This window comes from Acanthopagrus latus, chromosome 19 (assembly GCF_904848185.1).
Source record: "Acanthopagrus latus isolate v.2019 chromosome 19, fAcaLat1.1, whole genome shotgun sequence".
Classification (NCBI taxonomy): Eukaryota; Metazoa; Chordata; class Actinopteri; order Spariformes; family Sparidae; genus Acanthopagrus; species Acanthopagrus latus.
The window spans coordinates 1,079,256-1,151,344 of NC_051057.1; the positions used below are offsets into that span (position 1 = coordinate 1,079,256).

Genomic DNA, 72,089 nt, shown 5'->3' on the forward strand with positions numbered 1-72,089 from the left:
GCTCCGTCAGACTCAGGGTTTCTTCAGGTAAACCTGCCAGTGAGCAGGTTAGGTTTACAGAGCAAGTTACCGCAGTAACAGACCCAGAGTTTAAGGCCCCGTCCACATGACAACGCTCTTTTGCGAAAACGCACATGTATTGTATCGTTTTGGCCGACTCGGATCCTGACAACGCAGTGCCTGAAAACTCACTTTTTTGAAAATGGGTCTCAGGGTGGAGAAATCCGACAATGCAGCCCTCCTGTTTTTGTGTGGACGGCGAATCCACATACTTTCTGAAATGATGATGACATCGCCCCACCCCTCGACCTCTAGCCTCTGACCTCTGAACCCTGTGACTCACAACAGCAACAACAATGGCGGTGGACAACATGCTTGTGCTGGTACTGCAGCAGATATTGAGCCTATTAGGGTTACTAGGGCAAAATATTATGCTGCTCTGCCGCTATGCTGAGCAAAAAAGGATTTTGGACAACTGCATACACCACATCATTTTGGATCCACCGCGAAGGGTTACCAGGAAAGACTTTGGGTTAGACCGGGTCCAACCAGCAGTTGGTGGGACAACTTCGTTAATGGTGTTGTTGTGGACGATGAATGGAGGGAGAACTTCCACATGTCCAGAGCATCTCTCGTCGCCCTGAGCGAAGAACTCTGTCCATACATCGAAGGGCAAACAACCGTCATGAGGGCACCGATCGAGACGGTAAAAAGGGTTGCAATGACACTCTACTATTTGAGCGACGAAGGGCGGCTGCGGAAGACTGCAAATGTATTTGGCGTATCGCGACAGGCTGTGTCCGACATTGTCAGGCAGATCGCTATCCATCTCTGTCCAAAATACATTGAGCTGCTCTTTACAGAGCCCGAGGCCGAGGATCTGGTTTTGGGCTTCCACCGTGCTCATGGCATGCCACGGTGTTTGGGAGCGGTCGACGGCACACACATCAAAATAAAGCAGCCACCCAACAACTCCATGGACTACATAAACAGGAAAAGCAAGCATTCCCTTAATGAACAGCCTGTCTGTGACTACAGGCACAGATTCATGGATGTTGTGATAAAGTGGCCTGGGAGTGTACACAAGTTTTTGCTAATTCAAATCCCTCCTCTGAAAAAGCAGATTGTGGACGATGAGGAGGCCATACCAGTTTTCCCTCTTGGTGACCCAGCCTACCCTCTGCTGCCTTACCTGATGAAGGAATATTCCAGCGCTGGCTCCACACCTCAAGAACAATACTTTGGTCTATGTTTGTGTAGGGCACGCATGGTCATCGAGTGTGCTTTTGGTCACCTCAAAGCCAGATTTGCTGCACTGAAAAGGCCTATGGACATCAATCCACGGGATCTGCTCCATGTCATTTACGCTTGCTTTGTTCTGCATAACTTTTGTGAGGACAGTAAGGAGACTTTGGCTGATCACTCTGTGTTGGGAACAATACAGTGTGATAATGACTTGCGGCCGTCTGTACAGTGAAACAACTACACCACGGACTGTAATGAGGGGGAGGGAAAGAGAGTGAGAAGAGTCCTCTCAAAGTACCTTGACCCTTAACAAAAGACTGGCCAAGACTGTGAATAGTTTAGTTATTGTCATTTTGAAAGTGTTGTGAACAATGTGTGTCGAGTGAAAATAAACAAATGACTTTAATAAAAACAAAAGCTTTCTGAAAGTGATTGCTAAGTAAAAAAAATTAAAATGTGCAAATGTAACACATTGCTGTCCTGTAAGGGGACAGACACACACACACACACACACACTATATACAAAGACACTATAAATGTCCATATCTGTGCAACTGCGCAGTGCCGTCAATCCACATCATTTCGCAGGAGTGCTCTTCTAAATGAAAAGTTGTTCTCATCCTCTGTGCTGCATGTTGGTGGGGGATTGTATCGCCCTTGTTGGTATGCCGGCTGATTGGGTGTGTGCGGGAAGGCCGGTGTAGTGGGCTGTGGTCAGATGTATGCTGGTGGGTGAATGTGGCTGCTGCTGTGGGGATGTACAGACTGGGGTCTTAACAGTAGTTCCCTCATCAGGGAGAAGATATCCTGTGTGGTGCTGGCGATATTGGCTATGTTCGTATTTATCCGTGCCATATTTTCTGCATGCACTCTTGCTGACTCCTCGGTCAACTCCAGCATCCTCCTCTTGATCCTGATGTCCTCCTCTGCTAGGTCAGCCTGAGCTTTCCTTTTCAGCCGGTCCCCTCTGTGGCTGTCCAGCTTGGCCTAGAAAAAAAGCAGAGCAGAATTACATTACTATTGGGCAAAACAAGTTAAGGCCAAAACTGTGTTGTGAGTTATGTACTAAAGCAACACAACTACACACACACACACACACATCAGTCCTAACGCCCACAACAAATGGCACTGTAGCATACTGTAGCATACAGTTAACGTTAGCTTAGCTTGAAATCATGAGCCTAACTGGAGCAAATCCCGGCGCTGCTTCACAACTGCGAGAGGGAGACAGTCGAGGGATTCTGCTGGTGAAATGAGTGATGAAGACATCTCTCTGTTGATGTAGAGGGCTCCGACGACGACTCCACCAGGTCTGCTGCCTCAATGCTTGACTCAATGGAGTGAGTAGCGGGCGACCCACCCCAGATCTCCTGGCAGAGCTCAAACAACAGCATGACTACCTTGGCCACTTCGACGTCCTGTGTCCACAGCCCATCTGTATTTGCCACGAATACATTTTAGCTTTGTGGTAACCTGGGTCATGGAAATAGTCACGGCATCGTGAGGGAAATCGTCTGTTAGCTCCCTCGGATACTGTGCCCGAAATGAGTTTGTTATGTCCATATATTTGGACTGGCATGACTCCCAGTCAACACTCTCCTGTAATTTACTCATCTTGTAGTCGAGTGTGAGTCTGAGCTGCATCTCGACCTCGTTATGGGTCCACACAAAGGATCCTGGTCTCCCTGTACACGCCATTGTTGTCTTCTTCTTGTTATGTTTGGTTTGTATACAGAGCGAAAGCTTTCTGCGCATGCGCCGTCTCTTCTTCTCCATTTTTGGTGAATTTCAATCGCCACCTATAGGCTGGAATATGGACTACAGATTTTTCGGTCGTTTTCAGTGGAGCCGTGTGGACGCAAATATTCTTAAAACGATGACAAGGAAGACGGAGAAAAAAAAGATTCTTTTCGCCTGTGTGGACGGGGCCTAAGTTACCTCTCTTACTGGAAATGAAAACTCAGAGTTTCTCTCATCTCAGGGTTAACAAACTCAGAGTTTTCACAAAACCTGCTTTCTGGAATACCCCCCAAGTCAATGTCGCTGCCGTGCTGTTCCTCCTGTTATGCTCCGCTGTGCTTCGTTGAGCTCTGTTCTCTCGTTCCTCAGTCCGTGGGCTCCGGCCGTCTCTCTCCCTGAGGTCTCTTTTATCCAACTTTGTTTAACAACTGTCTTGGGTCTACAGGTGTATGTCCTTTACTCTTTATTACATGATGGCTGAAGTAAAAACAACGTTAAAAAAACACACCACATTTCAAAATAAAAGCATGCAGTAAAATAAAGTTAAAACACAGCAAAAAGTAAAAACAAAGCCAAAATAAAAGCATGCTTAATAAAACCAAAATCAAAGTTCTGCCTCGTGACATATGTTGTAGCACGAAGGACTTCATCAACTTTCATTTTATTATGCAAGCCTGTATTGTAAAATGACCAACAAAAGACCCTCTTATACTTTCAATACTTTCAAAGGTCTCAGTATGGTCTCGGAAACAACCCCATTTTTCTTGTCTCAGGCATAGAAGACTCTGGATTTTATTTTAAGATTTTTTATTTGTACACATCATTGTGACTGAAGGAACATCTTAGATCAAATGCAACCCATTAGGTTCTCCAATGGGACTGCTCACAGTGTCTTACAGTGCCATGGTCAGGTTAGTATAAGGGTGAATGTATGGCCAGTGGAGATACTCATAGCTCTAAAAAAGTGTGTTTGTGTTGACAGTGTGGTTAGTTGACCATTATGTCTAATGTGTATATATATTTATATTGTATAGTTATATTTTCTACTTTTTAAAATAGTTTATATTGTTAATTTGTTATATTTTCTATTCTTTAAATAGTTTATATTGTTAATTTGTTATATTTTCACTTAATAGTTATTTGATGCATGCACCAATATCACCACAACAAATTCCTCGTATGTGTAACATCGTACTTGGCAATAAAGCTTTTTCTGATTCTGATTCTGATTCTGATTCTGATATAGATGCCTTAACCACACATCTTTACAGTAGCTAATCACAACCACAGCCTTCTATATACTGAACCCTACACCCTTGGACCGGTATCTGACCCAAACCTGGTCCTAATCCCAATCCAATCTGTATTAACCATCCATTGGAGCAGTTCCCACAAGCACTGAAACAAGAAACCTAAGCTGACAGAGTTAAACCATATCCTAGCCTGGAAGGGAGTGTGCATGAAAAATTGTGTATGATGGGATCATTGTTTTATTCGCAAACTCCTAAACAGCATATTTTGAGTATTGTATTGATTATTTTTATTCAATGTTTTGATTGTTTGATGTATTGGATCATTCACCAGCCATCCATTTAACATAACTAAAAACCACCCTCAGGACCCGTCAACTCTGGCAAAAAACATTTTCAGATGGATTAAACTTTTTGATTTTGTAACCCCATGCTCTGTTGTAGCCTTTGTGGCAACAACATAGCTTTTTGCCTTGATTATTTAATTCATGATAATTTATGGTCTTCTCGTTTCATTTGTTTTCAGTCAAACACACTGCAAAGAGCACAGACGCTTGAGCATCAGTGTTTTCTTTTAGTGGTACTTCTGCTCTGCCCACTGCAATGTGACTTTGAGAAAGAAATCAACAGACAGAAGTCTACCTGTCAAACAACAGAGAGACTTTCTGAGCTACCAGTGTGGCCAACCACCTACTGCATGTTTGAATGTGGTGAGGGCATGGAATATATTTACACAAACTTAAATAATTTGCTCACCAGGGATCACCAGGGAATTTATACAGTTTAATCCCTATATCCAGTTCAAATCAACATTGTGTACCTGGTATTTATGGGCATTCTACCCCTAATTTAAATCAAAGGATCAGGATTTTATCAGCATTATTTTTATACAATACGCACATACCAATATGTCCATGAATCATATCAAAAGCTGGCTATACATAAGAAGAATATGTTTAGTAGCACATTTCATTTGTATTCCCACACTCTAATTGCTTTCTGAGCTGTGTTACACTATGAACCAACACATGACTGTATTGGTCAGTTTATTGCACTCAGGACTTTTACTGCTACCGCTGTACTTAGTCTGGGATGACAAGTGGTTTATATTGGCTAATGGTAGCTAACAAATTCAAGGTGAACATTACATTATTACTGCTCTCTACCATGTTATTATTGATCCTTCCTTGCAATCCTATCGATACTTCCTTGCAATATCCCCCTAGCCCTGGTTGTGTCTGTTTTTCCTTACTCTTCTAGTATGGTGGTGTATAAGTCATTTCCCTTAACACACCAACCTCTTTTGCCTCCTTCCTGGTCTACTGCTGCTCTTAAATCAAATCAATTTTATTTATATAGCCCAAAATCACAGTCACATTGCCTCAATGGGCTTTATAGTCTGTACAGTGAACAACATCCTCTGTCCTGAGACCCTTGATTCGAGTGAGGAAAAACTTCACATGTTGATGGAAAAAAACCAAAAAAAAAACCTTTTAACAGGGGGAAAAAAAAATGGAAGAAACCTCAGGAAGAGCCACAGAGGAGGGATCCCTCTTCCAGGACGGACAGACATGCAATAGATGTTGCGTGTACAGAAAAGTGCAACAAATCACAGTTTAGAAGTTACATTTACAGAAAGCGTGATACAAGTTATATGTAAAGTGTGTGGATCCAGGAAACGACTGAGCTGGACGAGGCATCACCAAGTGGTGCCTGAGCCACACGACCTCCTGTCCACCATGGTGACCTGGAAGAGGGCAGGCCACACAAGATAATTAGTAATAGACAGAGAGAGGCATCAAGATTTAAAGAAATATAGATATGAGGAGATAGTGAAGCAGCAGAGAGCAATGATCCAGTGGAGCCCAGGGTGTGACGATCCAGATCTGTCAGTATTTCAAGGCAGCAGTGTACCATGCACAGTGGGTAACCATGATGTATTGAAGTTTAGAGATCTAATGAAAATTAGTGAAGAAACAGTGTTGAGCTGAGGTCATGAGAAAGTGTTAAAGAACTGGCCAGGTCAACGTGAGGCCAAAAGTGTGGTGTATTAACGAGAGGGAGGCCAACGTGCTGTTCATTGCTTGTTTACGGAGCCAAACTGCATCACAGAACAGTGCGCATGAGCGCAGCACCTTGACCTGGTCTGGTTACACATAGATCTAGCTAACATAGATCATGAACACAGTTACCATACAATAACTAGCTGGTAAATCAAATATATGGTGAATCAATACACCACATTATCTCCCCTTTTAGCTGAGAATAACCATGGGAATGTTGATAACATCAATTTCCCTTTTTCATTAGTAAACATCTAATGTCAGGTGACAAGTAACTAGAAATGGCTACAATTTGGTATTATCATTTCTGATTTACATCATACAGTATCAGTACTCCTGGCAAATTGGCAACAACCATTTATGACCATTTACACAGTATAGACATACGGTCTTGTTGCATAAATCTCTTGGGTGGTTTACTAACTCATGTGGAGCGCCTCAGAGCCACAGGTTCAGGCTACAGGAGCTCTGGTGACGGCACAGTGGAGTCAACAATGTCCTGAGAACTACTACAGTCCTTACCAACTAACTGTTCAACATGAGGGTCAGTTAACACAGTGTCAGGTTCAGCCATGGGCTCTCAGCTGGTCTCCATGGTGTCTGTGTACTGTGTCAGAATCTCGCTCTCTGACCTCATATGACACAGGGCCAGTCTGTCTCACCACCAACCCTGGAATCCACTTGGGGTCCCCTCCCACAGTGCTGCGCAGGTACATAGCATCACCCACGCTAAATGATCGGTCTTCCAACCACTTGGTATAATCATCCACAACAATCATGAACATGCTGTTCAGAAAAGGTCGGGCAAAGTCTAAATGAAGTCTTTTCCAGGACTCACCTGGGAATTCCCATGGGTTTAGTGGAATGTATTGAGGCCGTTTTTGCTCCATCTGACATCACATTCTTTACACAGTTGCTCCACATCTGAGTCAAGATTTGGCCACCATACAAAGTTACGAACAAGAGCTTTAGTCTTCACTATACACTGGTGCCCTGAGTGAATTTCCTTTAACACTGCTTTTCTCATTTTTGAGGGTAAAATGACTCTGGTCCCCCAAAGAACACAACCTTGCTATGTAGATAACTCACTTCTCTTGGTGAAAAACACTTTCAGTGTGTCTTCTACTTGGTCTGGCCAACCTTCCATGACATGCTTGTAGACACGGGCTAGCTCACAGTCAATGCGTGTCGTATGGGCTACTGAAGGGGCTTTGAGCGGCGCCTTTTGCAGATGTTCTGCAAGCAGTGAATGGACAGTAGCCGATGCTACAGTAGTTCCTGTGTCACTGGTCTCAGGTAAAGGGCAACGGGAAAGTCCGTCAGCATTACTGTGCTCTTCTGACTTACGATAGACAATGTTGTAGTCATAAGCTGATAGTATAATTGCCCACCGCTGAATGCGTGCAGCAGCCAATGTAGGCAAACTCTTGTGCTTGCCAAAAAGTCTTAAGAGGGGGTGATGGTCAGTGACTAAAGTAAAATGTCTACCCCACAAATACTGGTGGAATTTCTTTACACCATAAATCAATCCAAGAGCTTACTTGTCTATTTGAGAATATTTTTCCTCTGCTGAAGACAATGTACAGGAAGCATAAGCGATTGGTCTCTCCTCCCCAATTGGCATGGTGTGTTGGATCACTGCTCCAATGCCATATGCAGAGGCATCACATGCTAGAGTGAGTGGAAGACTGGGATCATAGTGTGCTAAAACCTGGTCACTCGTCAACAGGTCCTTGCACCTCACAAAAGCAGACTGTTCTGCCTCAGTCCATTTCCAAACTACATCTCCTCAAAGAAGTCCATACAGTGGTGCCAACACTGTGCTCTGCAGGACCCTCTGAAGGTTGTGGAGGTGATCTTCCTCTGAGCGTCCCATAATGAGAAGATCATCAAGGAAAACTACCACCGGTAAGTCTTTCATTAAGTTTTCCATAATCAGCTGGAAGATCGAGGGAGCGGAACTGATCCCAAAAGGAAGTCTGTTATACACAAACAGCCCTATGTGGGTGTTGATGGTAGTGTATTTCTTGGAGTCATCATCTAGAAAAACTTGCTGATAAGCTGCTGCTAAGTCAATCTTAGAGAAAATCTTACCTCGACTAAGGGTGGCTAAAAGCTCTTCTAAGCGAGGTAAGGGATAGGTATCTGTTTCAAGTGCCTGATTAACTGACACCTTATAATCACCACACAGGCGAAGTGACTGATCCTTCTTTACCACCGGAACTATCGGTTGCTGCCCAGTCACTATGCTTTATTGGAGATATAATGTTAGCTTCCTCAAGCCTTTTGAGCTCTATCTCTACTCTTTCCTTCATTGCAAATGGGATGGGCCTGTGTTTGCAGAATTTAGTCACATCTGGTCTGGCTAAGATTGAGGCTTTAATGTCTTTGAGTGTCCTGAACTCCTCATGAAACACATCTGAGTATTTCTTGAGCAACTCCCCGACTGAGCTACATTTTGTGTCCTTCAAAAAAATGATCTCTGCCCAGTTTAGTGTAAGTTACCTCAGCCAGTCTCTACCACATAAGGTTGCTCCATGCCCTTTGATAACTAGAAGTGGCAAAACTTCTCTCTGACCCTGATACTCAACTGTGGCTGTGGTCTGACCCAAAACAGGGATGCATTGTAAGCTCTAAGCTTTACGTTAGCACTCTGCAGGGTATGTGTGAAAACTGCCTTCTATATGTTCTCTCTGAAATTATGCTTTTCCTGGCACCAGTATCAACTTCCATCTCTAAGTCTACCCCATTTACTGAGAATGTTGCTTTATACAGCTCAGTAGCTTCGCTTGTGACAGTCCAAACAGTCAACATTTCAAGGTCAGAATCTTCTTCAGCTTTAACATATTTAGTGTTCTTCTTTTGCTGTCTCTTGTCCCTTGATCTTGTATCTTCAGCCCTTGTCTTCGCACGACATGCCTTTTTAATGTGTCCGACCTTTCCACAGTTATGGCATTCAGTCTCTTTAAAATGGCATTCATTTGCATTGTGATTTTTTTCCATTGCACCAGTAACAGATCCTCCATCCTTCTCAACTGTCAGCTGTCTCCATGTTTAGGGTGATCTGAAACACTTTAGCAAACGTCAGGTCATTTTCGGAGAGTAGCCTCCGCTGGCAATATCTAGCTGGTAAATCAAATATATGGGGAATCAATACACCACAAAGGGTGGGTCGAAATCTGATCACACTTTGGGCAGGGGCACAGACCGTGGCTGAAGCAAGTTAAATCATTATTTAAACGTCAGCCATCATCAAGGGACTATTAGTCATTGAATGGAGAGATGGTGGGAAAATGTCCTAATAAGGACATAAAACTGTGCCACCGTCCAAAGCAAGTGAAAAGCGTTATGAAATCTTAATCAAGGGGTTATCAACCAGTGAATGGAGAGATGCTGAAAACATGTCCTAATAAGGAAACAAAACCAAGTCAGTGTCTGGCGCAAGAGTGTATATAACCTGAGGAGCATGGACTAAAGTTAGTTCTTCCACTCGCTCAAGCCTTGAAGAAACACCTGAGACGGAGAATGTGAGCAGCCTAAACATTGCAGAAAGGACTTAAAGAAATCCTCAGCAGAAACAGACCAAAGAATTAAGAGCACAACGGATTAAACATCTTTGCCAACATGGTGTGGATTACAATTTGGGTATTGGAGTACTTTTGTTCACTCTGCTGGTGTGAAGTTTGAACTTTGAGGAAGTTATGAGACCTCGGCTGGGGTGGTGATTTACCTCAAGTTTTGGAGCTTTCAGCAGGCTAGCCATGGAAAGACCTGACCCTCTCCATCTCACCCAAAGCATTTCTAACCAGGCCTCAGCTCTTTTAGATTAATTGGTTATTTAAAGTATTGTGATTTATCAATAAGTATTTCTGATAATGATTGATACTAATTTAAATAAGTGTTGCGCTGTATGCTTTGCCCTTGCTAAAATCGATGCAATAAAACATACATAATATAGTTAAAGTTAAAGTTGTGGACATTGATTTTATGTCTCTTAGATGGAAGTAAAAGTTAGTTGTTAAGTGTGCATAATATCTTAAAGGTTCTTAAAGGTTACCCTAGCCAACCAAATTGAAAGATTCCCTTAGGGTTGACCAAAAGCCCTTAAAATTCAACCTAGCACCATACCAAGTGCACTGATCATTAGAGGAGAGCTGTCATCACGGGCGTGGCTGTATCTGACTCAAGGGCTATTCATGTCAGGTGCCAAACCTGTTTGCCAGATTAAATTGAATAATTGAATGATCAGATGATACACGGACCAGAAACCTTTATGTTAAAGTTATGTATGAACACTCATTTGGTGAGTTTCCCCAATTTCAAACAACCCAATTTTTCCTTTGACATGGGCTTATTAATTAATCACCCATTCATTTTGAATCATATTATGAATAAACTATATATCAAGTACGTTGTTGGGTAAAATTATGTTTGAGTTCATGTTGATCCTGACCATACACAAAGTAAGCTTGTTAAGGTACTTACAAGCTAGTTATAAGTTGTGCATAACATTATGCTGAACGTTGTCTTACAATTTGACTGTGGTGGATGTAATGGTGTCAGGTCACATGACCATGTGAAACGGTTCAAGGCTTTTGACTTGTGTTTACTATAACAAAGAAAGCACTATATCATACCTACATTTTCTAGGAAAGATCATTGAAAAAGTTGTTTTTAAGCAATTTAATGCTTTCTTGACACAAAGCAGTGTATTTAATCCTTCTTAAGTCTGGATTCCACCTCATAGTACAAAAACTGCATTCCTAGAAAAGTGCATGGGGCTGTCAGGAACTGTACTTAATTGTTTCAAACCATATTTATAAGATGGGGGCAACTTTTCTCCGACATCCAAGAAAATATGAATATGCATATGTTTTTCATTTCACAATTTTAATTGCTGGACACGAGTGGTCTGCAATTGTTAAGTTCATTTGCTGACTTTGTCAATCAATGTGTGGAGTTAAAAGTACAATAATTGCCTGAATGAAGAATAAAGTCACAGGAGATAGAGAAATACTCAAGTAAAGAACAAGTGCTGCAATGTTGAACTTAAGCACAGTTCAAGAGAGGAAGTGTTGAAAAGATGGCGCCGGTGTGTGTACCTGGCCGCCTGCTGCTCCTACGGTATCTTGTTTTTTTAGTGTTCTCAACCCTTGTCATTACACAGATCAAGTCTCTGCTGGTGTACGATCGCCAATTCCTTTTAGATCTTAGACATAATGCCAGGACATTGGGTGCGTTTGAGCATGGTGGACAGAAAACTGTGCCCCCGCTTCTGGCGGGGATCCCGACTCACCTGTGTCGGGCCTTGGCTCTACCTCCTCGGCGGAAGCGTCTCCGCCGCCGCGGCAAACGCGGTGGTCGGCTGGTGAAGCTTAAAGCCTGGCTGGCAGGATCTTCGACCATCTCCCGGACAGAACTGGGATTAATCCATCCTTTCGTTGTGCCCCGGCGTTTTCTGGACCCCATCGGTGCCTGCCTTGTACCTGTCACCGGATCGTTTGCGGGACTCCAGCCTCGCCGCTCCTGCCCTCCTTGGCTTTCCCAGCGCGGGGTGAACCTCCGGCTCCTGAAGACGCTGCCACGGTCTCGCAGATCCACCGAACCGCAGCCCCCGGCGCCCGCCAGGATCGGCCTGGTGAACGCCAGATCTCTGGCGAACAAAACCTTTATTTTGAGGGATTTCTTCAACTCTCGCAGCCTGGATTTTCTCTGCGTGACAGAGACTTGGATCGGTCCCAGTGAGTGCAGTCCTCTGGTCGAACTTTTACCGTCCGGCTGTTCTTATTTTAACTCCCCGCAGACGTCAGGCCGTGGAGGAGGAACGGCGACTGTTTATAAAAATGATTTTAAATGTAGGCAGCGTGCCGTCTCATCCTCCTCTTCCAGTTTTGAGGCACATTCATTTGAGGTGGGCCGCTCTGATCCGGTGCTGTGTGCTGTCATCTACCGACCCTCCAAATACAACAAGGACTTTTTAAATGACTTCTCTGATCTGCTGGCTGAAATTATGCCCAAGTATGATCGTGTCCTCCTTGTTGGGGATTTTAACATTCATGTGTGTTGTCCTGACAAGCCGATGGTGAAGGACTTTTTAAGCCTCATTGACTCTTTTAATTTGGTGCAGTGTGTGTCTGGTCCCACACATGAACATGGACACACATTAGACCTTGTCCTCTCCCATGGTTTGTCTGTGTCCAACTTGGAAAATTGTGACAATGTGTTTTCTGATCATTTGCCTGTGGTGTTTGAAACTGCCTTTTCCTGCTCTGCAGTCAAATCTGCCGCTCCTGTTCGGAGCCGTCGGATTTTTAACCCTGCCACTGCTGGTCAGTTCTCCTCTGCTTTTAACCGACTGTGTGTTTCCTCTGGCTTACCATCTGCAAACACGGCGGAGCTAAATTCCTGGTTTCACTCCTCCTGCCGAACCATACTGGACTCTGTGGCTCCATTAAAAACGGTGCAGCTCAAAGTTAAACCTGAGCCATGGCTTAATGAGAAAACTCGCGCAGCTAGACAGGAGTGCCGAAAAGCTGAACGCAGGTGGAATAAGGACAAGCTGCAGGTCTCGTACCAAATCTTAAGAAACTGTTGGCGCTGCTACCAGAGCACTCTTAAGGAGGCCAAAAGACAATACCTGTCCAACCTTGTTGAATCTAATCACCACAACCTGCGTGTGCTATTTAAAACCATCGAGGCTGTTCTTAATCCCCCCCAGGTGTGCATAGAGGCATCCCCTAAAATGTGCAATAGTTTCCTGCAGTTTTTTATTGACAAGGTTTCTACTGCAAGGGCTCTCATCCCTACTCCTGCATCTGACCCCTCTGACCTTGTCCCTCGCTTGGCTGTATTTGATTTGTTTGAGCCTGTGTCTCTGAAGGCCTTAGAACATGTGGTTGACCGGATTAAACCATCAGGTTCTCCCCGTGACTCTATCCCGCCCCACTTTTTTAAAGATGTTTTCCCCAGTATAGGGCAGACGGTTCTGGCCATTATCAACAGCAGTCTGTCTTCTGGTGTTGTCCCCCAAAGTTTTAAACATGCTGTGGTGCAACCCCTTCTCAAGAAACACAGTCTTGACCCTGGTGTGCTAGCCAATTTTAGACCCATTTCCAAACTGCCTTTCATTTCAAAAATCCTGGAAAAAGTTATGTATACTCAATTGAAATCGTTTCTGGATGAGCACGAGGTCCTGGAGGTATTCCAGTCCGGATTTAAAACACTACATAGCACAGAGTCAGCTCTATTAAGAGTTTTTAATGATATCCTTTTGGCAAATGACTCTGGAGACTATGTAACCCTTCTACTCCTTGACTTAAGTTCAGCTTTTGATACCGTGGACCACAGCATTTTAGTGCATCGGTTGCAGTTAGTAGGCATCTCTGGTACCGCCTTGGACTGCTTCAGGTCCTACCTGGCAAACAGGACTATGTGCGTAAGCCTTGGTGGTTCTGAGTCCCGCTCTGCTCCGCTGTCATATGGGGTTCCACAGGGTTCAATTTTAGGGCCCCTGCTTTTCTCACTGTACTTGCTGCCCCTGGGTTCCATCCTGAGAAAACATGGTATCTCTTTTCATTGTTACGCTGATGATACCCAGATTTATATGCCACTGAAGAAGAAGGACGGGTTTTCCTTGAAACCACTTCTGTTATGTCTTGAAGACATTAAAGCCTGGATGTCTTTGAACTTTTTAAAATTTAATGAAAATAAAACAGAAGTGATGGTGTTCAGTCCCAGTGGCTCTTGTGAACCACTTCCTGTTGACTTGGGCCCCTTGCTGCCTTACAGGAAGCAAACAGTTACAAACCTGGGTTTTAAGATGGACAGTGATTTTAAACTTGACCGGCAAATCGGTGCAATAGTTAAGTCCAGCTTCTTTCACCTTAGGCAGCTGGCAAAGGTGAAGCCCTTCCTTGCACAAAAGCACTTTGAAACAGTAATCCACGCCTTCATTACATCGCGGCTGGATTACTGTAACGCACTTTATCTTGGAGTCAGCCAGTCCTCCCTGGCGCGTCTCCAGTTAGTTCAAAATGCTGCTGCTCGCCTCCTGACTGGAACGCGTAAGAGGGAGCACATTACTCCCATTTTAGCCTCTCTCCACTGGCTGCCTGTGCACTTTAGAGTCCATTTTAAGATTCTTTTATTTTTAAATCCTTAAATGGTCTCGCCCCGCCTTACCTCTCTGAGCTGCTCCGCCCATACACTCCTGCCCGGTGCCTCAGGTCAGCTGATCAGCTGCTCCTGGAGTTACCAAGGGCCAAACGGAAGCTCAGAGGGGATAGAGCCTTCTCTGTTGCTGGTCCTAAATTGTGGAATGACCTCCCGTTATGTATTAGACAAGCCCCTTCACTGTCCGTTTTTAAAAAACGTCTTAAGACCCATTTTTATTCCTTGGCTTTTAATCCAGCATGAGACTCTGTTTCTGTTTTTGCTTTAATATTATTTTAACATTGTTTTATCGTTTATTATTGTTTTTATATTGTTCTTTGTTTTATATGTCTTATTTCATGTCCTATTTTATGTACAGCACTTTGTGTCAGCTGCAGCTGTTTTTAAAGGGCTTTATAAATAAAATTGAGTTGAGTTGAGTTGAGTAAATGATACTTCTGTTGGAGAGAAGAAAGTGACATGACCCAAAATGTTTCTACTGATTTTCAGTATACTGTTTTTGCCACTATACTACAGGCACCATCACTTACCATTCATGGTTTTTAATCTTGATAGGCAATCAGCTAATAAACTGACTGTTTGAACACTGGATTTTATTCAGGAGTGATGGTTTGTCTACCTTAATACAGAATTTACACAATTTACAAATTTGTCTTGTACCAGCAACTGTTCTTTTTGAAACACTGCCTAAACTTACCTCCTCTGTGCCTCTCTGTGCTGAACTACACACATCAAAAAGCTGGTGTGAAAATTGTTTTCGGTTGTATTCATGGTAAAACCAATATGACATGAATGCAGCCTAAGTGGACCCTGCAGCTTTTCATCTGCTCACATTAGTGTGTCGCCTTTAGTTTTGAGGATACACTGATTGCCAAACATCAAAGTCGGGGTTCAAACACTCAGCCAAAAAAACGTATGATGCTACCTGCCTGGACTCAGTGCAGCACAGGACATTGGCAGTGGAGCGGAGCGCTCATCAAAAGACAGGAGAGGCCTTCAGACATCATTAGTCTGGAGTGCTGCATGCTGTGTGTGTTTGGCCGTTCGTGTGTAGAAGTATGAGTTATGGCGCTTTGTGGATGTAAATACAGACCCGTCTTCATGTGTGCATGAGTCATTTGTATGAGATACTGAGGTTGTTTTTATTTTTGTTAGAGACATGTTTCGGTGAGTGTATCTCATTTAAGTGTATGTTTGTGCCGAAGTGTTTGTATGAAAGTTAATGGGTTTCTGTCATGTGCTTCATGTGTAACCAGAATCAGAATCAGAGTCAGTATTCTCTTATTGTCTCACAAACAGGGAAATTTGTTTGCCACAGCAGCCAAACAGTAGAATTTAAAAAACAGTAACAATAGTAAAGAAATAGAATATTATAAACTTTTATATATATATGAACATAATGTTGTACAAAATTAACAATAACATAAACAATATTTACCGTCGTGTGTATGCAAATACGTGCATTCTTAAAGGATGATTATGATTTTTAAAGGTGCATTTTGTAAGATATGGCCCGAATTGTAGGTTTAAACTTTAGCCAACTAGTTAATTCTGCAAGTGGCAAGTTTGCTAACAAGAAAAGAAACTCTCTAAATGTCAAGAGAGGAAATATTTTAACACCTATTTTCCTTACCGAACACAAAAGAGTCAAATGAGCCGTCCAACTACTGCAGTGAGTAATATGTTTCAGCTGGCAACACATTATTTAATCCTAACTGATGCAGTGAGTAGCTTCTCATTTCTTAAACAGCCATGTAAGAAGACATATCCTGTATTATCTACATTTACATTTAGGGCATTTAGCAGATGCTTAGACGCTTTTGTCCAAAGCGACTTACAATAAGTACATTTGTCACAAGAGAGAAACCACTACATATCACTGTTGATGGAGTAAAAGAAATATAGAAACAATTGTCAAGCCCTCATCTGTTATGGAAAAGGGTTAGGGTTAGGGTTAATCTGTTTCAGAGGGGTCAAATTATTGGCCTGCATCAAGCAAAGAAAACAACTGAGGAGACTGATGAAACTACTAAAACTGAGTTAACTGTCCAATGCATTATTGTCCAATGCATTATTGAAATCTGGAATGATAGTGGTGAACCATCATTTTGGAGGAAGAAATGTGATTGGAAAACAATCTGAATGATCGTGATCCAAGATTACTGAAGTATAGTGAAATCCAATTTTTAAGATTCAACAGCAGAACTCACAGCTATGTTAGTAAAAAAGTAAAATTAAGAGCATTTCCACGTGCACAATGTGAAGCCAACTCAAGGGATTGGGACTAAGCTTTGTAGCCTTAAGAAAACCACTTAGCAAGATAGCGCCAGTGTGTTGGTCGGCCGTCAGCTCCTACCTGTTCAGCTCCTACCTGTTAGATCGCTGCTCTATCTGATGTGGCTGCATTTGAGTGAGGATTAGGAGTGAAGCTGGTGTTTTATCCACGCATCGATGGCACTGTCGGCCTCCCTGTACAGGGCGCAGAGACCTCCACCTGGCCTGACCATCGTGGGACCTGAGATACTCATGTCATCTGCTCATCTCTCCATTTTGGACTCCGATGACCGTTAGCCCGGCTTCTCCAAGGCTGTGGGTCCAAGGCAGTAGCATGTATGGGGGCCCTAAACCCTGCATACACTTCTTTAATCCTAAATGAAGACAGAGAACGAAGAACACACAAAGTGTACTACACAAGCTAATAGTCACCCATGATGGAGAATAAGAAAACAACTCTCCTTGCAAAAATTCCAGGTTAACCAGCACTGTTTATTTCTTTTTTTTTTAAATCAATATCAATATGAGTGAGTGAGTGAGTGAGTGAGAGAGAAAAGAGAGTTCTCCACATCACACGCTTCCGAGACATACTGCTGACATCTGTGTGGAGTATGGAGCTGTACCTGAAAAATAATAATAATAAAAAAACATTGTCACAAACTAACAGTATGGTCTATGAACAAAATGAGTGAGGGCCGATTTTTTTTGTCCAATAAAAGGTCAAATCAATTAGCTTAGTTGTCCAGATGTTAGTGATGGCCGGGCTTCTTCTTTCTACTATTATGAAGTGAGAGGATAAAAAACAACAGTAGATCAATCATTGGGATCAACAAATAATATTATTTTTTGTATTTTTAAATGATTACCTTCTCTATTTTGGGTCTCTGTTAGTAAGTCTACAGTGCTTTGGTTGGTGGCAGCAGGATCAGCACGGCTAGGGCTAGGGCTATACCTGGCAGAACTAGGTTGACTCACTGGAACCCCACCATTGTCATCATCATCGTCATCATTGCTGTCAAAATGGCCATCACTGGACAACTCCTCCCCCTTTTCTGTGTCAACGTGAAGCCCCGTCCACACGGGCGAAAATAATCTTTTTTCTCTCCGTCTTCCTCGTCATCGTTTTAAGAATATTTGTGTCCACACGGATCCACTGAAAACGACTGAAAACGCTGTAGTTCATATTCCAGGCCTATAGGTGTAGAGTAGACGGAGAAACCGCACACAACAAGAAGAAGATAAAAATAGCGAGTGCAAGGAAACCAGAATTGTTTGTGTGGACCAGTAATGAGGTTGAACTGCTGCTGCGACTCACACTCAACTACAAGGCATGTAAGTCGCAAGAAAGGCTCAATATCTTCTGCAGCATGAACATGGGCATGTAGTCTGCCAGTTGTTGTTGTTGTTGTGAGACGTTGCGGGGTTCAGAGGTCGAGGAGTGGGGCGATGGCGTCATGGTTTTTGAAAGTATGCAGATTCGCCATCCATGTGAAAACGGGAGGGCTGTGTTTTCGGATTTTTCCACCCTGAGATGTTTTCAAAAAAGTGCATTTTCAGGCGCTGCATTTTCAGGATCCGTATGGATGGTCTGCCAAAATGATGCAATACATGTGTGTTTTCGCAAAAGAGTGTTGTCGTCTGGACAGGGTCTCACAAACACTTCACAGCTAACGTTAGCTGCTGCTGCTGCTGCTGCTGTTGGGGCGCCAGCATATCCAACACTTTGGACGTTGTTGACTGTATCCCCGGTAACAGCAGTGGTAAAATAGTTTGTCAGCTTCGGCAGCTTTGCCATATATTTCTCCGCGTCTTTTTTCTTTTTCCGTTTATTCGAACTGCTCGGGCACTTTCGTTTCATTTTAGCTTTTACTCCGTGTGTTTGTTTATTCTTCTCCTTCTGTGTTGTTTATTGGCAGTTGGCAACCAACTGGACTTGAGTGTCATTTGCAGTCCGTCATGGACTAGTCCATTTCATTGTGAAAGTAGGGGGTGTATGTGAGACAGATACCCATGAATCTGACATTTTAACTAATACTTAAACGTTTTTCTAAAGAATGAATTACATATTAATAAAGTGTTCATGATGATACATTTCTTGTTTTTTTTTTTTTGTTTTTTTTTGGAGGTTGGTGGGCGTGGGTGTCCCCCCACCCACGACAGCTGGTGGAGGGGCCCCAAGCAATCCCCCACCTATGCCTTTATGTTAAGACCGGCTATGGGCAGCAGAGTGATATAACTTCCATAACATTTACCTAATGGAATACGCTCGATGTCCACAAACTCCGGAGCACCATACAGCAAAGTTGGCTCTGCTCAACGCGAGGTCTGTGTCATCTAAATCGTTTATTCTTAAGGACTTCTTCATTCAACAAACACCTGGATATACTATGTTTAACCAAGTCTTGGATAGGCACACCTAGGAGTACTGAAAGGGGTGGCAGCATTGCTATGATTTTTAAGAACAATTTCCCATTATGGAAGCTACCTGTTGGGACTCATTCCACCTTAGAAATTCAGTGTGTAAAAATTGAATAAATTACAACCCCCTTAGTGTGCATCTTGGTCTACAGGCCTCCTAAACCAAGCAAAGACTTCATTAAAGAGTTCACAGACTTTTTTGATTTTATTGCATCTTATAACCGCTTGTTGATTTTAGGCGATTTCAATATTCATGTCTGTTGTCCAGATAAACCCCTGGTTAAAGATTTTTGCCGTGTCATAGATTTGTTTGGTCTGGTGCAACACATTAATCAGCCTACCCATACACTCGGTTACACCCTTGATTTAATTCTATCTTATGGGTTTTCTGTTGATGATGTGCTTGTTGAGGAGTCGTCCATCTCTGACCAAACCCTCTGTCTGTGGGTAAATCCCCAGGTCGCTTTTCTTGTTACATTAATTCTCTCACTACCAGCCATTTCTCTGAATGTTTCCTGAGTAATGATGTGGCTAGGTCCATTTCTACTGCAAATGAGCTTCCTGGCAGCATAGATGACTTAGTGTCTCTTATTAACACATCTTGCTCTAACAGTTTGGATTTCATTGCTACCCTTAAACTCAGGCATTGCAAACCTAAGTCACAACCCTTCCTTGATGACATAACCTGCTCTCTCAGGCAGGCTTGTTGGAGAGTTGAATGGAAATGGAACAAGGATAGACTTAGAGTTTCTTTTGACATTTTTAGAAATTCATTAGCAGCCTTCCAGACAGCGGCTAAGAAAGCCAGAGCCAAACATTTCTCAGATATAATTAATAAACACTCCAACAGACCTCAAATCCTTTTTAGTACTATGAACGCCATTGTTAACCCCAAAGTCTCCACAGAGGTCGAAACATCCACAGGCATCTGTGAAACTTTTAAAAAGTTTTTTATTTCTTAAAAAAACAGCACTTCACTGTGTCCCCCAGCTGTTACAGCTATATTTGATCATTTTTTACCAGTGACACTTGATGATCTAAGACAGGGGTGTCAAACTCATTTCACATCGCGGGCCACATACGACCCCTAGGTAGACGTCGTGGGCCGGACCATTAAAATTATAGCATACTTAGCTATAAATAACCAAAATATCATGTCTTCCCTTTGTTTTGGTGTAAAGAAGCACAAGAACATTGTGAAATTTGAAATTTAACTTAAAATTTATTGAACAATACTTTTACAAAACATTTTGCAAAATTGCACAAACTTTAACAAGTAACTGGTGTTGAAAATTATAGTAATGAACTTTACGATTAAATGAGACTTATAAAGAAAGACTAACATTACATTGCACATTTTTTAAAATCACCACAGTAAGTATTCATTTTCACAGAGCTGTATTCTTTTAATGCAAACAGTATCTGCAAAAATAAAATGCAAGGCAGCATTTTAAAGATGTTAGTCTATTCTGGACTTGTTTTTGTTCCTGAAACTTGGCATCTTTTGGCCTGTACAAGTGCATCAACATCAGGTGTCATGTCCTGACTAGCTGTCAGTTTCAGAATGTCATTTAAGTGCTTGTGTGTGAGCCTTGAACGCATTTTTGTTTTATTGATATTCATTACTGAGAAAATTTGTTCACAAAGGTAGGTTGTCCCAAACATGCCAGGGCTGTTAATTTGGGGTACCCTGGTAGTAGATACTGATAAAATGTGTCCAGACCTACGGAGGCAAATTTGCCCTTCAAATCTGCGTCACATTGCAAATCAATTATCTCTAGCTGGATGTCGACCGGCAGATCAGAAGCTTTAACTGTGAAAGGTGAGCGAAAAACTGAAAATTCTGTCTCAAGTTCACCAAATACCTGAAATCGTTTCTCAAACTCCCACAGTAATCCTGCAATCTTGTCTTTGTACCGTTTCACGTCCGCATCAGGTGTGGTCACACGCACATCTCTCAGACAGGGGAAATGAGCAGGGTCGCCACTTGCCAGTTGCGTCTCCCACAAAGTCAGCTTCAACTTAAATGCATGTATTTTGTCAGAAAACTGTGTGACAACCTTTTTGCGGCCTTGCAACATTTTGTTCAGACTGTTCAAGTGTTCAGTAATATCAACCAAAAATGCAAGGTCCTGTAGCCATTCCTGGGATTGTAATTCCGACACCGGTTTTCCTTTTTTCTCCATGAACTGTCTGATTTCCTCTCGTAGATCAAAGAAACGCCTCAGCACAGCGCCTCGGCTTAACCATCTCACTTCAGTGTGGTATGGCAGGCTGTGTGTAATGTTGCTGTCGCTGAGAAGGGTGTCAAACTGACGGTGGTTTAGACCTCTGGCTCGGATGAAATTTACAGTGCGAACAACCACCTCCATGACGTGGTCCATTTTCAAGGACTTACAACACAATGCCTCCTGGTGCAAAATACAGTGAAATGTCCAGAAACGATCTCCTCCATTAAGGGCTTGTACTTTCTCTCTGAACTTTGTCACGACACCTGCTTTCTTTCCGATCATGGATGGTGCGCCGTCTGTAGCCATGCTGACAGCGCGGGACCAGTCCACTCCAACTCTGTCCAGTGCAGCAACGACAGACCCGAAAATGTCCTCGGCTGTTGTGGTGTCCATCATAGGCACCAACTCAACAAACTCTTCAGTAACAGTCAATGTCTCATCAACTCCACGAATAAATATGGCCAGTTGAGCCACGTCCGTGATGTCGGTGCTCTCGTCAATTGCAACGGAAACTGCAATAAATGACATGACTCTCTGTTTCAATTGGCTGTCTAAATCTTCCGATAGTTCCGAAATCCTCTCTGCCATAATGTTCCTCGTCAGGCTAATATTGGCAAAAGCTTGTCGCTTCTCGGGACATACGAGTTCAGCCGCCTTCATCATGCATCTTTTAACAAAGTCACCGTCGGAATACGGCTTTGATGCTAATGCTATTTCACTAGCAATTAGGTAGCTGGCTTTTACAGCAGCTTCACTGACTTCTCGGCTCCGTGTGAAAGTTGACTGCTGTTTCCTCAGACCCGCCAGCAATTCGTTGACCTTATCTGTTCTCAGTTGTCCTTGTAAGCTGTCATATTTTGCGCTGTGATGAGTCTCGTAGTGGCGCCGAATATTATATTCCTTACATACTGAAACTTGTTGCAAACACACCAAGCACAGAGGTTTACCGTGCGTTTCCGTAAATAAATAGGACGTGGTCCATTTTTCTTGGAAAATTCTACACTCTTTATCTACTTTTCTCTTTTTTGATAACGCCATTTTTGCTAATGAGGGTGTAGCGGGCAGGTAGAGATCAGGGTAGAAACAACGTCATAACAAGCAGCAGATGGCGCAAAACAGTGCACCCTTCTTCTTCTTCTTCTTCTTCTTCTTCTTCTTCTTCTTCTTGAGTTTTATGGCGGTTGGCAACTTAGCAAATGAGGTGCATTACCGCCACCTGCTGGACTGGGGTATGATTCAAGAACCTAATCTACAATGGCCTGAGTTTAAAACAGTGCGCCCCTAGCAGATAATTGCATTTAATTAAAAAAATTAAATCCATTCTTTTATGCATTTTTTCACTTTCAAATTATCCCGCGGGCCTGATCGAACCTCCTTGCGGGCCGGTTCCGGCCCGCGGGCCATATGTTTGACACCCCTGATCTAAGAGATATTATCAAGCACATGGAACTCTCTACATCCCCCAATGATGCTGTTCCCTCTCAGATAATCAAAGATACCATTGAAACCATTGGTCCAAGTATCCTGGTCATTATAAACACATGCCTTGTCTCTGGCACTGTTCCCTCATGTTTCAAGCATGCGGTCGTCCAGCCGTCCCATATCTAAACTACCATTCATCTCAAAAATTCTTGAAAAAGCAGTCCTCTCTCAAGTATTGCCATGTCTCAACTTTGCCAATCTCTTGGAGCCCTTTCAGTCTGGCATGCCACAGCACTGAAACAGCTTTGCTGAAAGTGTCAAATGACTTACTACTTATGCTAGACACAGGTGAGAGTGCCATCTTAGTCTTATTAGCCCTCAGTGCTGCCTTTGACATTGTCCACCCGCTCTTCTAGCCCGTCTCCATCAGTGGGTTGGTATTAGGTATTAGGTATTAGTATTAGTTGGTACTAGGTCAGCACTCCTCATCCTCTGCCCCTCTGTCCTGTGGGGTCCATCCTGGGTCCAATCCTATTTTATTTATATATCCTCCCATTGGGAAATTATAATTAGAAAATAGAACCTGGCGTTCCACTTTTATGCTGATGACTCACAATTATATCTCCCACTGAGATCTGGAGACTCCCCTTAGACTCTCCCAGAGTGTCTCAAGGAGATTAATGACTGGATGGGGGATAATTTCCTCCATATTAACAACAAAACAGAAGTAATCATCTTTAGCCCCTCCAAAACCCAAAACCCCATCTTTACTGACCTAGGTAGTCTGATCCCATTCACAAATCAGTTTTGATTCTGAGCTATGCTTTAACAAGCAAATCTACTCTGTGATTAAGAACAGCTTCTACCAGCTCAGAATTATCTCTAAAATAATACACTCCTTATCATACCACAATCTGGAAAAAGTTATCCATGCTTGCATAACATCACGGCTGGTCTACTGCAACTCCCCATACCTTGGTCTCCCCCAGTCCCTTATATCACGCCTTCAAGTGGTTCAGAATGCAGCAGCAAGACTGTTGACTGGGTCAGAAAAATGGGAGCATATCATACCCGTTCTTGCATCCCTTCCATTTCAAGACAGACAGTGTTCAAATCCCTCAACGGTCAGGCCTCATCTTACATCTTACATCTTTGACCTTTTACTCCCCCACTCAGCCCCTAGGTCCCTAAGATCCTCTAATATGGTCTTCTCCTCATCCCCTGCTCCAGACTCAAACAAAAAGGTGGCCGGGCCTTTGCAGTAGCTACTCCGCACTTGTGAAAAAAAACCCCATGACACATATGCGATGCCCCCTCCATTTCTGCCTATAAATCAAGGCTCAAAACCCATCTGTTCACCTTGGCTTTTTCTCCCAATTAATCCGTCAGCCCTCTGCACTACTATCTTTGTTAATATGTGGTTTTCTGTGTTTTCTGTATCTTTTATTTAACATTGTTATTTTTACTTTTATTTCTACCCATCAAATGCACTATATACAGCACTTTGGTCAGTGTAAATACATGTTACTTACTTACTTATCAGTGAGGCTAATCTGGGAAAAAAGTCCTCAATTCGCTAGGGAGCATAAAGAATTGGATTGGATTGGAATCACATGTTCTGATGACTCCCATTTTACTCTGTTCCAGAGTGATGGGTGAGGTAAGCTGCCTACCTGAATTAACTGGATGACCTGGTTTTTCCATCGATGGATTTTTTTTTCCCCTGATGGTATGGCCATATTCCAAGATGACAATGCTCAAATTGTGAAAGAGTGGTTCAGGTAGCATGAGACATCATTTTCACACATGGATTGGTCACCACAGAGTCGAAACCTTAACCCCATTAAGAATCTTTGGGATGTGCTGGAGAAGACTTTAAGCAGCGATCCATCATAAATGCAAGATCTTGTCAAACTATTAATGCAGCTCTGGGCAGAAATAAATGTTGTGACATTGCATAAGCTTATCGAAATGATGCCATGGCAAATGCCTGCATAATCAAAGTTAAAGGCGGTCCAACAAAATATTAGAGTAACTTTATTTTTGGCCAGTCAGTATGGAACCGTACAATGTCTGAATTCAAATTCCTCTTTTTTTGTCCAAATGAAATGAGCTAAACTGTCTTGTTGCTTTAGTCAAAATAAATCCTCAATTCACTGAGTAGGATGTGAAATGTCATCACAGTCTGTTGTCCAGCCATGTTCGGGCTTAGGTCAGATGAACTTTGCCCCCCATGGTAACACCCCCCGTCATTCAAGGTTATGGCAGGGGCAGATCCTGTGAGCTAATATGGCTACTTAGCTCCATGCTAATGGCATCTAGTTGCTACAGCCAAAGATGGCTGCAACATAAAGTACACAAGCAACAGGTAGCAGTTATACTGCTTACTTCATATAGTCTCAGGGCTACATTCAATTTCAGTCATTTCATGCAATTTGCATCTTTAAGGACTTAAAGTAGAGCAAGTTGCTGGAGCATGAATCTCTTGGGACATCCTGAAGACTGAGGTGGTCATAAGAAGGTGGTGGATTTTGCAAAAGTTGTAAAAAAGTTGAGTATTAAAAAAATGTATCGGCCAGATAAAATGACAGGAGAACTTGTAATGAGAGGCAATCTGCCAGATGAAAGCTACTGGTACCACTGCCCAAAATCACATATGAGTCCACCAGAGGGTGCATCAAACATACCTGAGATGAAGTAGAAGGAAACTCTGAGCTCCCAGACAGGTAGTTTGGGTTAACTTAAAGACAGTGTAAATAATAATAAATACAGATGATTACCTAAGTTGACAACTTGGTGCATTTTTAATAATTATCATTTTCTGTATGTGAGTAACAGGGGATAGTGATTGAGGTATGACAACATCCTTGTCTTCATCTCCTCCTACCCACCGTTCCTTCACGATTAGACCTCTGATCAGATGATGATGTGACCTATCCTGATGTGCTCCTCACCCCTCTTCTTCATCCCCTCCCCTTCTCAAACATTAGCTCCTTAATTTGCCCCTTTGCTCCGTCTTTCTCACCGTCAACATTACCCATTTCCTCTCCTCCATCTTCCTCTTCGTCTTCTTGGTGTCCCCCTCTTTCTCCTCTACTCTGATTTGTGTACAAGTGTCTCTCTTGGAAACATCCTCTCTCCATTTTATCCCTCTCATCTCCTTCTCCTCCTTCAGTCTGACCTCCCCTTTCTTCTCATTCATCCTCTCTCTCTGACTCCCTTATTTGCCCTCTTTTGTCCCATCAGGCTGAGCCAACCTAATTAGGAGTGTTGTGCCTGTTAGAAGATTCAAACACCACTCCTGTTTATTGCAATTAGCACGGCCATTAACAAACACTTCACAACACCGAGGGGTGCCACGGTCTGCATTATTTATAAAGTGGGGAAGGGTGGAGGAGAAGGAGGAGAGAGGTGAAATGGAAGACAGGATGTAGGCAGGATGTAGCTTTTGTCTTGTCCTCTGGCCAGGGATTCTCCTGGTGTTAATGTTGCTAGGTAAATTGCGATATTATCTTACATTTAATCTGGTTGAAGTCATCTAAGTGTGACTGTGTGTGTGTGTGTGTGTGTGTGTGTGTGTGTGTGTGTGTTTGCATCTTACTGGTCCTTTAGATACTTAAGTCAATTCAGTAAAGATGCCACAGATTCTTTTACCAATACAGATGACTAAATGATAGACCGAGACAAGGATGTTTTCCACTTAGATCATAGTTCTATTTAAGAGCTGCCAACATCATTATTAACAGCAATATTAAAACAGGAACAATTTAGTAGAGCTATTGTTAAAATAACTGTAAAAGAGTGCTGAGGATGGGCAGCTGAGGCTGCAGACATTAAAGGGACAGTTCACACTGGGACAGAGTACTCGACCCACTCCAGTGCCCTACACACATACACACAGCAAAACCAAACCAAAAGAAGGGAATCAGCTATAAATTGTGAGGGACTCTATCACCAAACCCTCCACAGTCAGGCCAGCCAGACTTGCTGCTGCTCCTACAGCACTCATACACAAAGAGAGGGAAACATGTTACTCCTTATATTAAAAAAAAAACAACAAGTTAATTAGAGACAATTAGAGTTTTCAATGAGCCTGAAAATTATAACCCAACCCGACCTGCAGGTTTTTAAGCCTGAACCCGATGCAGCCTGACACACCAGCATGAATTGTCTGCCCGAACCCGACCCCACGTGCGCCTGCATTGTTTTCCTCATACACTTGTTATCGTAAGCAGTGGTGTCAGGTCTGCGTCTGCCCCTCCCCATGAAGCAGGCAGCCAGACTTACTCTTCACCACATGTGAACAGTGATGATTCACAACAAACAATATATAATTTACAACCTGCAAGAAATGTGTTTCATAAAAAAGGAAGCCTGAGGCTCGGTTCATTTGCGTATTTTTTCGGCCCGAACCTGTGGGTTTGGTCGGGTTTGTCGGGCCGGCCCGACCCGTTGAGAGCTCTAACTGTCAGACTTGGGACAAAAGAGAGGACTCAGATGCAGTTTGGACAGAAGTAGAATCAAGTTTTATTTTTCTGATTCGCAACTCTTCAGACGAGATGATAAATGAAAAGCAAACTCTTTGTGGACAGACAAAACGAACAAACACAAAACACACAAAAAACATAAGACGCTCCCGAAGGAGGAAAACCTACACTGATCTTAATATCTGAGATATGAAAATTACAAAAGAAAAGTCACTCCGCAGAGGATGGCACACGGCTATGAAAAATATACTATTCGATCAAATAACAAACTAAAAGGCGCTCCCGAGGGAGGAAAAGTAACGTCTACAAAAACGGCTAAACCGAAACACAAAACCTAACCAGAAAATTTACGAACTCAAAATCACTCTCTCAAGAGGACAAATACAGAAAAACAAAACAAGATAATACTTATCAGGACGAGAATTCAAGGCTGTGAGACAAGGCTTGGGTATACGACGAGACAACGAAATACTTAGGCGACGCCGACAGGGGAAGACAAAGACTTTATACACATGAGGGAGGGAGACACAGGTGCAAACAAAGACAAGACAACCTCACCGCGATGTGACACTAACGACAATGCAGCTCTATTAGTGTCTACTTTTACTTCCCGTTGGGAGAAAAGAATGTAAACAGATTAACTGAGTTGGTCAAAACAAAATAAACCCAGCCTAAATGAATTTAAGAAAAACAAAACCTACACAAGAAAACTAAAACAAATCACGAAAAACAAACTAGCCAAACAAAACTCAGCGAAACAAAACAAACCACGGTGAAAAATAAAGTACACATTATAAAACAAAGTCCGCCTTTTACCTCCATACACTGTTGTGCAGCGTCCGCAAAGTTTGTCACAGAGAAACGGGAGAAACCGGCACAGAGCTGGACCAGGACAGCAGACTCACTCATGCTGACACGGTCATGGAGCGGAGGGGAGAGAGGGAAAACACTGACATGCCACAGCTTATGTATGATTGTCCGGCTGGTCAGTTAAGACCCAGAAGTAATGTGTGGCTACTCGCAAGGGACATTTTACCAAACTGCCGATTTCTACCTGCTACTTGAGGAAATAACTTCTCTGATACTATCAAGCCAATTATGGCTTTTTATTACATCATCTTCATCAGCTGTAATACTGTCATGATTGTCATGTCATGATGAGTCAGGAAATCTTTAATTTTATGGGAACTGAGCCAGCTCTATCTGCTATTGATCATGTGATATGATTGCAAGATTACAAAGGCTATGTTCAGACTGCCAGTCCAAGTGACTTTTTTGGCATATCCAGATTGATCTTTGGAAGTCTGGATGACAAAAACCTAAAGGAGATTTCTACAGTTGCGTGTCAGTCTGGAGACTCTGACTGCTCATATCAGATTTCACTCTTATGGGTCACTGGGTAGACACACAACGATTACTTCAAGTCCAGAGTGATAGAAGAACATGAAGGAACACACAGATATTGACTCTGAGTCAGACACTGATAGTCCTCAGCCTCGTTCCTCACAGTCTCCATCAGAATGGTAATTTATTTCTCCTATTTATGCAATTTAGCAATATGTATTACTGACTAGAAAATGTATAGCTTTGCCAAACACAGTTAGCCTATCAATAGGTAATAATAAAGAACTACACATATGTTGACACTTTACCAGATAGTAGTCTGTTCACAGATTAAACAATACTTTATTTTTATAACTTACCTGTCTTCTGATTAATTTGTGGATTGCTGAATGTCATTACAGCACACAGACTAGTGATGTCAGCTCAGTAGTAAGACAGTATGCTTCAATTGTTAAGGTCATTTTGTTGTACCATGGTTCATAATTCAGAATAAACAACATAAATGGTTAATAATAGTCACAGTGAGATTAAACATGTGCTTGTTGTGCAGGTGCACATGGAGAATGCCGAGCCATGCCCACAGAGGTGGAAAAAACTGTTTTTCACAGTAATCATTCAAATAATGAGTACATAAACAGCATCATACTAGATATCTTGCACTAAAACACCTCATTACACATGCTACTATTGGTTCAGAATCAATGTGGAGAGTGCCTGAAGAGCCACGCTGCATGGCTCTTCATCCAGGCCTTGAGCCAGTCTGTCTGAACAGTGCTGAGGCTAATGGTCATGTTCAAGCTTTTTGCATAACATATGTAACTTCCAACATCACGGCAAATAATTACTTCTGTTCCCTCTTGTTGTATGGAATAAGCTTACCCACCCCTTTATTTTAAGCTATTTTGGCCCTGACTTCTGCATCATTTTGAATCATGTATTCTAGAGATGCACCGATCCAGTTTTTTCCAATACAATCCCGATACCTGGCCAGAGCGTATCGGCCGATACCTGGTACCGATCTGATACTACTGTTGAATGAATGAACCGTATATCTTGCCATGTGAGTGAAGGCATCAGACTTGACATAAACATTTAGCCTTGTTAAAAAAAGGTAACACATTAACACAGATATAAATGTACTTAATATTATTTATTAATAAAAAACAAAATGTACATTAGCAGCAAAAATAAATAAATAACACGTCCATGTAAAGTGCACTGCAAACAGATATTTTAAAATGAAATATAAAATATAACAGCTGCCTGAAACCCAACAAAGAATGGCTTAATTAACTTCAAAATTCAAAAATACAAAATAAACAGAAGTAACATGTAAACATGTAGTGCAAACAGATGTTCAAAATCTAATCTAATATAAAATATAACAGCTAACAAGTGGCTTAATTAACTTGTTCAAACATACAAAATAAACAGATGTGCAAACAGATATTCAAAATCTAATCTAATATAAAATATAGCAGCTTAACCCAACAAACAGAAGTGGCTTAATTAATTTAATAATAACAAAACAAAATAAACACAAGTAGCCTAACACTTCCAAAACATTTAGAAAATCAAAATCAAAACAGGTAACTACCATAGATAAAATGTAAGCATTTTGTGCTCACACCTGACCTGCTCAAAATACAGTACTCACTTCAGGAGCAATGGCCGGTTTTTCTTCATGAAAATAAGCATTTCTGTTCTCTATGGTGTCAATCTGTTCCTCTTTTCGTCCACAATGTTGGAGGCTGTACTGAACAGTCTCTTGCTTTCTACACTTGTGCAAGGGGCACAAAGGAACTTTCTGGCAGTGGCAGCAAGGTTAGGAAACTGATCCCTGTTGACTCCCCAGCAATAGTAAGAGTTTTCTGAGGTAGCAATTGTTCTCTCAGTAAAAAAAGTATGCACTTGAGCAGCAGTTCTTGTGTTGCTTGCTTCACCTGGATCCTCACGCTCCTCCAGAATCTATCAAATTCCTTCATTAAGCTGCGCTTACTTGGTGGTGGTGGTGGTGGTGGTGATCCTGCTGCTGCTGACGTTCCTGCTGCTGTTTCCAACCGAGGGGCCTCGTCTGCTGGCTCTGAAGCCTCAGATGCAGCTCTGCTGCTCCTCAAGTTAGCTTCCTAAAGTTCCTGAGTGAGTGCATCTTTCACATGCTTTATGGAGTCTGCACCTGAAAAGTATCTGAAACAAAAATATAACATAGCTAGGTGAAATTATGGGCTTTAAATGACTTGCACACAATACAATGCACACAATTGCTGTTTAAAGAAACAATATAATAATATCATTTATATTTTATAATAACTTTAAATGTACAGTGCATGACATCTTATCACATTAAAATTTGCACACAAGTGCGCACAGGGGTTCATCTTCCACACTGCTGAATCATTTGTCGATAGCTTGTAGCAGGGTCGTTTTCATTGTTTTAATGCCAGAATCGGCCTCATTTTCCTTAGCCAGGATGCTCTTGAGGACTTTGACGGCAGGACTGATGTCAGTGGCAGAAGCGCTGGATGAGCTGACTTTCCTAGTGAGCTCCTCAAATGGCATTAAAACAGTCGTAGTTTTTTTCCAGCAAAGTCCACTGGTGTACTGTCAGTGTCGCGGGCAGGTCATGATCAACAACATAGGCACCAAGGTAATACGTATGTAATGCGTGCTGTTCCATCTCGCCCTGATGTCTTGTTGCAGGCGTTTAGGTTGCATTTGCATTTGGAGCTGGATATCATGGAGCCTTGAATATGCAAGTGGGGAATGTTTAAAATGTCCCACAATCTGTTGGCAGTTAGCCACAGAGCGTGGTATCACTCACACTGTGTTGTGGCCATGGAATTTTTGTATGCACTGTTATCTCGTGATAACGACTTATTATCTGGTTATCTTGATATATCAAAGGTTGTTTTCTCGTGATAACGAATTAATTTATTTTGTTATCTCCATATAGCAAAGATTGTCTTCTTGTGATAACGAATTAATTATTAATGTGTTCTGTAATATTAAATGAATTAATAAATGTTTAAATATGTTAAGTTAAACAATCTTTGTTATATGGAGATAACGAAATAAGGTAATTTGTTATCATGAGAAAACAATCTTTGTTATGTTGAGATAACCAGATACGTCGTCATCACGAGATAACAGTGCATAAAAAAGAAGGAAAATCCATGGCCGTTCTCAGCTTCTGTGGGGATAGCATTAGTTTCTGTCAAATTCTTGTGTTCACCGCCATCGCTACTGTCATCCGCCAAGATTCTAATGTCAGGTGCTGTTAGCTGCGTATTTTCCTCGCACGAAGTCGGTGTCGCCAACATGTCTTCTTTTAAGTCTTTTTCAGATCTGGTGAAAGGTCTTTTGGGCATAGTGAAACAATATGTCACATAAAAAAAAACGGTCAAGTTGCACTGAACATGTCAGGAGGCTGTTGTAGGCAAGAGACAGGTCTGAATCGGTCTGAACCTGTAGAGTGATGCTACGTTCAACTATAACTCGGAGGTCGTCGAAGTCCAACTTCTGAATAGGAAAAAAATATAATGGCCAGCATGTTTTCTCAGCCCTCAGTTGGTCATAAATTGAAATAATTTCACCATGGCCGCAGACCTCAATCGCTGACTTTGTTACTCAAACGCACCTAGTTCTGAGATGATGTATTTCCCACTTCCAACCGTAAACAAACGCAGCATGACCTGTTACCTCATGGCATAAGGCGCTCTAAGTTGAACTCCTGCTGACTGACTGCATCACCGAGATCTGCTGGCGACTGCAGGGGCAGGGCTACAAACTCTGCTATGAAGTCACAATAACAACTCCTAATTTGGATATTGTATAATTGCTTCACTTCAACATGGTCACACAGATATATAGCCTAAATGTTGTCTTACTGTAAATGCTCATTTTCTGTTTTCCTTGTAATGTCACCATTAAATACATTTGAACTTTGTCTATCTGGCACATTATAGTATGTCTTTCCCAATAACAATACAATACAATTACAACAGTTATTCATTATAATGATGACAACTGTGCTTAGGTGTATGATTATATCACAGCTTAGGGGAATTTGCTGACTACATTTAACAAATAAGCATAAATATAGACACATAAGATGATGCATTTTCTTACAGCAACATTATTCACAATGAATGAAATGCATTTCACTGAATGAATGAAATACAACAATCAGAACAAATGACTGAGTCAGATGCCTTGTCCTGCTTGCACTGTCTCATCACACGCAGAATAGCTCAGGATAATTCTTAGTATTGTTAATGTGATGGGAACAGAAAGGGTTAATAAGAGGGGATAGTACAGAACACTTGACACAGCAGTTAACCACTTCTCCATCATCACCCTAAGCTGACAGAACTTAGCAGTTTATTGACAACACCTTTCAGGGTTGTTGCGTTAGATGAAGGAGAGTTGATTGGAGCTACCACCTTTATCTACACTGAAAGACATCATTTTAAAGCATCTTAAAAACAGGGGGCAGGTGACCATATTATATAATCTATTTGTTAGCAAGTGCAAAGAATCTTCAAACAATATCCTACAGGCCTGGAGGATGGAATATAACAATATAACAATATTCCTGACACGTGTATTAAATGTAATCATGAGAAGGGGTCACTGATCCATTGTATGTGGAAATGCCCTCAGATTACTGTTTTTTGGGGAAAGGTTTTAGATCTAATCAGTCACATTATTGGTAAAGAGGAACCCTGTAACCTTAAAACATGCATTCTAAATATTTACCCAGATGATTCTGTTATTTCAAACAATGTAAGGTCCCTGCTGAATATTTGTTTAGTTAAAGCCAAAAGGTGTATAGAAGTCTTACACCTCATGGAGGAATCAAACAATTGGTGTAATTTCTCGGTGGTTGAAGGAAATGTCCTTTAATTCTGCTCTTGAAAAGATAAATTATTTCACAGAAATAAACTGGATAAGTTTTGGAAAATTTGGCATACTTTTTACAATTATTTGGAACAGAATGAGATACAAATTGATGCTCGAAATGACTAACTGAATTGAATGCAAATGGCTGGTTTTGTTTGTTTGTTTGTTTTTTAGGTGTCTTCTATTCACTATTCATTTAATTTATATTTGCTTTTTTTCTTTTTTTTGTCCGTCGGGTTTGCCAATATATTTGTCTCATCTTGAAATAGAGATGTTTAAAAAAAAAAAAAAAAAAACTTTCTTCCTGTGCAAAGTGCTCAGATTATGAAAAGTAATATATTCTTAATATATTATATTTTTAAGAAAACATATTGAAGGAGTATTTTACCTCACAAAAAAACACAAGCATTATTATAATCTTTTTAAATGCTTTTAAAGACATCTGGTGGGCCAAATTGAACCTTAGGGTGGGCCAGCTGCATTTTGGCAGGCCTGGTCTATATCATAGAATATAAGGCATGTGAAATGTTAATTTGGTCCTCTCCCTGATAGTGGCCATGGCTGGCCCAGGCACACAGCTGATAAACCTGGGTCTGGTACTCTGCTGGAATGCTAAAATGCAGCAGGATGAGATGGGGGAATGTTTATCAGTCATCTCTGTGGTTCCACTTCACTGTTCTCTATGAGCTCAGAGGGCAATGGAGCATCTACAACGACTGGATGATCCACATAAAACCCAGTTACAGACTGAAATGTGGGTCATGGGTGCAGAAAGCCTTAGCACATCACTCACTGAAATCACTCCCAAAAGTCACTTGCCTGTAGTTATAAGCATATAAATTGTCCTGGTAACAATGAGGCCTATTAAAGGTCCCATATTATACTGTTTGTCATCAATTTCACACAATTGCCAGAGGTCCAACAACTCTGTATTCAATATACATCGCTCCAAGCCCATCCCTGGTCCTGAATTTCTGCTGTCTAAAAGTTGCTCTAGTGAGCTCTCTTTCTGTGCCTGCACCTTTAAATGCCAATGAGCTCCGTCTGTCAACGCCTACTTGGAGAGCCCTCCCTGCTACCTCACTCTCCCCTTGCGCTACAGGTAGCATGTGCTAATGTTTAAGGTGGGTATATATTTATATATACATATACACACACACACACACACACATATATATATATATATATATATATATATATATATATATATATATATATATATATATATATATATATATATAGCAGGGCTTACTAGTTAGCCAATTTCCAGCAGACTTCAAATCTGTTTGCATACAAATCTGTATGCAAACCAAAGGCTGGTAACATATATATATATATATATATATATATATATATACATATATATATATATATATATATATATATATATATATATATATATATATATATATATATATATATATATATATATATATATATTAGAGGTGGAATAAAAATAAATAATTGATTGATGAAAATTTCACTTTCCACATCCAACCTCAGCATTTCTTCATGACTCATTCATCTATTCATTGACCGATCTACTGGCTTAACAGTCTATACTGGTCAAACAATGCAGTTATCTTCTGGTCAGGTCTGACATACCTTAAGCCATTCCAGGTTTATTTTCTCCTTCCGCTCGTTGAGGTCCTGGGTGAAGGCAGCCTTGAATCGCACAACATAGGCAGGTTCATCATCTGAGATCTTCATCGCATGCTGGAGGTGGCACAGGGCAGGTAGAACCACAGAGCAGGATGCATACTTATCCCCACCTAGGAGCTCAGTGATGTACCTCGACAGACAAGCACACACAGACAAACAGACAGACAGACAGACAGACACACACACAGACAGAACGAAACAGAGCAATAAATAATTAATGACTGATTCATTTAACTCAGATTACACATTTTTAAAGTTCTTAAGGGCACATGTTTCTTAAATACAAAGTGACATTTAAAATAACTTGTATGCCAATTCATGAACACGCTATTTTTGTAAACCATACCTGCATGGCTCCAGCAGTTTCTCTAGGTTTGCCAACTTCTCATATTCAGCATTTGTTGGAAGGGCCAGATTGTGCCTCTGCTGAGACAGCATTGTGTGCAGAGTGTCGCTGTTGCGCCTCACGCGCCTGATCATCTCAAGGGTGGAATTCCACCGTGTTGGAACATCTTGCACGAGTGGCTCCTGAGCTTGTCCAAGGGAGGCTTGCTGGACATTCAGCTCGTCTGAGTTGGCCGGACTGTGTTTGAAATGTCCGACCACTTTACTGCACTTGGCCAGTGCACCATCAAAACCACCTTCCCGAAGTGACATTACAATAGCTCTCTGTACAACATGCGCAACACAGGGCAAATGCTCAAATGGAAGTATCCTCCCTGCTGCCACCATATTAGGAGCGCTGTCTGTTCCAATAGTGCTGACTTTGTCAGTTATCCCCCACTGATTAGCGCCGTCGAGAAACTGCCTGGCACACGCTTCTGCAAAGTGACGCTCCTCTGTTTTCATCACACCTAACGGACACACAATAACAGTAAAAGTTCACTACTAGTAGTAAACAACTAGCGATCATCAAGAAGCAAACATAATGTGGTGGTAATTCGTGGTGTTGTGGTAATTAATAGGCTAAGTAATTTAATTAAATTATGTAGGCCTAATTTCAAATTACATAACTATAGCCTACCTAAAGCGAAGGAGTGAAGTTCCCAGCTGGCATCGATGAGGTGTACAGTAACGCCGAGGTAGTTATCGTTGTTGACAGATGTCCAGTGGTCCCCAGTCAGTGGCCCGGCATCTTCTTCGTTAGCTAATGGATGCTTTGCTTTTAGGTGGTACTTCAGACTGGATGAACTTCTGCAGTAAACTAATTCCATATTGCACAAGGTGCAAATAACCTTCGTTTTGTCGAGGTTTCCATTTGGAAGTTTTTTAAAAATATATTTTCCTTGCAGCAAACCCGGCGGCTTCATAGCAGGATCCATGTTAGCACTCACGTTTGACACAGGTTCGAAAACTCGTTCTCGCCCCCTACAGTGCAATTCAGCTAGGCATACATCTGCGCTAAAATGAAGGTCATCTTTGAGAATAGATTAACAGCGATATTTTTTTTATCGCCCGATAAGAGTCTCACGTTAACGCAGCACGTTAACGCCGATAACGGCCCACCACCAATATATATATAGATATATATATATATCTATATATATATATATATATATATATATATATATATATAGATATATATATAGATATAATTACACACACACACCTACCTATAGGTGTTATTCCAGGATGCGTATGCTCCTCCCCCTTCTTGGGCTGAGGGATTCTGAGTGGAGAGGCACCTGGATCGACGCACCAATCTGGACGGAGTAATTTGTGGAATTACATGGCAGTCACGGTGGCTGTGATTCCTATTGAGCAGCACGCCACTGTGTCGCCTGAATTTGTACAGACTGTGAATTTATTGTGAATGAGACACTTGTTGTGTGTCTGTGGACTGGGCCAGGCATAGCTAGATTAAAGTGCTGATCACACACACTTGTAGTTTTTCATTGTTAGATCCATTTATGTTACGACCCAGCTTGATAGAGGAAAGTGAAGCAACATAAATGGGGGCTCATCTGGGATATATATTCCCTTTTCGAAAAGTGAAGCTGGATTGTGAATAAAAACAAAATTGTAATTGCATGCAGCTGACGACATCTGAACATGTCGCTTTTCCATATTTGAGTAATTTTTGGCCAATCCTTAATTGAGAGTTGCCATAAAGAGTTGGCTCAAATAGTGGATCACTTCATTATCACTTACACAAAAAATTACTTGAAAAGGAGCTCAAAGTTCTGATTGACGGTAAGTTGGTGGAACTAAAGGTCACCGTGTTGCCGGTGCAATCAGAGCCTGTTGTGTTCGAGGATGGCACCCTGCGTGAAGTGACAGGTAGCCAAAAGCTTCAGGGTGATCCTCACGGTGCTCAGGCTGTTTCAGGAGTGGAGGGTGAGTCAGATGAGTGGATGAAAACTCTGCCCCGCTTTGATCCCCCTCGCTACAATCCTCTGTCTTCAGCAAGTACTGGGTCCAGAGATGAGGCCCGTCTAAAAGTACGCCTTGCTCGCCTCCAGATGGAAGCCCAGGAGAAGGCTAAAACTGGCAAGCACAATTACAGTACCAGCTGGAGATAAAGAAGTTGGAAATTGAGGCTGACAAAGCCGTCAGACTGCGTCAGCTGGAGCTCGAGTCCCATTTGCTGAACGCCTCCGCGGATGCGATGGGTATGTCCTCTTCTTCCACCACTTTACCTCGTAGTGCATTTGATATTAGGAAGGACATTGCTTTAGCGCTGACTTTTCGTGAAACTGAAGTAGATTACTATTTTGCTGCATTTGAACGTCTTGCTTCAGCTCTTCAGTGGCTGCCTGAAGTGTGGCCACTTTTATTACAATGCAAAATTCATGGGAAAGCCCAAGAAGCTGTAGCTGCTCTCCCCATGGAGGACAGCAAGAAATATGACTCTGTTAAAGCCGCAATCCTATGCGTGTATGAATTGGTTCCTGAAGCCTACCGGAAGAAATTCTGAAATCATAAAAAAGCCCAGAGCCAGACTTATCCCCCCACAAGAGGTTGAATTCACCAGGGAAAAGTTAATTTTGTTTGATAAGTGGAGCACTACCTGTAAAGCAAATGATTTTGATTCTCTGCGAGAGCTACTTCTGTCAGAGGAATTTAAGAAATGTTCGCCTGATCGTATTGCGGTGTTTTTAAATGAACAAAAGGTAAATTCACTGTGCGCTGCATCTGTGTTAGCCGATGAATATATGCTGACCCACAAGGCTGTTTTCCCGTCAGTCTCTGTTGAAAAGCCTTGTTATCCTCCGGCTTTACGAAATAACTCTCCTAAGTTCCCCAGCCCAAAGTGAGAGGAACGGGAGTGTTTTTACTGTCATAAACCTGGACATGTCATTGCCAACTGTTTGACCCTAAGCACAAAGAGCAGCAGCAGCAGCTGTCTCTGAGCACTCCGCAGCCTAAAGGCATCGGGTTCATTAAAACTGAGCAGTGCATAAATACTGACTTTAGCAAAAGTGAAACTGATCCTTGTTTCAAACCTTTCACATTTGACGGGTTAGTGTCATTGACAGGCGAGGATGGTGATCAGCACCCGGTGCGTATTTTGCGGGACACCGGTGGCTCTCAGTCTGTGATTCTCGCCAGTGTGTTACTTTTTTCAGAGCACTCTGCATGTGGTTATCGAGCTGTGCTGCGTGGCATTGAGATGGAATATGTTCCTCAGCCAGTGCATCGTGTTAATGTAAAATCTAAATTGGTTACTGGTTTCTTTCCTGTCGCTGTGTGTTCTGCGTATTGCATCCACATTCTGATCTGTTTCCCTCTTTCTTGTGCACAGTCAGTTAAAAAACAATGTCTCACTATTTGACAGTGTGCTTATGCCAATTTTTCAAGGAGAGGCTGAGACGGAGGTTGCCGCTGCATTTACCAAGTAGTGGTACCCGCTGGGTATCGGCAGCATGTTTTGTCCGTAGCCCATGAAAGCCAGTGGTCAGGACATTTAGGCATAACAAAAATGTATCAGCTCATCCTTAAATATTTCTTTTTGCCAGGATTAAAAGCAGAGGTCATTAAATACTGCCACTGTTGCCATGTTTGCCAGATTGCCGGTAAGCCTAATCAAACAATTCCAGCCCCATTGCATCCTATACTTGCAATAGGAGAGCCTTTCGAGAGAATAATAATCAACAGTGCCGGTCCTCTGCCCAGAACAAAAAGTGGAAATCAATATTTACTCACCATCATGTGCGCTGCTACTCGTTTTCCAGAAGCTGTCCCAGTGCATACTATAACTGTGAAGTCTGTCGTAAAAGCTTTAACAAAGTTTTATCTTTACCTTCGGCCTTCCTCGTGTAATCCGAACGGATCAAGGCACAAACTTCTAGTGCAAGCTTTTCAAGCAGGTCCTCAAAAAGTTAAACGTTTGTCGCACAGTTTCCAGTGCATACCAGGGCTGAACGATTAATTGCATTTGCGATAATATTGCATGATTTTCTAACCGCAACTTGCGCAATTACAAGGTGGTCCCGTGACACGAGCGAAATAGTGGAGAATTAGGCTGCATCAACTTTTCATGCTGCCCTTAAACCTCTTGCGCAATTGCCTCTGGCTCAATTGAACAGTCAGAAACTGACACAGCTGAGACTTCAGTCTCGAAGAGGACCAGCACGTCGGTGGTGTGGAACTATTTTGGTTTCAAAAAAGAAGATGATGCGCAGCATCAGGTGTTGTGCAGAGCATGCCGTGCTCCCATTGCTACTTCACGGGATAACACTACAAACTTGTTCCAGCACTTAAAAAAAAATACCACAAATGAATGTATGACAGTTGTAAGGCCAAACTGCTGAGCACCAGTGCGCCAGACAAGCCAAGTACCTCAAGACAGGGATCACTGACGAAATGTTTGCAAGTGTCACTCCATATGAACCTAATTCAAAACGGCATGGGGGAATCATTTGGGCAATAACCAAGTTCAGAGCCAAAGAAATGATGTCTCTCAACACGGTAACCAAGCCTGGGTTAATGGCATTGATAAATATGCTTGATAAACGGTACACTATACCCTCCCGTACACACTTCAGTCAGACTGCCATACCGGAGCTGTAAAAAAAGTGCAAAGAGAAAGTTGGCGCAGAGCTTAACCCTTTAAGCGCCAAAGTCGCAAATTTGCGACACAGCACTGTACTCAACAAAACAGCTGTTTTCTCCTAACGGGGGGTTACATGTCATTCATACTCCTCACCACTAGCTAGCAGACATCTCTTACTTAGACCTTAGCTCATAAATACGTCATGCTTCAATGCAAAATGTTTGAGGAAGTCCCATGCAAACTGTTGGGTGAGAGACCGGAGACAGCGCACAACGGAGCTATTCTGCTGAAACGGCAATGGTTGATTTAGAAGTTACTGAGACGAAATAAACGACAATAGCAAGCAAATAGTTGACACGCAGGGAAGTTATTGAGCTCCCATTCGCTGATTCTGATTCTGAAATGGAAAATCTAACTTTGGGAGATGACAGTCGGGAGATTAGTAAGCTTGCTAGTCGCGGTGCGTCTTTGTATAGCAATGGCGCTGCCGCGCCTGATGTCTCCAGACCTTTTCAACTGGAGGTTGATGCCAGCGCTGATGGGGTTGGTCACCATATGTGTTACTTCTCGTGCAAGTTCAACAAGCACCAGCTTAATTACTCTACTGTTGAAAAGGAAACCCTTGATTTACACTCCAACACTTTGAGCTGTATGTCAGGTCTAGTCCTTTGCCTGTGGTGGTCTTCATGGATCATAACCCTCTTGTCTTTCTGTCACACATTAACAACCATAACCAGCAACTCATGCAGTGGGCTCTAATCATACAAGATTACAGCCTAGAAATTCATCATAAGAAAGGTTCTGATAATGTGTTGGCAGATGCTTTGTCTAGAGTGTAGACAAGCAAATTGTATAAAATGTTATTAGGTTATGTCTTTTTTTTTCATAACAACCTATCTGTCAATATCTTAAGGGGAGGGGTGTTACGGCCGTCGCCGGGCTCTGCCTCTGTTAAATAAATACGTTTTATTTACCAATTACACCTGGTTTTGTGTTGCTTCCCTTTCCCCTATTGAGCTGGGTTGCAACAGCAAACCATAGGCATTATGGCCGGTAACCTACCGTTAGCTGGCTAGTCAGTTAAAAATTGACTGTGTAAAATAACAAATTGCTAGGAGAATAAAAAAAGCTTACTTCCGTAACCACTATTTTATGAACCTTACACCGGAATATCCCTTTAACTGTCATCAAGGGGTTATTAGCTATTGAGCGGAGAGATGGCTGAGAAAATGTCCTAATAAGGACATAAAGCCACAGTCCGATGCAAGAGAGTATATAAACCAAGGAGCACAGACTAAAGTTCATTCTTCCACTCACTCCAGCCTTGAAGAAACACCTGAGACGGAGAATGTGAGCAGCCTACACATCACAGAAAGGACTTAAGGAAATCTTCAGCAGAAACAGACCAAAGGAACCACATATATGTCACAGTAGAAATGGGTGAAACTCTGAATCTCCAGGTCATGCGTGAAAAGCATGTCTCGTGCATCTAGTGCGGCCGCTCTAACCTGTTAACATTGACACAGAAATGAAAAGTGAGAGGTAACATCATTCAACAGTGCTGCACATGCCTCCAGTGTGTCCTGCCTGTCAGGGTGGCTGGTAAGCTGGGCTCTGGCTGAAAGCAGTTTGGAGTGAGGCGGTAGGCTGCAAATAGCTGGCTAGTGGTTACAGAACCAGACTGCATTTTTTAATTAACTGTCAGAAACAGTATTATTGATAGTATTCATGTTTTGCATCTCAATGTTGTATGCATGAAAAAATATAGTCTTGCCAAAAAGCAACCTAGGCTTTATTTGTGACTGCATAGAGGTCCACCATTTCTCTCCTACCTGTTGGACTCAGGGATCAACACTTTTTATCTGCCATGACGGCAGCACGCTGGAGATGATGCAGCTAACGTGAGTCTTTCAAAAACCTTTTCAGTAAACTCTGTGTACACAAACAATGTTCTTGTTCATGTTTAGAGACCCTGGTGATACTACAAGCAAAGTTTCATGTTGTGTCGAGCCTTTTTAGTGTTTTAAAAATAGCAATAAGCATAAGAATGCCCCTGCACTCCACTGAAAATTAGCTTGCCCGAAAACAAAACTACGGTTAATCTTAGAAGTGCCTCTTTCATTGTAATTATACATTTACAAGAAGGTTTGACTAATATACATTGACACATAAAGCCTAGGTTGCTTTTAGGCAAGAGTTTCACTTTAACAATAGAACAAACATCCTAGTTTTAAACTGTTTTGGAGACATAATGTTCACATTACAGTAGCATAAACAGGTTGTGATACTATTAGCTAGCCTACATGTTACTGAATTAATATGTAGTGTTAACATAACACGACTGGAACTCCTTCCCTGGAACTTCTGGACCTCCTCCTGGAACTCCTTCCCATCATCACCAACATGAAAAGCTCCACATCCGTCCTGGATCCCATACCATCCTCCATCATCAAACTCTGTCTCCCAGCAAGCTGCTGCTGTCACCCCCATCCTCAAAAAACCCAGTCTGGATCCTGACACCATCTCAAATTTTCGTCCTATCTCAAACCTCCCTTTCCTGTCAAAAATTCTGGAACGTTTTGTTGCCACGCAGATCAAAACCCACCTCCACTCTCATGAACTGTATGAACCATTCCAATCTGGATTCCGCCCACAACACAGCACCGAAACTGCTCTCCTGAAAATCACAAACAATCTCCTCCTCTCTGCAGACTCTGGGCACCTCAACATACTGATCCTCCTTGACCTCACTGCAGCCTTCGACACCATTAACCACTCCATTCTCCCGTCCCGCCTACAAACATCACTCAACATCACTGGCTCTGCTCTTTCCTGGCTTAAATCATACCTCACTGACAGACATCAGTTCATCCACATCAATAGCTGCACCTCCTCCACTGTCCCCCTCCCTCAAGGCGTCCCCCAGGGCTTGGTGCTTGGTCCTCTCCTACTCTTCATCCTCTACCTACTCCCCGTTGGTTTTATCATCCGCCATCATGGCCTCCACTTCCACTGCTACGCTGACGAAATCCAAATGTACATTTCTACAAAATCCATCACCCCTGTCACCCACTCCACCCTCACCAACTCTCTGACAGAACTAAAATCCTGGCTGCAAACTAACTTCCTTCAACTGAACTATGACAAATCTGAAATCATACTCATCGGCCCAAAATCCCTCGCCACATCTACCCAGAACTTCTCCCTCATCATTGATAACACCACCCTGTCACCTTCCCCGTTCATCCGTAACCTTGGTATCATCTTCGACAATAACCTCTCTCTTGAACATCACATCAGCCGCCTCACCCAAACTGCTTTCTTTCACCTCAAGAACATCACTCGCCTTCGTCCATTACTCCCATTCTCTGTCGCCGAAACTCTCATCCGTGCATTCATCACCTCACGACTCGACTACTACAATAGCATCCTCTATGGCTCATCATCCAAGGTTTTCATTTATTTCTCTTTCTGCCTCTTTTCACTGAGCACTATGTAGTTTCCTCTGTATTTGGTTTTATGTAAAGCATCTTTGAGAGCTGTAAATAAAATGTATTATTATAAGTATTATTATTTTGAAAATATGCTAAGCAGTATAGTCGGAGACTAGCATTCACATGCTGTATACTCTTCCTCGCTCTACTTTTCTGACAGTACCACAACTCCTCCAGACTTCCCCTAATCACCAACAATCACAGGGTGATATGGGTGTGATGGTGCTGAAAGTGACTGATCATAGCAGGGTCAGTGCCTCCCTTACACTGCGATTCCACTGGATGCATGTCTGCTGCGTTCCAGCTCTGGTACGGTTTTTTACTCCGCTGTCCGGCAAACCCCACCATCTGCATTTTGAGTCCAGCATGGCACAGCACTGCTAGACAGCTGGAGTCATGAGACTGAAGTGTTCCCAAAACAATTAGATGATCACTTGCAACCACAGTTGTTACAACCACAATTGTTATGTGTTATAAACACAAAAGTGTTCTGACCGAAGAATTAGAAGAGCTTGTATTTTTTTTATTATGTGCTGGCGGAAGTTATGTTGTTGCTGTTTTGGTGGGTGACTTCCTTTCTGCTCTATGCTGAATTCGGCCTAATTGCTGCATTGCGCTCTAGCATCCGGCAGAAGTAGGAGCCTTGTGTATCTGCTCTGGCAGGGTTCCTGAGCTGGGATGGAGCAGATAAGCAACGCAGCGAAGCTAGTGGAAGTAAACCCATATACTACAGTAAAACCTATCAGCCCTGCTACCGTGCCGTAGCTGTGACGATGGAGAGCTGGACTGTATACATATCTGGTGGAATCGAGCGGTTAGCCTAAACTCTCTGATTTGACAATAGATTGATTGACTGGCAAGAGTTTAACTTAACAACATGTGTTGCTCTCTTTATTTCACTGTCTGCATACCTTTGTTGGGAATCGCTATTGATTATTGATGATTAATTAAACTATTATTAATTAATACAATTATTATAGTTAATTAATTAATTAACTATGATTCATTAATGAATGAATGGGGCACCACCCTGAAATCAGGGATCGATAATCAAATGATCAGATGATATAAATCTGAGCACTGACCATCTCAGCCAGCTGTTATTATAATATGGGATTGTGCAAAATAATCACTGATGCTGCTCAGTTAAAATCAACAATATTTATTAAAGCGTTCTCCGAAACATAAACCACTTACCTCAATAAACAATGGTTGTTCTCTAGAACTACAACACAAAGACATAAGCAAGCCAAACATATAAGTGTGTGTGTGTGTGTGTGTGTGTGTGTGTGTGTGTGAGAGAGATATTAAAAGGAGAGAAGCTAAACGAGCACTTAGCAGACAGCAAAGAATAACACAATGACCATGTGGTACACAGTGGTCGTCTCTCCCTCAAACAGGGCCAGCAAGCGAATTGATGTTTGTTCATCGTCCGCTGATGTATTGTGATCACATACGGCGGCAAGACTCTACAAGCTGGATCAGCCTGAATGAACTCAGCTTTTTTTACATTTACTGAAACCATGGCAGTCTTAAATTACAAATCAAGCACTTTGCTTTAATGGCTACTTATTTATTTATTTATTGTTTTCTTAAATTATTTAAATGTGTTGACAAAAGACATTTTGTGATGACCTGATCATGTCTGTCTTATAAGTCAGCAAGCAATGCATCATCAAGTCTGTGTTGTAGATGTGGAATATGCACCCACCCATTTGATGCACACATAATGTGAGTGATATGACTGCACAAGATTGACACTGATCTGTGTTTTTGTTTATGCTTTTTTTTTTTTTTTTTAAATTCTTTTTATTGAGCATCAGCACTATGGTACATGGATAGATATACATATAGAAAGATCACAATGCTCATGTTCATATTTTATACATTTTAACCCTCCCCCCCCCCCTCCGCTACAAACATATTAGACATCAATTGAAAGAGTGGATACTTAAATGAAATAAAAACAGATAGGTACAATACATAAATAAATATAAATATAAATTCATAGCAAAAAAAAAAGAGACATTTGCCAAGAACAATGCTGCGCCCTAACCAAACATGGTTCACATGAATTCAGTCATAATCACAAACAAAAGGCCAAGAAGGCCGCTAAGTGTTCGTTAAGTGGGTATAGTTTTAAGTTCACCTAGATGCCTCAGCACCAGATCCCAGATAAAGAAGAATTTGTCCCTGGATCCCCTGAGAGTATATTTTATTTTCTCTAATTGTGTGAATTATGTCAGGTCGCTAAACCACAAAGATATTCTGGGTGGGTTTTTTGATTTCCAATATAATAATATTCTTTTACGTGCAAGCAGTGTCATGAAGGCAATTATGTTTTTGTAACTTTTCCTTAAAGGTGTGTGACTTATATCTGTGATACCAAATATAGCCATATTTGCATTGGGTTGAAAATCGATATTCAATGCTTCTGACAACAGTTTAAAAAAGGTAGACCAATAAGTCACCGGGGCTGGGCACGACCAAAACATATGAGTTAAATCAGCAGGAGAGTTTTGACACCTCTCACAGATTGCATCTGTGTTAGGATATATTTTAGCTAGTATGGCTTTGGATGCGATGTAGGATCTTGAATTGTATAATGTTTAATTTGGCACAGGAAGTGCTATTGTTTACTCTTAGAAGAGTACTCTCCCAAGTGTCTCTTGCAAGTCTTCCCCCAGCTTGTCCACCCAGTCTGCCCTTATCTTTGCCAGTGCCGTGTTTTTAAAGGAGGTTATACAATCATTAATTCTTGAGATAAGTCTTTTAGAATTGAATGGGGATTTTAACAGATCATCTAAACCAGAGGGTGAAGTTATGTATGGAAAATTGGGATCATGATGTTGAAGGAAGTGGCGAACCTGAAAATATCGAAATAAGCTGGACCAAGGGAGGCCTAATTTGTGCGATAAGTCATCAAAGCTTGCAAAAATAGAGTTTATGTACATATCCTTATAATTATGAATACCTTGTTTCTGCCAAAGAATAAATTCAGAGTCCAACCGAGCTGGGGGGAAAAGGTGATTATTGTGTATGGGGCTTAGATGGAGAAGGGTTTTTAACCCAAAGTACCGTCTAAGTTGAATCCATATTTTGAGGGTGTTTATAACTATAGGATTGTGGGTGTATTGTAAGAAAGAGAGGGGAAGGCTGGAAGTGACTGGAGCTCTAAGAGAGGTGGAGATGCAAGATGCAGCTTCAAGGCGGCACCAATCTGCATCAGGAGTATGGAGCCAATACATGATTTTTTTAACATTTGAGGTTAAAGTTTTTGGGGTATGTCATACTTTGAGTTACAGTTCTTCACACCTTTTGGGCGTTGTTTCAGTTCCTTTGCTCTTCAACTCCTCATGTTGATAAGGCCCTCATAATTCGGCTTTTGATTTTCCCTAGAGACCTTCTCTTTGTTTGAGCCATCTGGTATGAGGCCCAACACCTTAAAAACAATCAATACTAGTACACATGAATAACCAATAACAAAATGACATGCTATGAAAAAATAATACTGCCATAACTGTGACAAGAAAAAAAAAACACATTTAAATTGAGTATCTCACCTTGAGATGAATTCCTCATCTCTGTCACATAATACCTGTAAAATGTGAAAGAAGCTAATGTAAGATGTAAGACTTGACATAAATATAACACCATATCAAATATTCTGTGATGTGAATCAAAAAGCCTATTTTAAGTGTGTTTACACACATTTAAAAAATAGTGATTTTGGTGTGAAAATGGAGGGGTCTAATAATTACAGTATACTCTTTTTTTTGCCTATGAATTTCTATTTTTCTGCATCTTTACCATCATGGATAATGGATAAAAAGTAGTCTGTTATGTAAGGATGTCCCAAGATGATCTTCGGGACTGGGATCGGGCCAATATGGGCATTGTTTCACTGATCGGGATCAGAGCACAATTTGTGGCAGAACGCAGTCACGCAGGTAACGTTACTCTAACACACCTGTAGAAATATTTTAAATTATAAAGCAAAAGCAGTCCAACAGTGACACATAACATCTGCAATATGATTGAACAAACACTCTATGGCAGTGGTCCCCAACCACCAGGCCACGGACCGGTACCGGTCCATGGGTCGTTTGGTACCGGGCCACAGAAAGAAAGAATAAATGCGTTATTTTCTTTCTGTTATACTGACAATCATACTCTGAAACTTGTTTTATTTTGAAAAATGGATTCTCTTTTAATAACATCAGTCTGTTCCTCTTGGCATGGTTGACACATACCTGTTTCAGTCACAGGATACCCAAAAAAATAAGCCCTCAAGCTAGCTGAAATTAGTGGAAAACAAATGTCTTTGGAGAACTACTTTGCAAAGAAAAAAGGAAAAGGCACAATGAGATGGAAGAAGAGGGAGATGGACAACTGTATTCAAATTGGCTGATAGACTGGAGAAATGAACACACTTCGGGTGTTTATGCACAGTGACATGGCCAAAAATATTACAGAGAAGGTAACTGAATACGTTGCTCTGGATAACTTGCTCATTTCTGTGCTCAGGATCAGGGTTTTCTTCACCATCTGGAGTTTTTGAATCCCTGGTTTGCCCTACCATCTTGGCATTACATTACATTGACTCCACTTTGGAGTTACAACGTGCAGAACAACAAGCTCGCAAGTTTCGTGGATCTCATACAGCAAAGCATGTAAAACAGGGAACAAAGGAGATGCTGAACACATGGGAAATAGACAAGCAACAGGCCCATGTAATTTTACGTGACAATGTAAGAATATGAAAAAAAGCAGTGGATGATATGGAATAGCATATGCAGAATAAGAAAGAGCCATATGAAAGTGTATACTTTGTTTCAACAACAACAGCAACACAACTATTAAGGAACAGCTTGGATGTAGGCAATATTTGTCTTAATGCAGCTGTATTATCTAGGAAGATATTAGTTAGGGCTAAGTATCTGATCGGGACTCTGTATTGGCAGATACTAAATATTAAATGACTCAGATTGGGATCTGGGTAAAAAAACCTGGTCAGGACACCCCTAATTGTACTGATGTATGGTTCATGCATGGTTTTTAGTCTCATTCAGTCTGCAGGCAGGATCTCTGTTGTTCTGTCTGTTTTGTAGCCACCATGGCATAAAACGGAAACAAGGGACTTTACTTTCGAAGGCAGCTGATCCCCAGCTTCTGTCATCACTTTTGTTTAGGGTAAGGTCTTTTCCCAATTCAGTGTGGCTTGGATCACTTGTAGGTAGCCTGGTCTAATTTTGTTGGCATTTAAAATGCTTGTGCGCACTTGTGTGTGATATTATGGGCAGATTTTTTGCCATCTTAATTGCAGCAAGAAATTGTTGTGCTTAACTGTATTGTGATGGGTAAATATAACTGGTGTCTGGCCTGGTGTTTTCTGTTATTGATCTAAGCTCATGTTTTGCTATTTCTGATTTGTTCTGATGTCAGTATAGTGACTACACAATTCAACCCTGCTTTGGTTCATATCATACTGTGACATTAGGCTAGATGGAGGTTTGATGTAGTCATTAACTAGTGATGGGAATTATGGCTCTTTTAGGAGAGACGGTTAAAAAGAGCTGGTTCTTTCAGCTCTCAAGTGGATCCTCCTTTTTTTGTTGCTTTAATTAATTTATTATCAAAAATAATTAAACATGGTGTGTAAAATGAATCACTAATGTACTAAACATACATTACATCAAATGTTTATTATTTATATGGCTTACTATATTCAACATGGAACAGAGTGCTGCAAAAAATACATTTTAAAGTGCATAGCCTTTTGTACAAACTGTGTCATAGAGCTCTGGTTATAGGTGCAGGTGGTTGTGGTAGTGTACTGTAGACAGGGGCGCCATATGGGGGGGAAAGTTAGGACAATTCCAATTCCAAATGTTTAGCAAGATATTCATATTAAAACATTGTCCATGCCCCTTTTAGCAGATGAGTCAGCAGCACCCTGGTCTCCCCACAACTGTCCCTTCCCTGTCCCAGTGAAGGTGAGCAACATTGTGTTCAATGACATGCCAGTTAGCATCATTGCAGGGAGTCTGTGGGGAGTTCTCTGTCTCTCTTGCTCGTTTTACCATTACAAAAAAGAAAATGAAATATTTAATAATGACAGAAATTCAAACAAATTATTTTCTCATGTAATGATCAATACGGCAGAGTATAATTAAAACTAGAAAAATGTAATTTCCTGCGAATATACAGTGTGAATGCTAAAGGCTGAAATCATTTTGGAAATCAGCTGAAAGTACTGCTGAAAATGCATAAAACTATAGGTTGGATGGTCGCAAATTTGCAGAGGAAGCTGAATTTTTCAAAAGCTAAAAGGCAGAAAGGCTTAAAAGTAATAGGATGAATGGGCTAACAAAGTCAAATATTTTGATAGCTGAACCGTTTCTCTAGCTGAACATGAAGCTGAATGTTTGAAAAAGCTGAAAAGAATTGAAAGCTGAAAATCTATAGGCTGAAAGAGCGTAAACATGTGAGCATTTTGATAGCTGAACAGCTTATCTAGCTGAATATAAAGCTGAATGTATGAAAAAGCTGAAAATGCAGAAAGCTGAATATTTGAAAAAGCTGAAAAGGTAGAAAGACTGAAAAGTAATAGGCTGAATAGGCTTAAAAAGCTGAACATTTCTAGATTTGGGGACACAAACCCTTTGTCTCTGCATCTTAAAGTGGTCCTGTTCTGCCATGATTATCTTTGACTCAAATTGGCCCCTTCCTCCAGCATCATGATCCCCCTAACATCTTGACCTGGCAGATCTTCTCCTCTCCACAGAGTGAGAGGATGTTGTCTTTCTTGCTATAAACAGATCACCAGTGACCTTCTTTTAGTATTTTACAACAACTAAGCACATTTTTTCCCCCCTCCAAAGAAGATGAACTTCTTTTCCTCAGGTCAAATGAGGTCAAGAACAATAGAGTCTTCTCTCTCTACATCAGAAGAAAAGAGAACTGTTTTCTAACAGAGACGTTGTGATTTAAGATGCCTTACCGATCTACATCTCTCTCCCTCTTAACATTCTCCCGTGGGGGGAGGCTAGGTGGAAAACCTAATCTGTGTGTTTTTCCACCTCACGGCTATTGCTTCGTCACTGGGACTGGATCTCTGGGTCTCCTGCGTCGCCTCCGCTGTGTACACGGGAGATGCAAGTTCGCTTCTGGACAGAGGGTGCTGTTCCCTGGGGTGCAGCGATTTCCTCCATGCTGACTGACAGGCGCTCCATTTATTCTTTGTTTTGTTTGTTTTCATATGTTTGTTCCACATTGTTAAGTGTCCTTGGCTACCTTGAAAGGCGGTATATAAATTGAATCTATTATTATTATTTATTATTATTATTATTATTATTATTATTATTATTATTATTATTATACAACTCCAATCCATCGAGGCCCCAAAAACATCTTTGTTCCAGATACCACAGCACACCTTCAGGGGTCTAGTGGAGTTCTTGCCTTGATGGGTCAGGGCTGCTTTGGCAGCAAAAGGGGGACCCACACAATATTTGGCAAGTAGTCATAATGTTATGCCCGATCGGTGTAGATCGACTATGAAAGCAGCTTATTAGAAATCCTATTACATTTCTCATTTGGCCACAACCTAACAACACTGATTAACAAAGTTTGCAGAAGGACAGGTATGGATGGTCAGGTTGAACAAGAACAGAACTGTTCATGTCCAGTTTGAAACAAAAGTCAATGGTGAATTCATGTAACTTAATGATATAGTTTTTAGTCGCATGTAGTCATGTACATAATGTAACTTAAACATACAATATGTCATCTCTGCCAAAGGGCTGGCTCTGTCCTCTCGAACAGTTGTCTTACAGGGTCACCTGACCTGGGCTTGACATGAACGTCACCAGTTTCTTCAAATCTTTTTATTTTATCCTCTCCACTTGACGTTTGGATTCATTGAATATGCCACCTCAGCAGCAGACTTGGTATTCAGGCCCTAGATGATCACCACTTTGGTCTGTGGTTGAATCTTTGGCATGTGGCAGAGGTCAGACTGCACTTCCCTAGAAGGTGTGGTGTGCTGGGGTTCTTTTCATACACACCTGGGAATGTGTTAATTACAGTACTGGTCACAAATGGGGCTCTGATCTGTGATTGGTTGAATCGTTTAAAACACAAGACTTTTGTACAAGCAAAATCTGAACTTTCTGTCCCAATTAAATGATAAAAGTCAATGAATGATACACAACTTTATTTTGGTATAATAAGCATAATCTAGAGGCCTTTGCCTTTCATATAAGCCATTTCTGATTTCAATTGATCAACTACAAGTAAGTTATTATTTGTTCTTCCTACAGCTTGGATAAGTGACAAGACTTTTGTCAGGGATTGTATTGTACAGTGAAGTGTACATAGAATACAGTTGTAGGAACATATTGTCCTGCATTTTATTGAGGCCCTGTTTCTTGCATTAATTACTTGCATTTTCATCTGCAAGCTGACTGTTTTCAGGAAAAGGCGGATTTCAGTCTCTCACCTCTTCACCTTGCAAGGATGACGTTGTTTTTCTTTCCATAAAACCTTCAGATGAATGCTTCACAGGAGACCACTTTTTAGTTATTTACAACTTTATAACACCACTTGTCTTCTTCCCCTCCCCAAGACAGATACACTCCTTTCTCCTTTCAGGTCAGTCAAGGTTCAGCATGGAAGAAACCACCCTCTAAACATCAAGTGGAACAGAGAACTGACAAAGATGTGTTATATTGAATGTTTTTGCAATTGCAAATTAGGTAAAGATGGCTGAAGTCCTGTGTTCTAACTGAATCAACAAATATACTCTCCACAGTAAAAGTTCTCTGGGGCTTCCTCTGTGTTTTTCTAATCCTCCTGTCCCTCAATGGTTTACGACCATGTTGTTCTCTTATCTGTGACATTCCTATCTATAATGGTTTTAGCACTCATCCAGATTTCAAACAAGTTTTAAACAACCATTAAACCAGAATCTCATCTTCTTATTTTTTCCCACATTTCTCTGCAATGAAGTGTGTCTGTGATCAAGTTTCTGCGTCCGATGTGTCCTGTGTTCTGTGGAACCACAGCACCTCCTGAAGGTGAGTCCTGGTAGGATTTGGACAGACTTTCCGGAGATCTTTGTTTAGTATGTTTTTTTTTATATTGTTTTTTTTTTATGACCAGTAAATGTCTCTGATATGTCCTTTTTTAAAGTATTAAGCTAGAACTAGAAGAAATATAAGTGATCAATTATACTGTATATTCAAGTGTGTTTTTATGTTTTGATCAATTTTTAATTCCTTTTGAATGTTAAGTGATCTTATGTCATTATTTCAGTTATACTGTATATTCAAGTGTGTTTTTATGTTTTGATCAATTTTTAATTCCTTTTGAATGTTAAGTGATCTTATGTCATTATTTCAGTTATACGGTGTATTCAAGTGTGTTTTTATGTTTTGATACATTTTTAATTCCTTTTGAATGTTACGTGATTTTATCATGTCATATTATTTCAGTAATACTGTATTTTCAAGTGTGTTTTTATGTTTTGATACATTTTTAATTCCTTTTGAATGTTCAGTGATTTTATCATGTCATGTTAGACGAAGTCCACCTATTAAGCCATGGTGAAATTCTGGGAAAGGTAAAACACAAACATTGAAAATGATAATTTAGTTTAATTAAGTTTTGTGAGTTTAGATTTATAATATCGTCAAGAGTGTGGACGCTGTCAGCCTGCTCCTTTGGTTCCGCCTGCCAGCCTGGATAACAACACTGAGAGACATCACTCTCTCTCACTCTCTTCTTTTAAATTTTCGTCTCTTGACTTTGCGACACGCTCCAAGCAGCGATCTCTGCAGAACTGACCACGTGTTGATTTTTCTCAATTTTATCATTTGCGGTACTGATTCACTTTCTTGTGAAAAAAAAAGGAAGTGCTTTCATTTTTATTAAGTTCTAACAGAACAAAGTTCTGCTTTGATTTGTATAATGTATCGTTAAGTATCACAACTGGATTCAGAGGAAGTAAATTTAATTTAATTTATCTTGTATAAAATAATAATGGAAGATCCGTCAGGCCAGCATTTCATCCTTATATCAAGAAGTTGAATTAGTTTACGAGTCATAGCTTAAGAACCACCACTCAAAGCAACAAAGAGGAAAAGCTTTATTAAGATCGTCATTGATAAAGACATTGCAGTAACTGTCTGCTTCAGAAACCGTGCAACGACAAAGACATTTGTGCCAAGCCGAGACTGGCTCTGCCCCAGTTCCCACAAGTGGTGCCAGTCCGCTGAGCGGTGATCCAAGATTTTCATCAGCTGAGAACTGGATGAGTTGCGCTTTTCCTCCGACATTGGAACAAGGTCGTCACCCACTGTGACACCGGACGAGTCGTGACTGGACCAAGTGACAATATCTGTGACAGTAGCCTCTGGCTATTGGAAGGACATTGCAAAACCGCCGCTGAGCTACGAACAGCGGAGACGAGACCCAAAGCCACTGACATCCCAACTCTCCAGATAAAGTAGGCTAAACATCTTGCATACAGCTGGATTCACACATATGAAACATGAGTTGGTATCTTAAGTTCTGATTTCTATCTTTTGAACTTAAGAGAAATTTGGTTAGGGTCTTGTTAAAATTATTAAAACTCGAGAAATAATTAAATGCTTCGATCCGACTTGTGATATACCAATCGCACATGTTCATATAACCTCGGTGCTTCAATCAGCAATTTCTGTGATCTTTTATTATTTGTTTAAAATGCCATTTCATTTATTTACCCTGAATTATGTAGTTAACAAACATATTTAATCATATGTGGTTGTCTGTGCAGGTTTGTTTTTAATGTGGAGAACCGATGGAAACTGTTTAGAGGTCACTGCTTCATTTATGAGATTGAATACATTGATTTGAAATTGATTAGAACTATTGCAAGCTAAACTTGTCCAGTCGGATTTGATTAATTCCCTCCGGGTTCAAATAGTTAAAACAGAGGTGGTGCTCCATTTATGAGTGTTTTATTAATCGCGATTAATTACATTTATTAGTAGTCTATCTCCTACACAGTCTATGCAGTAGTATAGGACACCACTGATCTCCAAAGTGTCAATTTTGTATGAGCTACAGACAACAGCCTTGTTTGCAGATGTATTACAATGCATTTTCAAATGGTACTTGGCTCAAGAATGAGGAAATTGTTTTCAAACCATAAAGGAACACATGGTCATTAAATTCCTCTGAAAAGTTCAATATCTCCGCATTTGAGGTTCTGTTTGGACAGCAAACTAACTTATTATATGCGGGGCAGCAGATAAACACATGGTTGTTCACCTGAAACAGCTCCAAAAATTAACTTGGCAACAAAAATTCTGCTTATTCTGTCATATAAACAATATTAAGCAGCTGTGTTTAGGGAGCCAACATGAGGTGGATGACTGTGACTACACCATGTCTTTTTTTGTTTTCTCTTCTTTTAAATAAAGGCCACTGTTAGTCCAATAAACCAATGGCTTTCTGAGTTTAAACATCATAATAAGGAGAGGCAATCCCCCCCCCCCCACACACACACACACAAACACACACACACACACACACTCAATTACACATACTACCAGTAACAGGCAATCTGACCTGCCTCTTGTTGCAACTGGCGCTTCTTTTTGTTGGAAGTTAGAGTATGGACAGCAGGCTAATGATCAATAGGCAAGCCCACTGGAGGGCCACCACTGGGGCTCATTAGAAGCTACATGTAGCCACACTGTCACACAGACACACACACACAATCACACACATCCCCAGAGAGTCTTGCTAATCAAACACTGCACCAACGCACAAGCTCCTCGCACAGCAACCTGAAGACAGTGAGGGAAGAGGGAGATGGCTGAGGCATTTACAAATCTGCATTTCTGGATTAAAGCAGCAGGAGAAAGTAAATACTGCCAAAGCTTCACTCATAATTAAAGTTCACACAGTAGGCACAGAAGTCTATCTACAGACCAAGGTTTTAATATAACTGTGAATTTTATACATGTATTATAAATGTCATCCATACACTAAGGTTAAGAAATAATAATAATAAAAAAAAAGATAATAAAAAAAAGAAAAACAAACATGAAAAGAAATTAACCCTCTGGGTCTAGGATATAATTGCCTGTTTTTGACTATTTTTGATTTTGCCATAAAAAAAAAAAAAAAAAGAATAAATAAAAAACACAAGTCACCTTAAAAACTATTTACCCTGCCTTATTTGGTGGCATTATTTTCAGCACAACCTCATGTATGACTGTACAGGGTTTTTTGTTTGTTTGTTTGTTTGTTTGTTGTCTTTTTTTCATTTTGACATACTGTATTAACAAAATGGACCTAAAATCACAAAAAAAAACAAACAAAAAAAACAAAACATAAAATCTGATTTGGAAAAGTTTCTAACCATTTTTATTAGTTATAATTCAAGTATAAATTGTTGTTTGCTAAATTTGCGCATACGTTTTTGACATTTACAAAGTTATATGTAACTATTTACATTTAAAAGCAGGCAATGCCACAGGCTCAGGCCTCCCTCAGCTCCTTTCTGCCTGCTCCACATTCAGCAGTCTCCTCATTGTTTTGACTCATTAAACAAAAAATGACTCCACTACACCAAACACTACATAACACACTAACTATACACTCCAAAAAACACTAAATGTCACAAATCTCTCAACTCTCAAAAATCGCTATCTCTTTTGCTGTCTCTATCACTGTCACTGTCGCTGTCACTCTTTCACCTCCATCCCTCCCACAACCTCCCCCTGTTCCTCAGCAACCAAATCATGTGGTTTGCCATATAATTTTGTGATTGGTGTCAGGCCTGGACTAAAAGGAGGACTCAGATGCAGATAGAGAATGGTTCAGGCAGGCTTTTATTCTGAAACTCTCTGTCTTCTCTTAAGATAGAGTGACAAAATCACCAGGCTATGAACATCTCAACCTCGTCTAAGGAGACATAGAACAAGATACAGCGAATAAACAAAACACAAGGAAAACCTCAAGAAGAAAAAACAGCAATAAACAGAAAATCACTCTGAAGGGAGGAAAAGCAAAAGACTACTATCTACACTGCACTAAGAAATGTATACCATGAAAATTAGACAAAGCAAAATCACTCCAAATGAGGAAACAAAGCAAAAGGCTATAAACTTAATCTGCGCTGCACTTAGAGCTGAAAAAATTACAAAACCAAAAACGCCCCAGTGGAGGATAAGCAAAAGGCTATAAAACAAAACTAGCTTCAAACAGAGCTGGCCAAAAAATTACAACAGGAAGTCACTGTTCTTCAGAGGAAGACAGGAATCAGAAATATACAAACGCAAGGACACTTGGCTTGGTACTATGGTGGGGACTGTGAACAAAGGCTGGAGGTACACGGATGAATGAAATACTCTGGCAATGAGACAAAGGGAGACGCAGACTATAAGATATATCAGGGTAGAGGGACACAGGTGGAAACGATCAGTAATCAGGGGAGACGTCAGACCGGTGACACACAAGGAAGAGCAAGTGACCTGAAATGAGAGGAGAGTTACTTTTCAAAATAAAACAGGAAGTTCACGAGACAAAAACCCTAAGACAGGACACCCCTCACCGCGGTGTGACAATTGGTTGGTGTGGTGCTGTTTTCCAACAATAGAAACGGGATGTCATAGATTTTTTTGCTTGCAAACACTTCCTGTTTGCGGACACTTTTGCGAGAGAAGCCCATCTTTATCATCTCTTCCTGCACCAAAAAGCACAGCAAATGTGACAGCAATGTTAGCAAAAAAGTGCCATACATAATATATTGTAACTCCAGTTTTACTTGGCCCATCAAAACTCTCTAAAAAACTGGGATATAGTTTGAAGGCTGCTCCAACACATAAGTTGGAACTGACTCACTGAGGCTCCGTCTTGCTGCAATCTAAAATTGGTCACGTGATTTGGATGCTCTGGTGCGTCAATCGGCCTCAGAGGGTTAAGGAAAAACTAATTACAGGGCCAAGCCCGAGGGGCTGAGGGAACCAGCGGTGCTAGGAACCCTATTGTAATTGTAAGGAATTTTATTTTTATGTTTCTCCGGCTAACAGTGGTGCTGCGTTTTTTTTTTTGTTTTGTTTTGTTTTGTTTTTTTTGCCTATAACTCCCACACTGTATGTTGCACATTCAAAAACATTGTATCCCCAGATTCCCTGAATGGTGCTGAATCACTTTGCAATTGGCGACGCCCACTTCCGCCTACAAAGTTATTTCGCTAAATTGCAATAAACTGGAAAACCTACTTTTTCGAATTCCTCCTTGGGATTTTGTCGGATCTGTGTGAAACTTGGCATGTACACTCTTCAGCTGGACCTGATCTAAGGTTATCAAAAGAATTTTACTTGGTCAAAAAATGCGCAAATTATTAACAAACAATTTTCTGTATCTAGCTATAAAAATGTTAACTGTTTGATATCTCATTCAAATTAAATGCTATTAACACCAAATTTTATTATTTTGGTTGCCATGAGACTGGGAAGGGATGAGCTGAATTTGGCGAATTTTGGCCACTAGGGGGTGCTAAAACATTGGGAAGTTTATATCTCTTGAACGCCTGCACTGATTTTCACGAAATTTGGTCGGTATGATGTAGGGCCAATCCTGAGGCCATGTCTTAAAGGTGGTCATGAGTGGTGGGTGTCGCATATTACAACATAAACAACAAACATTAATTTCAGCCAAACTATTATACTGACAGCTTTGACATTAATATGGTACATATAGAATACAGTTCAAAACACAGTTCTTCCATACCAAAAATTGCAGATGCACTCCACTTGGTGGCGCTATAATGGATGCAATCGCTTGTTTGCCTGTGACTTCCACATTTTAAATAACACATTTGCAAACCTTATATCCATATGTTCCCTGAATAGAGTTGGGTTTTTTGACATAGGACACACCCACTTCTGCTCCACATTTCCTTCCTAAATTGCCACATATGCAAAACCTACTTTTTCTAACTCCTCCTACAATTTAAGCGCCATCTGCTGGAAATTTTGCACATAGAATCTCCAGATGTGTCTGATGAAAAGTTGTCAAAAGAATTTTGGCACTCCTAAAAATTTGCCACTTTGTTGCAATAATAGAAAAGTAATGAAACAATGAAAATGGCATCAAGTGCTACTTTTCAGGGACAAGGGATTGATTTATTTCTTTTATTGTTAAGGTCTTAACATTTACAACTATTCGAAAAAAAGCATAAATAACTACAGATTATTATTCACTGTTAACAAAAACAATTATAATTGAAAACAGTATTAAAACAGTAACAGATGATGTACAGTAACAGGCTGAGCAGGAGTCCCTGCAGTGCTGCTGGGCTGGATGGTGTCAGTGGCACATCTGGGTCAGTACTTGGGTGTTTGGGGGTCCAGTCTCCTCTGTCCACCACATCATTCATCAACTGGGTTTGCAGTTCTGACTCGATCAACGGCTGCCATGTCACTAAGAATGTTTTAAGAAAGAGGCAATAATTATAATTTAATAATAATAATAATAATAATAATAATAATAATAATAATAATAGATTATAACAACAAACAAACCTACCAATCTACCAAACACTTTAAATAGGAATAATGCCTTTAAAATTAAACCATATGTGGCAATCAGCAGTTTATATATCAGCATTAGCGTACTATATCTAACGTAATATATTGGTATGTTAATGACCCCTACCTGTTAGCTATCTAATAATGATGATACTGACAACATTACTGTGGGTTCAATAACAGGTTTACCTCTCCACGGTCCTCTCAACCTAAGATAAGCCAGAAGTGCTTCTCCTCTTCCTCCACAAATAGGAGGATTGAAAAGGAAATCAAGAATTCCTGTAGCTCAAACAGATCTGATAGTCAAACTTTACTCTTCTCACTTTCGCGGACCTGGGCTGCATAAAGAGTGATGTACGGGTAGGGGCGGGAACATCTGGTGACGCAACCAGGAAATGCTCTGAAGGCTAAACTGATGACGCGGCCTGCAAATCTCTCCAAAGGACTCTCCTTCGGGGAGACCGCAAAGGGCGGGTCCTTGAAGGGTGCAGACCCTGAATTGGGACACAGCTACTGAGCTACCCCATTAACGTTTGGTGGGGATCTGGATAAATGGACCGATCCATGAGTTTTTCCAGCTATCTCTCAACATTTGAGCTAACAAATGGAACATTTGTATAATATTACTTGCAAGGTATCAGCCAGCACCTCTGCTCATATTTTCCTTATTATTGATTGAGTTTGCTTTATATATGATGAACATAGTAAACTAGACATATTTTATCACTTGCTTTATAAATACAAACTTATTCAGATCCTGCACTGGGTTCCCCTGAATGATAATGCAGAGTTGCAATGAAAATTTACAGTTCTCCCTCTCGCCACAGTTCAATCTCTTTGACAGGGCAGTCCTCAGTGTTGATATTACTATTTCTGATATGCAGTCAATCAGATAGTGGTGTGGGTGAGACAGTGAGCAACTACAGGAGCTTGATTACACAAAAATGATTTGGCTACATCAAAGCCAAATCAGAACCTTTTTTTTCTGATATCAGCTGTTTATTAATTCATTTGTTTGCTATTAGTCAACTCGATTGGTGATTTACACATTTCATTGCAGCCTTGTCCTTTGGTATTACATTCCCTCAACCATACAACATCCCTCAACTGTACAAAATCCTTATACCTATTCACAAGCTGAAGTGTTGGCAATATAAAGCACCACAAATCTTTAAACGTTTTATTTTAGGTGGATAAATTATGTCTTGCTGCTGGTATGTTTTACAGCATTACAATGCTTTGCTTTATGTGTTGCTTCTCCACACAATTAAACATTTTTTTAACAATCTTTTTTTATTCAGTGTGAAGATTAAAGAGAAATAGAAAACCTTTTTAACTTGACACTGCACTGCCTGTCATTAAAAAGAAAAACCCCTATCTTGAGCCAACTACCCCTCTCAGACCTAGCTAAACTGTCCATCAACACAAGTGAAAACTCGGGCAGCAGGTGCACTGTCCCAGGAGCAGTTAGTTGTTCAAGAGCTAAAGCTCATACTAGCCAGTCACCAAACAGTAGTTGATAGTTGAGTTTCTAATTGCGGTAGTTAAAAAAAACTTTCAGCAGCTAGCCAAAACTCACTGGCAACACTGCCCGGAAGCTACACCACGCCAAAGTAAAAGTACTTTCCTGAACAAAATTTAGCCACACCTACCTAACACAGTACAGAGTAGCAGTACTCTGCCGAATAACGTTAATCCAGCTGGAAATCGCAAGACTCCCAGTTGGTCTACACCTTTTCATGTAAGCAGAGCAAAAAACACAGGTGCAAGCCTGCCCTTACGGGAATTCAACTTCAAGCAGAGATACTGCTTTTGATATTGTGTCTCGGCCTGATACATGCCCAAGCTTCCTTTGAGTCCATGGAGGAGAGCTCACATTGTAGCCAGTTCTCCCTCGAAATGCTCCATCACTGTCTGGCTCGTGAGATGAATTTGTCTGGTGGTGAAACATTTATGAATTCCACTGTCATGGCACTGGGGCCAATGGATCTGGCTGCATCGATGGTCCTCCAATTTGGATGGCAATGTTGCCTAGCTGGGGGGGATCAACTTGACCTCAGCAACCTGCTACCTCAAGATTTAGCTGGTCCTGACTTAGCTATGGGCTTGGTGGATTGTCTCAATGTAATGGTGGATGATAATTCGAATGGTCTGCTAATTTCAGAGGAGGGTGATGATGACAACTCCTTACTTGCACTTTCAGGCAGGGTTGCTAAACCTCATCCCCCAGTGGCAACTTAAGCAGGTGAGGACAACTTGTCTTCCCCCATATTGGACTTAAACTTCAGGACGTGTGTAAACACACCACTGCCAAGCTGAAAGGTCCTGTTATGACTGGCTTAGTGAGGGGGATGAGTAAGAACTGATTTTTCTAGAATTGCTCGAGGAATTTTCACTCGGCACAACAAGCGGTACTGAGAGAAGTATTCTGTGGCTGGTGGCTCCATGCTTGACTGTAAGGATATGGTGAAACATGGTTTCTGCATCAGGCCTCTGTTGGCATGAAAGGGGCTCTCTTGGGAAGGGACACGATCTGACTGACCATCCCCAGCCTGCTCTTTAGTGGTGAAGAGGAAGAAGGGGCTGGACTCAAAACCCCACAGGATGTGTAAGCAAGATGGCTCTGCACTATGCCACAAGAGGGAGCGCTCAGTCCATGTATTACGGACTGTTCAGCAATTCTGTTGTCTATTGCCTTTCCAGCGCATACCAACGTTTCAGTCAGTCTCTTTTGTTTTCATTACTTTTAATGACTTCAGTACTGCTAATTCAGGGCAGAGGATTACAATGGTCACTTAGATCAGAGTCCTGCACCCATCTTATTTTGCACCCGCCCGAACCCAGCATACTTTAAACCGCATCCAACCTGTTTTCTGACAGTAGCACAAATTACATTCCGTACCCGAGCCGACCCGCTATAAATTCATACCGACGCCCGGAGGAAAATTGGATGGACGCAATTTTTAAATGTGAAAGTAAGCCAGCGCGGGGAATGGGAGTTCTGGGAGGGCGCAAGCATGTATGAATGAGCTTGTATGAAATACAAATGCTCATCATTTGTGTCACTAATATTGACTGATGATAACTGATGCCTTGAAAATGGCCATCGTAAGACCCGACCCGTCTCTCCAGGCGTCCGACCCGGTCCGCATCTGTGTTGGACACAGTACATTATTTTTCACCCGTGCCGGACTCTGACTTAGATAACTCCTCTCTTGAAACAAATAAAAATAGTATTTCTTTACAATAGTAGATGAATCTTCATTCCAAGCCCAGGGGAGTTCAAAGGCACAAGCAGGGCTTCTAATTTCCATGCAGAAAAGCAGTCACAACAGATGCCTCCCTCTGCGGTCAAGGTTTGAGGGGAGAACTGTAAACAGGACCTGAAATCCTCAAAAACGCTTGGCTCGCATAATTACCTGTAATTGTAAGCTGTTCATTTGACACTGAAACATTTCCTCCCTGTTCTGAAAGGAAATCCTGTGCTGGTCCAGACCAGAGACTAGCTCTGTGGGTCTGGTCTGTGAGTGGTTCAATCTGAGGACAGTGGGTCCTTCCGCCTGGTGTGATTGAGATCATCCAGAATACTAGGACCCCCTCAACGAGGTCCCTTTAGGATTTTAGACATGGTACTCAGATTTACAGGAGCTTCCCTTTCAGTGTTCTGTAGCTGTGATCTTAGGTTTTTTACAAGACATGGTGGACAAGGGGAAGGCTTTCTCTACCATTAAGATGTACCTAGCAGCTATCTCTGCCTGCCACATTCGTTTTGAGGGGAAAGGTGCAGGGCAGCATCCCGTGGTTTGCAGCTTCATAAGGGGTGCATGCCAAAGGCTCCCAGTTTCTAAATCTTTGACTCAGTCCTGTGAATTACCCACAGTTTTGATGCCTTTTTGGCCCCAGCTTTTGAGCCACTGGAGCAGGTGGAGCCAAAAGTGGTGACTTTAAAGACAGCCTTCTTGCTGTCTTGCACTCGTTTCATAAAAAAGTGCGTGATTCATGCTCTTTTCATTACACCAAGCGTGCATAAACTTCTGGGAATGCAAGAGTTAGTCTACAACCTAACGCTGCCTTTATGCCTAAGGTGTTGGGGTCATGTTCCTCAATTGAACTAGTGTCCTTTTATCATCCATTATGTCCTTTTAACTTGTCTTTCATTTTGTTCAAGGAAAGCTGATCAAAATGGCACCAAGAAAGCCAAGTTTATAGACCTGTTTTGTTCTTTCAAAGTGTTTAACTGCAGTAAATCCTACATAATACTAATCCAGAATATCAGTTATATTATATTTGATGTTCTAGATTTAGAGTACTGCTGCACTCATGTGCATGTTGTATTTCACTGCTGAAATAATGTGTATGTTGAATGTTACTGCTGTACTTAGTAAAGGTTATAACAAGTCGTACCCCATGGACTCCATGTTGTGGTCTATGTGTTTTTGGCAGTGTGTCTGTGTTCTGAGTCTCCTGCAGTGGCTGGGTGTGGCATGCTTGATTGGCGGGAGCTCCTGCGGCTTGCTCACCTGCAGCTCATCTCCTCATCAGTGCCAGCTCAAAAGTGCTGGTCTTCTCTTCCCTGGCTGCCAGATCGTTAATCTCTCCATGTAGTGGTATTGATGGCTTCACTATAACAGGAACCTCTGGCAGCCTTTTTGAGATTTACCTTGTTCTTTCTGCGTCTAATCAGTATCTTTTCTCGTCACTACTAGTCTGCTACCACGACTCGACTCAGTCGCCTCACGGATCCCTGTCATTGCCTCACGGATCCCTGTCATTGCCCCACGTACACGAGCCAATACCAGAGTAACGTCATGGATCCACAGCTAAGTCAGTGACATGCCAGCCTATCTCTTACAATAAATATTCAATAAAATTCCTTAAACCTTTCCTCTGCCTTGGTTTTTGCTTTTGGGTTCAACATTTGCCTACAAAAACAGTAACAGTAGTTGTTTTCAGTTTAAACAAGTAATCATTGTTTTGACATATTTTACTACTTTGTACTTGAAACAAAGTGCATCTTCAAGTTGAGTTTACTCACATTTTTAAGACAGCTGTTGAACTTTAATTTAAAAATTGAACCAACTTGAAATTTATAGGCAAATTAAACAAATGTTGCACCCACCCGATATTATGTGACACACAAGAAAAAGAAAGAAAATGATATGCTTAATTGTAACCTCAGTAGACCTACGCAGTGAGCAACTGCAGGCCCTGCTCTTGAAGCAGATACATTTCATTCATCTAACTAAAACTATTATGTAAAGCAACCTACAATGAGTGCATTCAAGCACGAAGAAACAACCCCAAGTTTTTCAGTAACAAATTGCTCTAAGTGCTACATTTCAGACACATGAGAGAGAGAATGGTTTTTACACTGAAGCAGTGGCGTAAGTATCGGCGGTGCAACCGGTGCAGCTGCACCGTCAGGGGCCCATGAAGTAAGAAAAAAGAAGACAACAGCTGTCCAGAATTGCCACAAGCCCCTGTTTTTGTGAATGAAATACTGGGGGCAGGCCGGTAAGGTAACGCTGAGTGGCCTTGATGCCTGTCAGTCATGATGAGTCACATATCATCACCTCTCTGCTGTGTCTGCAGCTGAGCACTGTGGGCCAAGCTGATGCATGTCTTTCTCCCCAGGCCAGGAGAGTTATCATACCATAAAATACCAAATAATAGCTGGGGCATTTTCTTTTGTGTTTCAATCATTTAACAGACCAGGTGTTTATTTGGGACGGGCGTTCAATTCCTTCCTCACAAAAATCTGGGATGAAAATGTCACAAACTTCACCAGCTTTTCGGTGAATTCTCTGGCATCCTTCTGGGCAATAGTTGTCTTCTGCAAGTGAAGTTGTGCGGCGGAGGAAACGATTTAGCCAACCAGCACTCACGACAAACTCACACTCACAGTGGCGTACATTTGTTTCACCATCGCCCTGATCATTTTGTGGGACACTCTCTCGTGGCGTGCCAGTTCGCTGATAACTCATTCCCACATGTTTATCTCAAGCTCCTCGCTAACCTTCTTCCTACCTCCAGCAGGCAGCCTGGCCCTGTTGCTGTCCTCCTCGGACAGACGCTGAAGCTCAGTTTTATTTTTCGCCAATCTCTCACGCTCTTGGGGTCGACAGAGAAATGTCTAGCGGCTGCTTCTCCCGAGTTTTCCTTACAGAAATTTTGAATTTCAAGTTGTACTTTTTATTTTTTTAGTGACACCGGCGCCATGGCGATCATCAGTATATTATTGATGATTGTTATTATTGATATTGACTGACAGAAAGCAAGCACCAGACGTGAAAAAGGCAAAGAAGAAAAATATGCAGTGTCAGTGGTCATGTCTTCTTCCTTGATTAAAACAAATAATAAAAAATCAGACCCAGCATTTATTTGGAACCAGCGGTTATTTACCAAAATATACACCTGCACCCGGCGTTTAAAGGGGACCCTGTGGTTAATTGAAACCCTATTATTAGTTAATCTATGGTAGCTACCAAGGCAAGGCACAGCAGAATAAACAAATAAATAAAAAACGGACATCCATCGCCCCATTATTGAAAAATCCCAGTAGGCTATTCCTGATGGCCAGGCCTCCCCTGCGATAGCAGTTCTCTCAAGTAGCTGTGTCCAAGTGTGTGTGTCTGTGTGTGTGTGTGTGTGTGTGTGTGTGTGTGTGCACGTGCGTGCAGTACGCACAAGTGTGCGCTTGCGTTTAGGGTCGGGGTGGGGGGCACAAAAAAATATTTGCACGCGGCCTATCACCATGATCTTACGCTACTGCACTGAAGGTACATACTATACTGCCGGAGTGCAATGTATTCCCCCAAGCACACTATACCCATCACCACTCACTCACTCACTCACTCACTCACTCACTCACACACACACACACACACACACACACACACACACACACACACACACACACACACCACAGATCCCTATTTAGGCAGGACTTGGGATTAGTGTTGCCCTTTGTGGATCTGACATTCACCAATTGGACTTAATTAGCAGTGCTGAGCCTGCCACTGACCTTTTGTCATGCTAGCTGTCATTGAAAACCTTTCTGTTGACTTGAATGGGGGAATGCTATTTGTTAACGTAATCAGAGACCACCCAGTTCAGGCTGGTGCATATAGCCAGTCATTGTCTTCTCACTGTCTGCACAAAGGTTTACTGAAAAGATAAGATCACTGAACAATATATAGACCCAATACTGGCATTTTAATGAAAACTGTAAGTCACTTGGTGTATTTCACTTATACCATAGCTGCAAAATAAACATTCTGCTGCCTCAAATACTTACTACATCACCCAACATGGATTAATCCACTGCCAACTGATTTATTGAAATGTATTGTTACTGATTCAAATCAGTAACTGACTGATTCTGTTGCAGTCCTAAAAAGAATGCAAGATGGTGCTGATTCATTTACTTAGCACATAAGTGAAATGCTCATTAGTATTTCTCTCCAGGGCCCTGCCAGCTTGGGCCTGCCCAACCATAGACTATAGATTTAACTAACATCAGGCACATAAAATAGCTTCTTTTTAGGCTGAAGGTATAAATATTCAGTAACACAATTTATTTATTTTGGGCCTCGTGCCACATGGCTCAAACAAATAGAAGGTCTGTAGGGGAAATCAAGAGCCTAATTACTAGAGCTTGAGGAGTTAAAAACAGGACCAACGCCCACAAGGTGTGGAAAACTGTAACTCAAGGTACGACCAACCCCCAAAAATTTCACCCAGCACCTATTGGCTGTGAGCCAGTAAACTCTGCCAGGATCACAATGACGTCACACAGAGTTTAAAGGTCAGGAGACCCCTCTGCACATCACAATACCAGGGAGCATTATGTTGTGAAGAAACTCCAGTTTCATGCAACAGTTACAATAAGGGTGCACTTTGATAAACATTTTTCACTTTGCTTAAGCTAAGCTTCAGTTCCCTCCTCGCTGGATGAGACAGAGACTTTTTGTTTCACTTTCGTTTTTGTTTAAATATTCGTCATTATTGCTTTGGATCCATAGAGGAACACTGCACAACCCAGTCTGCAGAGGGAAATGATTATCTTCAGAAGGAGACGGAATCACCGAGGTTCGGTCCTTCCATCAGGTCAACAACAGCACATGATAGCTGCCTGCCTTCGTCAGCTTGTAGGATGTGACAGCTGACCCCGCCTTTGCCTCCAAAGCGAGTAGGGTTTTCAAGTCAGACAGGACACATGCTAGTCACAACGAGCAACCCAAGTAAGAGGCCGTTGTTTGGGCAGAAACAGATAGAATATAGGGTGTTTGTTTGTTTTTTCTTTTGGTTGTGCTTACTTTTGTTGTAAAAGGAGCACCGAGTCCTATTTATGGTTTACTGTACTGTTTGCTAACTGTGTTATTACACTTGCTAGGAGCTTGTACATCCTAATCTGCTCAGCAGATAGCTTGTGTAGTCCTGCCGCAGTGTGTGATCACAATATGTCATATTCCAGCTCAATCAGTGAATGATAAATGAACATCGATTTGCTTGTCACTGTTTGAGGGACAGACGACTGCTGTGTACCACATGGTCATTGTGTTATTCTTTATTGTCTGCAAAGTGCCCGCTTAACTTCTTTTCTTTTACTAACTCACACAAACACACTTACATACACATCATATACACAATCTTATGAGAAATCTATTATAGTCTGAAACGTATAGTTAATAACACTGCTATAACATTAGACACGTGTGTCTAGCGATATTCCCTTTATTGACTTCAGAGGCAGACTCCTCTCGGTAGCACGACTACCGTTTTTGAATCTCAGGTATATGATTCAGTTAAATCCGAATCATCACCTCGGGATTCGTGTTCTCTCTCTCTCTCTCTCTCTCTCACTCACTCACACACAGATGAGTGAGATGGTCAGTGCTCGGATTTAATTATTGATATTGTCATAATATTGACAATTTAACAAATTTCAGGCTTTGAGACTGAAGGTCTTAGTTACCTACACTTCATTAATCAACTATAATAATTGTATTGATTAATACTAATATTTTAATTAATAATCAATAATCAATATCGATTCCCAACATTTAACTATATTTTTTATATAACAATAGACCTTGTTTCTAATTTGATGTGTCCTATCAACATTTCCTCAAAATCTGATTATGGACAAATACTTCAGGGTTCACAATTGACCCTATGGTTGCAATACTATGGTTGGCCATAGCTAATGTTTTTTTATTTATTTATTTATTTTTTTTACAAACTTTCTTTTCTAACTTGTCTAATCATTGTGTTGTCATAACCCAGTGATCATAGCTGAGGGCTTCAGAGCACCACAACAGAGAGTGGGCTGTCACTTACCCCAAAAAAGATTTCATTGACTGTCAAGAAGACTGTGTTTCCCCTGTGACTGTTTGTTGGTTGGTAGGCTATAATGCATGGATCTTGATGAAATAAATCTGGCATATTTAGGTAGCTGGTATCTTTGAGTGAGTACAAGTTAGATGTAAACTTCCAATATCTGGTAAGATTGTGGTTATTCAGTTTGATTGAATTAAAGGGGACTATTAAGCTTTGGTGGCGTAGTGTGATGTGATGTCCCTCATTGTTTTTTGAATTACCATTTTAGAAGCCTTGGCTCTGGCATTACAGTGTTATCATCTTGGAAGATGTTACTGAGGTAGTGTGTAAAGAAGGGTCATTTTTTTTTTTTTAAGCTCACATAAAATGGACCTCTTTGTGAAACCAGCTGAATCACCCCCTACTGGCTATAAGAAAGAATGCAGGCTTTACATAGTCAGTGACACTGAGCTGCAGAGAGACAGAAGTTGATCGCCACTCTTCTATGATCGAAGTAATCTACTTCTACTGACTAGGAAAACACAATGTACATGTATACATGTACAGGCAGACTTGGCAGACTCTCTCTTTCTGTCTGTCTCTTTCCCTCACTCACACACACACACACACACACACACACACACACACACATTCATGCACAAAGCAAAGAGAGATTCTCATAAAGCCACAGTGTACATGCCACTCTCCAACAACAAAGACAGAGATGTTTACTCAATGTTCTTTCCACTTAAATGCAATTCCTCCCCTCCCTCCGAGCTGCCTTTCCTATTACCATTGAATTATTTTGCTTGTGTGTACAATTGCTAAACGCATCGGCCCGACCTCCTCTGCAGAATCAATTCTGCATGCTTACCAGCTGGAATTTTTCAATTTACACGCCCTGAAAAACAATCCCAAATCACTAATCACTGCAGCATTGTTCACACTGTTTGGCTGGCTGCTGTGCTCTTTGTGTTTTCATTTGTAGGTTAGCATAACATTGGACTATATTGAGCCTGGCAAGTATTGTATGTGTAAGTGTCTATGTACTCTGTGGATGTGTGTGTGTGTGTGTGTGTATGTGTACATTTGCAGTGGAAGGGGATTAATTGGGCTGAGAGCAATGCTTTCTGGATAATGTCCTGCATATGGCAGGGAAATGGTACTGATGACAAGAGCTTGTGTATTGCTAATATCCGGTCTGAATTTAATTTGGGCTCTAATAATCAGGACCATTATGGCAGCACGCTGGAAGACACTGAGATGGATATGGCTCTCTCTTTGCCTTGGACCAGCAGGTTGAAGGTAATAACAAGTTATCAGCTTCAGCTGAAAGCAGGGATGCATGTAGATGGGACTGGAGATAATGTTTTGAGCCAGACCTGAGCTATTAAGGTTAAAGATTAGGGACTGATAAACAATTTTGAAGCCAATACTTATTGTTTTAATTAATGATACTGAAGAAAAAGTATATTGTGACATTTGTGCACAACAATTCAATTAGAATAAATAATAAATTGATTTGGTTGTAAGTGGTTGTCTGACCCTGGCAAAAGTGCTTTAGCAAAAGCAGAGTAAAGTCCTAATGCACAATCATATGGCATATAAGCCAAAAAAAATCCTATAAAAAAAAAACATTGACACGCACACACACGAACACACACACACACAGGCACACACACATTTATATATGTACTGTATTTCCTCAGTTAGTGACCAGGGCCTTTATTTACATCAACTGCAGTTGCAGGCTTGTATTAGAGGCAGGCCTCTTTTCCACTTCCCTCTGCTAATAATTTCCAACACTAAGGAGGTTACGTTTTCATCCGTGTCTGTTTGTTGGTTGGTTGGTTGGTTGGTTTGTCAGCAAGACTGCACTCCTGGATGGATTTTCATGCTACTTTGATGGAGGGTAGATCTTGGCCCAGTATAAACCCCATTAACTTTTGGTGCAGATCTGAATAAAGTTTATGGATTTTTCTTTAAGAAAAGTGTTCTGCAACATTTTCATTTATTTTGAAGAGTAAGTGAAGAGTTATTGTGAAGAGTAAGTCTGGCTGCCTGCTTCATGGGGAGGGGCAGACGCAGACCTGACGCCGCAGCGTGATGTACTCACGCCTATTGAATTTCCGTCTGCGGTCTGTCTGATCATGACAACAAGTGTATGAGGAAAACAATGCAGGCGCGCGGAGGGTCGGGTTCGGGCACACAATTCATGCTGGTGTGTTGGGCTGCGTCAGGTTCAGACTTAAAAACCCGCGGGCCGGGTTGGTTTGTGTTGTAATTTTCAGGCCCATTGAGAACTCTAAATCCAGTATATATCCGGATATTGGATTAGGTTGGCAGAGGATTGTGCTCTACTGACTGATATTCTAGCTGGCCACATTTTAGTATTGAACCCCATTTAGATCCGCTCCTGCTTGACTTGTTGAAGTTACTGCATCCTGTACTCTTTCTGCATCAGTTCAAAATGAAATGCTCTCTAGCATTTCATTGCAGCGAAACCTTTCATTTTCTTGACAGTCCTTTTATTGTGATACATTTTCAGGCATGTCCTTTGCACCAACAGCCAGACAGGATTAAAAAAGAAAAAAGAAAAGTGGATCAAATTAATGGCCCAACACATCTCTTACTAGGCCAGCACCACCCATTCTCCTGTGTCTTCACGGCATCTTCTTTCAGACGCTGTGGTTCAGAGCCAATGGTTAGAGGATGGTGTCTTTGTCATTTGAAAAGATGGGGTGGGGTGGGGGGGTGGGGAAATCATAGCTATGTTGCATTATGCAGCAACAGGTGGAAGCAGGAGTGCTGGAGGAACAGAGTGAGAAGAAGGAGGGTTTAACTCAGTTGAAGACTGGCCACACTACATGCATGAGAATCACTGACACTATGCAGAGAATATGCACACAAAAGGTGAGGGGTAGTTTTTTCCCATGCACTGTCAATTTTCTTTCTCTTTCTCTCCCTCCCTCCCTCTCCTTCCCTGTTGTGTTTTCTCGCTCATTCAAAGGAGATAAAGGAAAAATCATTTCATATTTATTGATAATTATTAATGGCAAACTCCATGTAAACAGATAGGGCAGCCAGGAGCCTTGATGCAGCAGCAACACAGCCCAGTGCAGCACACAGAGATCCAGTGTGTTCAGCCTTACTGAGCACTTGAAGACTGAGAACACCAAGCATTCTGTGACATATCAAGAAGCTTCAGGGAACAATGTCAAATCATGGTGGGACACCATGAGTCAGCAGGTTTTGAAAACCTGTGAATTGCATACCCGCTTGAGTGCATATGGCAAGTGTTTTAACATTTAATCGAACCACACTCCTATCTGTAATTGCATTTTAGATAGCCATAATAGCATTTCTCTTAGCCAAAATTGGATTCTCACTAGTCAGAATGGTAATTAAAGATAATCTACAATAACATTCTTACTAGTAGAAATTGTATGTCAAGGTATCTACAACTTTGATTGTA

General features: G+C 41.4%; 2 protein-coding genes and 1 pseudogene across 2 annotated transcripts; 2 read left to right on the forward strand and 1 right to left on the reverse strand.

Annotated features, from left to right (window-relative positions):
• The first annotated feature begins 616 nt into the window (after positions 1 to 616).
• LOC119009030 (putative nuclease HARBI1) lies at positions 617 to 1,477 on the forward strand. The gene has a single exon (XM_037079921.1). The coding sequence runs from the start codon at positions 617 to 619 to the stop codon at positions 1,475 to 1,477; it is 861 nt and encodes a 286-aa protein (XP_036935816.1).
• Positions 1,478 to 6,724: 5,247 nt separating this feature from the next.
• On the forward strand, positions 6,725 to 14,836 carry LOC119009031 (annotated as a pseudogene).
• Positions 14,837 to 30,002: 15,166 nt separating this feature from the next.
• On the reverse strand, positions 30,003 to 36,891 carry LOC119008789 (E3 SUMO-protein ligase ZBED1-like). The gene is made up of 5 exons (XM_037079479.1): positions 36,824 to 36,891; positions 36,235 to 36,357; positions 35,557 to 36,064; positions 35,154 to 35,340; positions 30,003 to 30,833 (listed from the first exon to the last, which is right to left on the reverse strand). The coding sequence occupies exons 3-5, from the start codon at positions 36,057 to 36,059 to the stop codon at positions 30,765 to 30,767; spliced, it is 759 nt and encodes a 252-aa protein (XP_036935374.1). The 5' UTR covers positions 36,060 to 36,064; positions 36,235 to 36,357; positions 36,824 to 36,891; the 3' UTR covers positions 30,003 to 30,764.
• Between the last annotated feature and the right edge of the window lie 35,198 nt (positions 36,892 to 72,089).

What these genes read in the sequence shown, in the direction of transcription:
- LOC119008789 (XM_037079479.1), bottom strand. Translation starts at nt 36,059, where the DNA reads ATGAAAACAGAGGAGCGTCACTTTGCAGAAGCGTGTGCCAGGCAGTTT. An exon ending in AAACTGCTGGAGCCATGCAG is followed by an intron (nt 35,341 to 35,556) that starts GTATGGTTTACA and finishes TTGTCTGTCGAG; the next exon opens with GTACATCACTGAGCTCCTAG. An exon ending in TAAACCTGGAATGGCTTAAG is followed by an intron (nt 30,834 to 35,153) that starts GTATGTCAGACC and finishes TTTTTGTTTCAG; the next exon opens with ATACTTTTCAGGTGCAGACT.
- LOC119009030 (XM_037079921.1), top strand. Translation starts at nt 617, where the DNA reads ATGTCCAGAGCATCTCTCGTCGCCCTGAGCGAAGAACTCTGTCCATAC.